At 43.4% G+C, this 72089-nt stretch overlaps 2 protein-coding genes across 2 annotated transcripts; one reads left to right on the forward strand and one right to left on the reverse strand.

The window, feature by feature from the left end:
• The first annotated feature begins 15661 nt into the window (after positions 1 to 15661).
• On the forward strand, positions 15662 to 20029 carry LOC119458008 (uncharacterized). The gene is made up of 5 exons (XM_049670612.1): positions 15662 to 16223; positions 16862 to 16970; positions 17384 to 17489; positions 17898 to 18088; positions 18521 to 20029. The coding sequence occupies exons 1-5, from the start codon at positions 16204 to 16206 to the stop codon at positions 18683 to 18685; spliced, it is 591 nt and encodes a 196-aa protein (XP_049526569.1). The 5' UTR covers positions 15662 to 16203; the 3' UTR covers positions 18686 to 20029.
• A 54-nt stretch (positions 20030 to 20083) lies between these two features.
• Positions 20084 to 22272, reverse strand: LOC119458007 (putative nuclease HARBI1). The gene is made up of 3 exons (XM_037719794.2): positions 21514 to 22272; positions 21299 to 21440; positions 20084 to 20804 (listed from the first exon to the last, which is right to left on the reverse strand). Exons 1-3 carry the CDS (start codon positions 22120 to 22122, stop codon positions 20311 to 20313), a joined length of 1245 nt encoding a protein of 414 aa, XP_037575722.1. The 5' UTR covers positions 22123 to 22272; the 3' UTR covers positions 20084 to 20310.
• Positions 22273 to 72089: the final 49817 nt, after the last annotated feature.

Raw genomic sequence — 72089 nt, forward strand, 5'->3', positions numbered from 1 at the left:
TATGAGGCTCTGGGTTGAGGTTCACCTGGTGGCTTCAAGTATAATTTTTGGGGCTTGAGGAAAACAAAGCCCACGCAACCTGAGTAATTGAGGTCACGTAATACTTCTAACTGACGGGCGCTAAAAACCACGAGATAACGTTTCTCGCCTGGTGGGCACTTGCGACCTTTATATTCAAAGCGTCGTAATCACACAAACTTGCTTGATTATTGCTGTATTTGCCACTGTTCGATTACAGTTATTTTTATCGTCAGCTTATTTTTTTAAACTTTTTTATGCTTCGTGCTGAAGGTTCTTGAGACAGAAGCTCCTACGCCTACCAGGTACACTAGTGTAACATGATGAAAACACAGATATGTAGACGCTTTATGGGCGCTTCTGGTACAGATTATGAGATGACCTACTTCTTGCGCACATATTAAACAGGGCACAATGAAGAAAAGAGTTACGTAACATATAGTGGGGTTTATGAATAATTTAACAGGGTGGGTTATGAATAATGTAAACTGCGGTTTTATAGCAGTTTTGTATGAATGAAGCGTGCAAGATTGTTTATTCATTTATGCCCCGATACATCCAATGAAATAGGTACGCTGACTTTATTCCGTAACGAGTACCATCTGGTTACTCCAACGTGGGCAGTGTTAATGCTTGCTTAAAAGAAGAAATGGCAGTGGCGGTGTCATCTGTGGTTGGAAGTCTAAAGCACACTTTCTTAACGTTCAGTAGCAAATTGGACTTTGTATTCGCAGTGATTCATATGGCCTGTTTTGTGCATAGTAGAGCTAAACAACCAAAATTATGCAAAATATTTATCGGAATCGCAAGTTATACCTTAACTTCGCAATGGCTTTTGATGGGCAACTTCTATGTCACATGACGTGTTGTCAGAGACTCCCTTGAACGAGGCGCAGACGCCGGACCAAATTCCAAAGCCGACTTATGAGCTTCCGAAAATAATCCCACGAAAGCAAGGACAATTAAGAATGGGACCCGTGGTGCGCCAGCGAACGCCGGTTGCTGTCCAAAGACCGAGTCAGAGCCCAGAGTTGTCAAAACCCAACAAAATATATTTTTCACATAAGCCAGTTACACACACACGTGCACATTTAGGCTAGACACAACACAATACAGTTCATATGGGTATTCACAAAACACAGGAAAATAATTCACGACAAGCACTAAGAGTCCAACACGTAAAGCACAAAATGAATAGGAACACTAAGTGTCCAATCGTATTCACCGTGCTGGTCCTGGACTCAGATGATCTCGGCGTAGCTCGGGGCAAATATCGAAGGAACTTCTTCCGGAAATGCAGACGCTCGATGAAGTCGTCGACTAGCTTGCCGGGGAATCCCCTTCTTCCGCAGACGCTCGGTCTTCACGTTACATCACTTGACCGGTTCGGACTGAACTCCACTCCACTGATGATTCTCGCACGGCGGTTATATAGCTTCCACAGGCGTTCTCGAACTTTCCTATTGGAGTCGTGATCTCGTAGCATGGCCTAGGCTTCGGAACCTTCGAGCCTTTTCTCGTACCTTCGACCGCCGCCGTCGGAGCATTGTCGAGGGGAGGGGGGGGGGGTGATGACTCATCCCGTTGGCGCACGCTCACGCTGTAGCAATCGCTTTCTCGACTCGCCGGGTGAGGAGGTGTCTCGGCGCGCGCGTGGGCTCTCTCCCTCTCTGGTTAACGTCGCTTCGTCGATGCTCTTCTAGACGTCTAGGCGCCGTTGTTCGCTTTGCTGTTTGAGGCGTATGCGCTCTCCCCCTCTGTTAAAGTTGCCGCGGGGCCGGCGTGTTCTGTCGCTGGCTTGCGTGACACGCGGCACGCGCTTGGATTACGCGCTCTTTTGTGACACTTGTCTTGTGGAACCAATCAGTTATCAGGGGGCAAAGGAGTGCATGGTGATATGTGGGGCATTCGCTGTCAATCGCCAAGTACGAGCTAAATATCTTGCACAGCAGACACAGAGAATTCACCAAGGTGCCTGTTTCTTACGCTACAGGTCCACCCTGTATTGCACTATCTTCGGGATCAGCCCACGGTTTTTGGCTATGGACATCAATGCGCTGGAAACTAGCCATATACAGCTTCTCTGTAATACACAAAGGAACAAAAGCTTTCTGGATTTTGCCGAGGCAGAACATCCATGTGAAAAGCGCCAACTTGATTTCCACGTTCGCATGTCGTATTGAAAAATTGAATTCGTCGAAATTTTGATGTTTTTGCCTCTAGCGCGACCTACAAAATTTCATCTCAGATTTTTCATCAGCATTATTAGATGTAACGCGAGCAAAAAATGACTGATGCAATGCTTGTTACGCGCAATTACATGGTAGTGTGACGTGTAATTGCTCTGTAGCCCATTTCTAAGCTGGAAGCAGTCCTGCGAATGAAATTATTGAAATAATCTTTGCAGCTTAGTTCACGCGCCTGTTATCGTAAATATGTTCTTCTGTGTTCACTTCACAAAATATACAATGACTCCATTCTGCCGAACCAGTTCACTCTTCCTGCGACGTGTACATTTCACCTCTTTTTCATCATGCACAAAATGTGGGAATCATGTTATGTCTAACGTAAATATGGTCTCGTTCTTTTTCACCCTGGAGCTCACGTGACTAGAATCGCGCTTCCGAATTGGTGGCGTCGACGGTAAGTGCCTTCCGGTTTCGTATTGCTCTAGATATTGCACTACCAGTTGACTGAAACAATTATTTATTCATGTTTTTTTTTACTTGTTAAGAATTTGTTCCTTGTTAGTCACTCCTGTCTTCGTATTATTTTTGCTATTGTTGTAACTACTAGGATATAATAAAACCTGCACGTATTCTATTTCTTTCTACGTATGTACTACTCCCCTCAATAACGCCACTTGCCCTGAGCTGAACAAAAATAAATAAATAAATAAATAAATAAATAAATAAATAAATAAATAAATAAATAAATAAATAAATAAATAAATAAATAAATAAATAAATAAATAACAAAATAGAATAATAGGTACAGTGTATACGTTGGAATCCGAGGTAAGCTACTGTTCCAAATGTAGGGAAACCTGGAAACGGAACAACGCATTGGAGTAGCCTCGGGGTTGTCCACTTTTAAATTTATGCAGATTGTACAACCGCACCATAGTGCAAGACAAAATGCAACTTGACTTTGTGAGTCCTTTTAGTCAGAGTTTTTGGCGAACAGGTTTTAGTAATTCTGTAGCATATTTCCAAGTTCTTTCCCAAAGTGATGAGTCTGTCGTGCAAACAGACGGAAGGCGTCAAGCTTCCTCTTTCGCTAGGGCGTGTCTTCTGCCAGTGTAAAGTCAGCATCAAACAATACAATCTCGCTTGTGCGTATATTCTTTTCCGAGAACAAACCTTGGGCCTTCCGGTAAAGATAACTCCATGCTTTGAATATTACTTCGTAGTTTGGAAACTGTGGTTGCAGTTCCGCTTTGCAAGTAACGCCAAGGTTTTCGTCATGTTCTGAAAGTTTTCGCTGACCATTTGGGATAAAGGAAAAGCATGAAGCAATACCTAATTTTCAAGGCTCTTTTCATGTGTGTGGTAGCGTTGTGAGCTCGCCAAGTCCTGTCCAATCTGTGGAAATCTTATTCCTGGCGCACAGTAGAAAATAAGTTCTTAGCTATGTTGGGTGGCAAGCAGATTCCTCCGAGGCCAGGATCAGTGGTCAGAAAAGATACACTCCCTTTCCAGATAACACTGCTATGTTCCGTAATTTGAGCTTTCTATCTTATTTTTTTGAAGAGCTCGAATATATTGGTGTTATTGTAGGAGAAGGGCTGGTTTTGTGTTCAAATAAAGACAACATTGGGGCACCCTTGCCATTTTTATTGCTCCTTTCACTCTCAACCAGCTTTAGCATTGTTCATTTTTCCTATATACTTCCCATAGCTGCTCGCTAGTATGCATTCGCAAACAGACTAGTATGCGTAGATGCGTTCTTCCCGCCAACGCTGTTATGCAAATGGGACATCTCTAGCAGACGACGCATATATCTTGCGGATTCCTGGCGAGATGGCCGCCCTCCCCTCAACACATTGTCTCGGTTCTGCCTTGCGTAGCGCTCGCCTTTGGTGTACAACTTTATATTTATTTCTGTTCGCAGAAACTCGCATACCTTAAAGGAAGACACATATCTCTCCGCGCATGATCGTGTTCTTCCGCGCATTCCATGGTTCTGACTGCTGCGAAGTCATTTCTGTCGGGAATGGACCTTTTTCCACGCTTCTGAAAACTGGCTGCCTGAACCTTGTGATACCATTTGTGCATCGTGCTCCACATTGTCTTCCACCCTCTTCGAGAATAGGCTAAATCGGAAGAGATACATAACATATGCATACTGGATCAGATGCATGTCGAGCTGCATGGGAGTGATTTATTAATATCTATGCCGTCAGGTCTCCAGAAAGTTAAATCACTTGATAGTTTGTAGGTGCAGGAAGTTGGGGCAATAAGAAAAACAAATGCAAAAGAATGTTGAAATGAGAAGAAAACGAAGCAGAAATCTAACAAATCAAGCGGTATTAAAAGAAAAAAATAAACGAAATGGTGTAACAGAAACCCATGGTGTATATTTCTGGGCTCTAGTTCCTTCCCTCGTTTCTCAAAGCATGTTTTTTTTTTCTTCTCTCAGGTGTGCTCGACATGGGCGTCTGGTTTCCGTTTGTAGACGCAGGTTCCTGCAGGCTAGAATGTTCACCGAATTGAGCGAGGTCAAACTGCACTCAGCAACAACTGCCTCCCTGAAAGGAGCTGAGCAACGCGACGTCAATTCAGTAGTGGGTCATCTACGTTTTTATCATTTTACTGCCGGAGCGCTGTTTTCTCAGTCGACGTATACGTACTCCTTCAACTCGATTTCCACTTCTATACCACATCACTCGCTCTATAGCTCCTCAGCAGGAGAAGAAGCGTAAGTCCGAATGAATTATACATAGCTGTGGTCGACAAACAGCCATGCAAAGCAAAAATGGAGGCACCGTTCGCGTTTTCTTTTTTTTATTCCTCAGTGAAAGTGGTTGCACTTGATCGGTACCTCTTTCATTTGCGGTTCCTTCTTCCCGGTAGGTTGCTGGCAAGTTCTGTATCATGCTCTACTTAGAGATTGCCCTCTCTAACGTTGCGACTACAGTCCTAGGCTGTTATTTTCCTAGAAGGGGATTCACGCAACCAGCCATTTGTTCCACCATCAATACGTGTGCATTTTACGCTCTCTGTAATCACATAGATTATTGTTGATTGTGTTTGCACGTGTTAGACAAGGCATAGTCAACGTTACAACCCCCTAACGCTACCTGCTTTTATTGTTTAGCTGTCAGTCCGGCTACTTCATGAGTATCTTGCTTCCTCATGTTTCAAGGGATTATATCTACTTCGAGAGGCTCCCAGAGGAACTCTTATGGAGACAAACTTTTTCCCCCTTATATTTTAATAGTTCATGGAAATTAGCAGTAAGAAATCACTTCGTAGTTCAGAGCAAGGATTGTCGTTGTTATTACATATTACCCATGCTAATACTTATCTAAGATTTTGTGACATTAGTCCCTACTGTGCAGCTTATGCTTACAAAATAATAGCCTGATGTTCCATGTATTGCACAATGCATGCTAGTCATGTATACACTGTTCATGGTATTTAACTACAAATGGTTGCATGTAGTGCAAGTTAACAAATATTCACGAGTTGAATGGTTGCGATGCTCTCTCTATATATATTTTACTCTCTTACTCTGCATCTCCTGCATGACAGTTGTCAACGTGTCGTTTTTGTATCAAATTTACGAACGCTTTTCCAAAAGACATTTTAGCGTACACAGCTTTAATCATAGCGTTGCAATGGTATAGCACCGTAGAGTGTAGTATAAAATCTCGTACTTATGTACTGTAGACTAAGCTTGTACTGAAAAGTATGTGTGGACGTTCCATCCGTGTTATGTACAAAGGGTTCGGCAGCATATATATATATATATATATATATATATATATATATATATATATCATTACCTATTATTCACATATTCACTTTGAAGGCTCCTATTTGCCTCGCCAACTGTTAAAACTGCCTTGAACTGCGTTTTGTGTTTTGTTTTACCAATCCTTTTGTATTGCTCACGGGTCCAGATCAATATCCGTGCATTCTAGAAATAAGGTGGAGGATGTAGTTAGGAAGATTCTTCTGGGTTTTTCTTGACAGCCTTTACCAAGAAATGCTATGCCATCTTCATTATTTTGCCCGCAATCCTATTTTTATTAATGGCGTAATTTGACATTTGTTATAAAAAATGTTCAGCTGTCTAAATCGCAAATAAGGTAGATCACAGAATTCCGCTGATAAAAAAAGACGGATTGAGAAAATATTCTACACCCGCTTCTTTATTTCTGTGCACATAAAGAGAGTTTGAAAAACATTTGTGCAATGAAAGTGTCCACTGGGAACTTGAAATTCGTACCCAAAGACTTTTATGCCGCTCACGGTATTTTATCAGGAAAAGAATAAAACGGAAAGCGCTTGTGTATTCATGCTACCGCCTTTACTTGCACTGTCGTGGTGATTTATTACTTTTAAGCACAAAAAGCATTATGGTATTCAAAAGGTCATGTTAAAATTAAAACCGTATATTGTTCACCATCCTAATTGTTATTTTATTCTTCATTGAATTAGAATATTCATCAAATGAACTGGTAGTCAGCGAGTTATTCGCCAACTAATATTTTATGTGGCGCTCCTATTGGTTATGAAAATTCTCGAAAATCTCGAATGTAATGCGGAACGGTTCAACCTCGTATACAAAAAGTACACTAAAACATAAAAAAACAGTGACTCCCTCAAGTAAATGCAGTTCATTTGAATAAAATAATCGGAAACATTCGTATCGTGTCTTTCAAAGCTATGTTTGTTATAATGACATAAGTATGGTGTGCGTTTTATAGACTCGTTATCCTGGGTGCTCAGCTACTAATCCTTAAACTTATACATCACGATTTGGTGGGATCACTCATTTCCTCTCGGTCTATGCGCGCACCTATAGAATGCAGCAGGGAAAAAATTAATGTAAATTACCAGTGGCTGTGCCACACGAGGCAGTTGTCATGACCAGTCCCCATTCGGTCACCAAATGTTGAAGATACTTTGTTTTCTGATTAGACACCACGCTGTTGGCAATCTCCAGAGTAGAATCGGCCTTCACCTGAACAAGAGAAGAAAGTTGTTTTGCTGTTTTCGCGTTACCTTGTATGTGGGTTTTTAATTCAACCGCCGAAGTAAGCGGCGCGGCCCATAATGTATTTCTTACTTTTGTTACCATGTTGTTCCCTGGCGCTCTCAACCGTTCTTTTTTTTCCTAACCTGTTTTTCGTGCAGCCGTCTCTGTTAGATGGTCTAATTGAAATTACATAATTTTTTTAAAGCGAAACTTAGCAAGCCCTCTCATCCTTTGTTGACCATGCTTGGTGATGCTTTATTTCCCAATGAGTCAAACAAAGAAAAACAAAACAAGTAAGTATCCGACGGTGTAATCGATCTTCTGGCTCTCAGCATAACAGCCCTATATTCTGATCATTTCACCAGGACCACGTGCGTACTTCCGTTATTCACAATTGCTTCACACGTGAAGACACGTTCGAAGGATTATGGATACGAAAGAATCAAATGACCAATTGAGGGAAAAACGTGGCGTTTGTAGTCAGGACGAGCGGAAAACCGCACCTATGTTACCATCGGCTGCGACGCCACGTCACGCGAGCTCGCCTCCACCGAACAGAGCAGGCAAAAGGGAACAACTGCTGTCGCATTAGCGCGCCAGGTGCTGCGTGAGGGGAGAGGTCATCGCCGCGACACCAATTCACCCTCGCTCGCGCTCTCAGAAGCCTGTGTTATTCGGGCGTTCATTGTCCGTTATAGCAGTCGGGCAAGGTTGCATGACGTCACGGATCGAAGCGCACCGGCCTCGGGCAATCTACGAGGCGTTGGCAAAGCGTCTCAATGCGCTCGCTTTCCCGCGAGGCTTTCATAACTTGAAGGAGTGGTCAGCGGTGTTCATTTCTATATTATTGCTTTCGCATTCGCAGCTCATCAGAAGGGCTTAGGTGTCCTCAGATTTCTGTCTTCGACTGGGAAGCTTTATCTTCTGAGCAACCTGCTTCGGTTTCCTTCATACCTTTACTGTCGAGGAGATTCAAACTGTTTCCCTTATTGTAAAGCAACAATTTCCGAAGGACATAAGCATGAATATAAAGGTCACTAGCGCATTTCACGACCTATAAGCGATCAATTCGAGTAAAACAATGCGCACACGTCTTCACTGCGAAGTGTGATAGATGGCTGAAAAGGAGGCACTTTCCATGGGCGGTGGCACGCTCGCGTCGGTGACAGGTTGATGGAAGAGCGTGCAGATGAGGTCGATCGATTCCTTTCCTCGGCGTACGCCGAGCAGGCTTCCGTTCTGAGACCCTTTCATTCAACCACTCGCGTCATCGACTACCGCGAGCCTTTGTCCAAGGAGCGCGACTCGATGCCAATGGCGGTGGGCTGTTGATGCCCGCAGCAGCGAGTGGGACGCATTTAGTTGGAGATCGAATTAACAAATAAATAAATACCGCTCCTTATTTTTATATGCACTACTTTTAGCACGCTATCAGAATGGTACTGAATATACCATACTCAGTCATGCGCATTCTGCCACCATGTATAAGCAAACTATCTGCACCAGAGGCTAGAACACTCAGCTATACGCCCCATTGCCTTTGAGGTTTGTTTTTGTGTTACACGCAAAAACGTATTCAAATATTCTAGAATATGTGTGGGTTGGTATCTTGCCGGCCACATCTCAATAGATTTCTTTCCCAATTGCGAGCAGGATGCACGGTTTTTGCTGTTGATTTGAATTTTATGGAGAGGTTGATGCCTTTCGTGGCACGAACTATTATTCGTTGAAGGGCAATCAAAAATAAAATAATACAGAGCGCCCAAGAACACTGCACACAATCTAATGCACAATATACATTTTACTCCAGCGTATATACAAAATAACCTAAAATATTGTGCAATAAACCGTCCACAGTTCCGTAAATAAGGGTAATTGTATATAAAAGCCTGAATTATTCTAGAAACTTGTTTTTCAGGCGAGCAAACCAATGGAATTACGCATTGCTATTTACCACAGCAAATAACTAAATAAACCAACCTAAACTTAAGCTGGATTTGTTAATACGTGATCGAGAGTATTGAGATGTTCTAACAATACTCACTAGGACAATCACAAGAATTATTTAATCCTATTATGTTGAAGCATTATTCTATCATACGAGGATATATCTAAAGCCTTATAGCTTTTACAACTATGTAGGCAAGTCACTTGCGGATTCTCCGTTTTTGAATTTATCCGTTTGATTTCGCTCCTCAATTGTTTCATGTCCTTTGTGCTCTTCATATTTGACTTCCGCGAAGGCCAAACTATTTTACTAGCAGCAGCATAAGAACTGCAAAATGTGCAGCCAAGTGCGTGACTCGTTAACATGTGATGCTTTTTTGGACTATTGCGCGCCTCCGGACACTATAAAAATGATTAGATTACATAAACGACGCAACAGATAAAAGCGAAATGGCACGTGTACAATAAAACATTTTCGGTATGCTTCAAGAGACAAATATAACAAGTATAGTATTTTTTTCTAGCTCATGCATTCATTCAGGAGCTGTAATGTGTCGATGTTGATTGATTGACTAATTGATAAATTTCTGATGCTAATGTACAGGCATACGACTTTGGCTGATGCCTTTTTTTGCAGGTTTGATTGTCAGGTAGAAATCACATGAAGAATTAGGGAACTAAAAAAGCTAAATATGTACGCTAATTTTAGCAGCTATAGTCTATGTGAGCTATATAAGCAAGTTCACACACCTTTCTTTGGAAGTAAAACTACGGGTCTGAGTGCTCGCTTTCATCAGTGACGATTCATCATGGACGTAGCTTGAGATTTCTCATTATGAATCACCCACGCTAGCTGCATTAAAGGAACACGCCGCCAGCCTTTCAGCGCCTAAGTCTTGCGAACTCCTCTCTGACCACCGCAACGTGAGTCTCCCAAAATTTTGGAAACAATATTTTTGGCAGAAAAACCGCAGTACAAAGAATGTTCAAACAAGGTTGACATGCGAGAACTTTCATTTTTTTATCTAAACTCATTACGTATGAAGGCTGGATGCCAACGTTGGGACGCCAACACAGTCTTGATTGCTGTCTGGCCTTTCAGGGACATTTGATACCGAGCTCCCTACCACACGCCATTGTCGCGCAAAAGCAAAAAAAGCGAAAAGAAACGGGTGCGGAAGTCTGCCTAGCAGATTTATTGTAAGAACATGCACATAATAACGCATTGTGCAGATGCATTGTCGCATTCTTAGAACTGAGGAGTGATTTTTGCTGAAAAGTGCATTTCCTCGTACTGTACACTAGTTTCCCTATCTCTCCTGTTACGTCATGATAATATTTTATTCTCAGATTGAGTTTTATTATTAAGACTATGTGTAGTATGTTTCATTTGGAAGAACGGGTTTTTATATCTGTATACAGCTCCAGTGCAATGCATTGTTTTACTTCTTGACGGGGGCGTGTGACATCCTATGTGGCGTACGTTTTCCCTCTTATATGAATGTATGTGCTTTCGCTGGAAGTAAGAACAATAACAAGGATGAAATTGACCGTTTGATCGCTCATCACCTCCGTGCGTTTTAAATGAAAGCAATACATGACATGGTCACCGAACCAGATACAGCTAGTTTGTGCTTACTATAGGTTTCTTTTCGCATCAATGCTTCTCTGCACTCGTTCGATTGATTCCTTGGTATGAGCGTGCCAGATGTGATGCTTGTAACGACGAGTTTCTTCCGAGCACCAGTTGAGGGTAAGGCCTACGCAAAGATCGTTTACATTTCATATTTGTAGCATCAGGAAAGGGACTTGGTTTGCTTTTCGTGACAGGGCCGGATATGCAACCGATGTGTAGACAATTGCGTTTGATGTCAACGTTTACCTTCCTATGTAAGCGTTAGTCACTGGGGTACGGGTCAGTTGCAGGCTGCTTGCAATGTCAAATTTGCGCGCAGGTGTGTTAAACAGTCACAAATACAACATAATGGCGACGCCTGCCTTATGCTGGTGACTTACGCAATAGTAAGTTCATCATCATCACCAGCCTATATTGATCTACCATTACCCCTGTCTTGCGCCAGCTGATTACAACTTGCGCCTGCAAATCTACTAACTTCATCACCCCACCTAGTTTTCTGCCGTCCTCGACTTCGCTTCCCTTCTCTTGGTATCCATCCTGTAACTCATTCAAAGCTCAAAAAGAACATTATTCTTCTTTAATAACTAACCAAGTGTATTGGAAGACCCCTGGGCTTCTATGGAGCATATGTGCTTGTATTTTGGATTCCGTAAATGTGCTTCAGAAGGCAAAATGTGCAATTCCTAAACACACGAGAATAATGCTGGAGGCATGGTAAAGTAGTTCTCTAGGACGTGGTGGTGTCACCTGTGAAATACCAAACAAATTAGGGCGGTATCACAGGAAATGATTCTGCCCCCGTGGAATTTCCGAAGTGCTGTTTTCAATGTGAAACATTAAAATAGCAATCCATGGTTAAGCAAAAAAGCATAACCCACCACGATTTGGCACCGGCCGATTGGTCGGAAGCTTCAATAAATTGTCTGCATTACAAGTGTTTGCTGACAGACAATGTAGAGGCAGTTAGTGCACGTTTCTTCTTAGTATTCAGGTGATATATCACATCATAAGACCTGTACACGTATAATTTAGGCCTTATAGGAAACTCTGCAGTAAACAGAACCCTTCATAATATAGCGCACAGCAACTGTAAAAGTATATGTGTATGCTAGAAATGAAATCTAGTCTATGACGTTAAACAAGCAGGCATTGAGAAACTGCTATCGCAACATGCTCCTTCTTGAATCGCATCTTACGTCATCTTGTGTGCCTCCTATTTTGCATATGCGTGAATCTGCTGGTGTTAGGGCCCGCTAAGCTTACCTACAATCGTTAGTGGTCAATAAATATGTCACTTCTTAGGTACTGAATATACCGGGCCTTCTTTGCTACCTCATTGCATGTCTGTGCTAGTTCTTGCTTATATGACCACGAATGCAGCCCGGCCGGCCCAACAGCAGTCTTACCTCTTTGCCTGGCACTTGGCTTAAATAACCATCTCGTTTTCCAGCAGTCGTAAATTATGCTTGATCAAAATAGATGACTCCTTTGCCCCATCAAAAATTCTAACCACCTACTTACGCTGCCGGATGCCAAATCCTTTGTCACGCTGAACGAAATTTCGCAAGCGTTAATGCTCCCACACCGCGCCGAAAAACTTCGACAGATGTTTAGGGAAACCCTCACTGGGGGAAGTCAATAGCGAGCATCCGTGGCAGTGTTAATCTCGTCCTCAGGAGCAGTGAGTTGGTTATCGATGGAGCCACTAGAGAGGATATACATGGCGGGGAAATGGTAGACCACAGGATGCGCCCTCTGAGAGTGAAATGAGTTTTCTAGGGAAGATGCAGTTTCGAAAAAAATAAGAAAAAAGAAAACATTCGACCGATTGATGAAGTTTGAACCCCATGATAATCACGCTTGATGTCTTTTGGAGAAACTGGGAAGTTTTCACCAGATGGCGCAATTTTGTGCGGCACGAGGTACAAAGGTGAGTTTTGCGTAAAAAAACGGAGGATAATGATAATGAGTATATTTGCGTAATATTTCAAGCTATTTATTTAATGTGTACTTCTTGCAAACTGCGTGAATTCAACAAGTTTTTAAAATAAATTCTTGGGTTTTACGGGCCAAAATCAATATCTGATAATGTGGCATGCCGTAGGCGCCTCCGAATTAGTTGTGATCGCCTGCGGTTCTTTAACGCACACCAAAGTGTAAGAGCACGAGCATTTTTTGCTTTCTATCCACCCCTTCCTTGTTGCCACTTCGTAAAGCAACGAATTGTCGGTGGTTCTGGGAGAAGCAACACAAAACCTTAGTGAAGAATTTTCATCCTGCCTGGCCACACAAACTGCGTTTCAATTATTTCGTCAAACCACTCACTAGACTGCGGTGCGAGTTTATTCGATGGAAACTTGGCTCCATGAATGCGGCACAGAGAAAACAATGCCGCATGGGTCCCCGTTCGAAAGGATTGCTAAGGTTCAGAACCACACCAACGGACTCGCAACATTCAGAATGTTGCCTTATTTGTAAACATCGTTGGCGTGCAGAGTTTTGAAGACACCGCGCTTGCGCGCGCAGTGAAGAACGTTTACACACTCCTAATTCTGTCCCACCTAAGTGGCTAGCGCACGAGCTCATGTAATGACTATATGCTATACGTATATTCCTAACATATTCCACAATATTTCTACCAAGTAGGTGAAACATTTTAAGTAGGAAACTACAGACCATTCTGCTTGTTGGTTTTTCTCGCTATGGCAGAGGAAGGTTGTCTCTCGCAACCTCGTTGGCCCTTTTCGAAGTTCGGCCGCTATCGGAGCAGACAAGCCCGCTGTACAGGCGTATACGGCGGTCCCAACTGGAAGTCGGTAAATGCGCTGTTGAAGCTTATAACGTTTGTTTGTATTCATTGCACCGAGAAGTGCATCTGCATAACAGAGAGCTGAGCAAGCTGGATATAGTGCAAGAACGTCTCTTTTCCATTACCACGTGACCACCATCTGTGCCGTGACCTCATGAGACGTGCAACTTCTTGGAAACAAAACTGGAACTAGTTGTAAAAACGACTTCATTGGAAACTATTTAAGGCGCTCTCCGGATTTACTGCATATTGTTCAGGGTTCCGGTTTCGAGGACTTTCATGTAAGAGAAAAATATGAAAACTCATAAAGGTCAAGTTAATACTCCTTCAGAATTTTTCGAAGCCTGTTTAAACCGTCAGTGATTCTAATCAGCCGCAACGGAATATTGCAAGAATTTCAGCCAACTTTTAGCACGATCACCTCAATAACTACAATAAGCATGCCTGACTTACGCGATGATTCCTTAGAAGCAATTAAAGCAAAATTGTGTGCTGTACTGCGCTACGCCATGCGAAGCTGTTCATAAAAATTGAAATATTCTAAGCTTGCAAGGCATTTCACAAAACAAATGCAATATTAGTAGTTCAGGTTGTAAACCCGACCTCCAATTCAACAAAAACATTTTTTCGTTCCTTGAAGAGACGTTTTAACAAAAATAATAAAGTTTTGTTTACCAGCGCAAGTACATCATAACAACAAAAGTTTAATCCATGTTTTGACGAACAAGCCCAATCACACACCCATCTTTACCAAGGAAGTATTAGGGACATGTTCCTTTTTATGGAAATTGAAAAAACAGGCGTTTCCCAATACATTGTAGTCAACGGGCTGCAAAGTGATTTGAAGGTTGTTTCTTTCACGGCAGGCATACAGGAATATTTGCAGTGTTACATGTGATTAAAGTAGATTAAGATATTTGGAAGAGAACAAAACGTTCGCAACACAAAAACAAAAATGCAGCAGATCCAGCGCACACGAACACACATGTACACGCACTCACAAAAACACAAACAAACACACACGTGTTCCGCTGTGATTGGTTGGTCTATTTGGCAAGTGAACAGACAGGCCCACGTTCACGAAACCCGGCGAGGTCCACAAAACAAAGCTGCGCTTAAAAAAGAAACGACGTAATAGAGTTTAACAGAAGGTATACTGGAGATTGCCATCAAAGTCGAGGTTTGTCAACTTACTGCCGATAGCACACCATGAAGCAGCGGCGGCAGCTTCCCTTAAGCTTCACTTGGTCGCTGCCGGTGCAGATATTTTTCGCTGTCGAAGTGACCGCCTCCCTTTCGAAGCCTAATGATTGTCGGCGACCATCAAGAATCTTCGTTATGAGCTGCTTACTCCCGCCGGGAGGCTACCCGCTGAAAGATACAATCAGTTCCACGCCAAACGCAGTGATGTGGATTAGTTTTTCTCGAAGCCGCGAATAAGTATGCGAAAAACCATATCGTAGAAATACGAAATGAAAAATAATCGAGACTGATTGACTGAAGAAGTGAACATAGAATAATAATTTGGGCGTTTTGCAGCATCGTTTGATGGCATCTTGGCCGTTTAAAGCAATAGTATGCTCAGTACCTCTTTCAAGAACTCAAACATGCAAGAGCGCCTATTAAAAAACAACCTTTACTACTACAAGGGTAATCTCTCCAATTCGTACAGAGCCTGCTTTCTCCCATCACACATGCACCGGCTAATGTTAACTACAAATGGCTTTCGTAAAATAGTATACGTCCGAGAATGAAGGCTGTAGTCCAAAGAAAACGAAGGATACGCTGTCGCGTTGAGGAGCGAACTATATGTAATGGGGATAGCAACGGTTCACTTGCATTTAAAGCACTTGACAACGCTTTCGTGCACTTTACACCGTGTCGACATCATGGGCGCTATAACGTAAAATGATTCCAAGTTGGTTTGATTCCAAACTCCTGACGTCAAAATGACGCCGCAGAACATGCGTATGGGGGCGGGACACGACGACGTTTTTCAAATAGGCCAATCAGCAGCCTCCATCTTTGCCGGAAGCACGCTTTGCTTGTTTTTTACTCCTAAAGGGGCCGTATAGCAAGTTCATGTTAGATGTAAACGCCTAATAAATAGATCATTGTTTTTCGCTGACATTAAAACTGTTTTGTAATGTTTTGACGCGCAAGTGGTAGACGCGTGTTGCCAATTATTAGCAAGTATTCGCATTTTTCGAGCCGTAGTCACACACGCGTCGATTCCGCATCCGAGCCAGTCCGAGCCATTTTGCTGCGCACAGGTAAGATGGCGGTACGTAGAAGCAGCTGATCAGTGCGTGTCCCGCATTTAGTGTACCTTTGCACGTAACACTGCACGATTAGATGAGTCTCGGCCTCCGTGGTGTGCTTTCGCCCAAGAAGAATTTCGGAAGCTGTGAACATCATGGAAACCGTGAAAGCGAAGCGCAAGGTGAGTAAACAACATCGACCTCTTGTGCCTAATGCCTAGACAGTCGCATCTGAACATCTGCGGTGGTCGCGGGATGCTCACATTTGCTTTTATTCGCACAGGATAGCCAAGAATCGATGAAGGTTGGAAAGCAGCACGATGTACTGCAGCAGATACTGGTAAGCAAACTTTTTCATTTCACAACGATCTGAACTGTCTGTCTCCGGGTGTGGGTGAAGTGCGCAGTGATAAAGCCCCCCTACATGTTGGAAGTGGACTTAACCGGGGAAAACGATCTGTTATTTTGTTTGTTTGTGAAGTTTATTACGTTTCAGAAAAATAGTGATTATGTTGTGATAATGTTACAAAACATTGAGTAAGTGTAACCACTATTTTTTAACGGCATGGTGAAATGATATGTGAAACGATACGACTTGTTGCTTGTATTAATTTGCTGCGTTCCGGCGAAAATTAAAAGTACGAAAAAATGGCAGCACCTCCAGGACCCCGCGTATCGGCAGCTCAAACCACTCTGCTTGTTGAGTTTATGGAGCAGCACCCGTACTTGGCGAGAGGCGCCACAAGCCTCTCGCCAAGTATGAGTGCTGCGCATAAAAAAGCGTTGTGGAATGAGCTGACGGCCGCGCTCAACGCGCTAGGGCCGGCTGTAAAAACAGCCCGGCGCTGGCGCCAGTATTGGGCGCGAATTGTGCACGACTTAAAAAAACTTGCCGCACAAGTTGGGTCGGAGAGGAGGTGAGCCTGCAGCTTTCAACATACTTTGGAACGTAAGCTCACTGTGTTCATGTTTTTGCAGGAAAACAGGAGGAGGCAGGTTGGGCGGGCTGGAGGGCCGTGTGTTGGACGTCTTGAGCCGCACCGGCCCAGGCTACGCGCCGGTCGATTTTTTTCCTGATGACGCCGAGGTGCGTAGTGTTTTGTGTTGCTATGTGGACCGGTTTGGGGAAGTTGCACTGTTCAGAGCTGATGAATGTTTTACTGCTTTCTGTTTATGTCTGTTTTCTTGCAATTAAGAACACATGCCAGCACATGATATCCATACTTTGCAGAAATGAAAATCTGGCCCCCCCTAGAATAACATAAGAAACCAATGCTGTTCAGAAATGTCCTGTGATTGATTATATGGTTCGTTACTCCGTGAAGCATGTGTAGTCACGAGTAATTCAGTTGATGTATCAAGCATATTCTGTACAGAGTGAATAAATTTGAATAGACTTGGCAAACAGTTCATGTTACTGAAGCAACACTAACAGTATTAAAATCATATTCATCAGGCGCAATGCTCACATAGTGTGTCTACTATGCTTTGTTATTGCAGCAGGCAAGCTCCAGCGAGGAAGAGGCCGCTGCCGCCCATGTGCCTCTCCCGACGGCCCCACCCCAAGTATCCGTGGGCACAGAGCCGGGGACGAGCGGCACTGCACGTAAGGCACTTTAACGGCAATTGAAATGCGAAGCCTTCAGAAGAAAGCACTGCCTGTTGTGAACTTTTAAACAGAAAAAAATTTATTTCACATAGTCACCTACAAAGAAACACAGCTAGTCCCTGCCATAATCTGACTGTGCAAGACGAAACTATATTCTGTTTGACTAATCATACCACTTGTAATGCAGCTTCTGTAGCGTTCAAGTTGTCGTGTAGAAATTAATATTGGTGCAGCATATTGTAGTGCTGTGGTGTCGCTTTATTTATTTATCCAACTGTAAGGTTTATATTGCCTACAGCTTGTTGCCGGGAATAGTTTCCTATGTTTCTACCTATGAACCAGTGAATGTTCAACATAGAAGGGCACAACAAATTTGTTATCCTCTTTGCCCATTTAATTTTTAAGGACCACCACCTCGGCAGCAGCCCCAAAGACCACCTCGGCTGCAGCCCCTAAGACCACCTCGGCAGCAGCAGCTGCTAGAGGATGCGGCCTGCAGGGCAGCAGAGGAATGCGCGAGGCAGAGGCAGCTGGCGGAGGCTGCAAACGTGGAGGCTGTCGCCTTCCACCAGATGCTTCTTGAGCAACACAGACAGGTACGTACAACTCGCCCAGGTTGCAATTTTTTTAAGAGGGCATCTGTATTCACTGGGCTGAAGTGTTCATTGGTTTGTTTACTTATGTATCCTCTGTGAGATGCTTTCTCATTCTGTTACTTCGCAAATTACAAAGCATTTCCGTGGTTGCATGTACCGGCACAGCATGCTCATCTTTTGCAGGTAAATTCAGCTTATCACCGACATTGCTTTCTTAGTGACAAAGGTGGCTTGGTAGCATTTTCTGTCTTTGAACATGCTTATAACATAACAGATCATATACAGTTTGCACTTCAACTTCTCACGTCATATGCATACGTTCTCACTGCCCTCTAGAGTAATCGTGCTGAAAGTGTAACCCTTGCAAACACTGATGAAACGAACAATTTAATTTCGTTTCCTCTAGCTGCAGTAAGTGCATTTTTTTCGCAGCATCATCAACAACTGGTGGAGGAGCAGAGGGCCTCTCGCGTGGTGCAGCAGCAGTTGGTGGTGGAGACGAGGGGTTTGCGGGAGGCGACTGCCCTCGTCGCAGCCACCTTACGCCAGCTCGTCGCTGCCCTCGCCCGTGGCCTCCGCGAGCCGCCTCAGCCGTAGTTATATATATGTTGTTCATTATGTCATTTGTTTATTATTTAATGTTTCATAATGCATAATTTATTGCAAGTTTTTTCTTATGTTTAGTTCCACTTGCTGAGCAAGTTTGTCTCAGTGAGTGAACTGTATGTCTAATGTTTCATCTTTTTGGTTAGGTGTGTGCTTTCGTTTTGTTGTTTATGAGCTATTTATGTATTCATTGCTTTTCAAGGAACATGTTGACTAAGTAGTCACTTTTATTTTAGCCACAACAGTGTTTCACACACAAATGCTGTGATAACAGGTATTGAAATCCACTGTTATGATTTTCACACTATATTTATGTTGTTTCCAATCTTATTTGCCCTATGGAACCCACAAGTGGCCATATTATTTATTTTAGCAACACGTGCGTGTTACTTGCAATAGTTATTGTGATATATCAGGTTTCCATATCGGTGATAGCAATGCAATCTAGTCCCCATTGATGTTGACAATTTTTTATACACCCAATGTAGCCATTATTTTACTACATTCACTGCCAGGCTGTTCTTGTTGGCCTTGTTATATGTCAGATTATCGAAGTGCACGGTATTTTTTCACGTTTGTCATTCCTTAAAGGCGCCGGACTGCACTTTCACACGGGTGGCCCTATTGTGGCAGTATTTATTGCATATAGCATATATTTTGTGCTACAAACATGGATGCATAACAGGCAAGTCTTGCAACACCTTTTTGTGCTATGAAGTTGCTAGGTGAACGCAAATGATCGTGGATGAGCCCAAAGAAAAACAGTATCAATGACAGACATTTATGTGATTTAATGTGTGCCAGCAGCCTTTCACAATGTATTAGATCCCATTTAGTGGAAACCGTACTGTCACTTTGGCACCGTGAAATCGTACCCTGTGTACATTGATTTGTATCATGATGACTGTTATTCACTTCGAATAAAACATGACACTGAAGATGTGTTGAAATTGTTTGTTTACTGTAGGGATATGAAGGAACGAGTTTCAAGAACATCACTGGCACTTGATATCACTTTTTACAAATATATGTACAGTTTACAAATGAATGTACATCCAAGGGAGCATCATGTGCTTGACATGCCAGGCGATCTGTGTCAGCATGACTTGGCCTGTTGAAAAAGGAACTGTGCGGAAGCTGTGTGGCAAAGCTGTGTGGGGCCTGCAAGGTGTGCAAGAACAGTACATATGATGGAGCGAAAAGTGTGCTTTGCTGCGGCCCAAGCAGGAAGCGAGGAGACGAAGTCCAATATCCTCCCATGCACAGTGCAGACGGCGGTGACAGTGGCGGTGATGCCAGTAGATAAATGCATCAAGACGACAGTAGCAACAGCAGCAACAGCAATTCAACTAGCAAACTTCTGCTGCCCAGAGAAGTGGCTACGACATTCTGCTAATGACCACAACGTTGTCTATCCACAGCTACTAAGTAGTGTCACAGTGGAATGATGCAATAATCTCCAGTTGTGACAGCTCATTGGTACACGCTATGTGAAAGCAATGGTGGTAATTTAGCAGATGCTATAAAAAAACACCACGCTATCCACTCATGCCAATACGCCTTCACGTTGGTTCCTTCTCTTTATTAGGCATATGTGCCTGACACTGCAGGCACGTTTACTGCTGCTGTCGGTGCTGCTGCCGACGCAGCCGCCTTCGCACCCTTCGCAGGTAGTGCTGGTGCTGCTGTCGTGTGGTTCCGAATAATGTAATTACATTGTCACGGGCAGCACATCCTTTCAGGTACATTATGCGTGCTGCCCTCACTCGGGGAACTACAAGTGGGAGGGGGCCACCGTTTGCATCGTCACTGCTGCTGTTGCTGCTGTCATCATCATCAACCTCATCAAACGCACTGTCACCTTCATCAAGACACAAATTGTGCAACACTGCACACGCTGCAACGATGTTTGCTGCGCGGTCTGGTTCATAGTGGAGGGCACGGTACCTCTGAAGGCAGCGGAAGCGGCTCTTCAGAAGTCCAATGCAGCGTTCCACTACGGACCGCATGGAAGCGTGTGCAGTGTTGTACCTGCCTTCTGCAGTGTGAGTGGGAGGATGGCCTGGGACCGGAGTCAGGAGCCATGGTTCCAGGGGGTAGCCGCTGTCACCTGCACGAGCATAAAAATGGTATCAAATCAAATGCGCATGGTTGAGCTAGTGAAGCATAAGTCATGTTACATACACCTACTACACAGAGGCTGTAATAAAATAATGTACAGGCTGAGCACTTGATGCTGCTGTGATCAGCACAGATAACAATAGCTGGTGGTAAATAGTAAACTTCATATTATTAGCATCCAGCAAGGTGGCTGTTTGGCCGAGTTGTCTGTATTCTCGAATTAATGTCAGTGTAAAAAATAATGGGGCAAGACAAACGTTGTTTCGTAATGTACACTAATTAACATTAGCTTGCAATACAGCAGTTAAATGTCATTTTGCTGCAAGCAGATACTCAAAAAAATTTACCAGCCCGCCTATGTAACCTATACTTAACACGCCACTATAATATAAACGGTTAGGGCTTCCAACATATACTCTTACGGCGGGAGTACACTTTATTGTCTGCTGCTAGGCAACTGTATGAATTTTCCCCTCTGCTCACCGAGGAGGTGCTCGCCGGCCTTGGCAATGTGTCCCTCCTGGAAACGACGACGCAACCACGTCGTTCTCCATATGTGTGCGTCGTGATCCGACCCCGGTCGCAGAGCGTCGACGGCCAGAATCCGCATGCCTGCGTCGCAAATCTGACGAAAGCGTGCACAGCATCAGCCACGCGTTGCTATGAAAGGCAAATTAGACAAACATGACGATACTTACGAACATGCTGTTAAGGGCATAGAAGCCTTTGCGGCACATGTATGCCGCCTTGTTGTCGCCCTTCGGTGCGATGATGGCAATAAGGCTGCCGTCCACGCAGCCGATGACGCCGGGAATGCCGCCGCGTCGAAGGAACCCTTCTTTCACGGCCGCCTTTTCCTCCGACGTCCTCGGGAAGTGGACCCACTTGTTCCGAGTCCCGGCGTGGACGATTGCCTCCGCCACGCGTCGCACGCACTTGCTGACCGCAGGCTGCGTCACGCCAATCGTCTCCTCGCTCCCAACGGACCCCTGAAAGCTGCCCGTCGCGAAGAAACGCAACGCGCACAACACTTGTCGCTCCACCGACAGCGCTGTTGATCGCACGCCTCCGAGCTCCTCCGCCACTTCGTCGCACAGCCACCGCACAGTTTCCTTCCTCAGACGAAAGTGCTGCCGAAACACGTCGTCTGGCATGTCAAACGCGTCCTCGGCCTCCCTCCTTCCGCGCCTCCGCCCGAGCTGACGAGCCGCCGCCGCCAGCAGCAGCAAGAACGCCGCCATTTTTGATTCCAAACGGAACGGGTCACTCGCCGGTGATTCCGCGATGTTTCCTGTTTTGATCGGCATAATTTAGCATAAGTAGTGCGTAAACGTCACTATGACGTGTCAGTTTTTGCGGTTTCGTGACGTCGCTTGACGCACCGGCGAGGTGGGCGCGGCCTCGGAAATATGAGCCAATCAGCGAGCGGCGCTCGTTGATTTGGAATCAAAACAGGTTGGAATCATTTTACGTTATAGCGCCCCATATTTCAATCTGTAGACACTGCGCAATCACTGGCAGTCCAGTTGACCACGGTGTCTCAGGTGTATTTCTCATCACTCCCGGAATCACGCTGTATTCACAAGAAAACCTTCCTTCTTATTGGCGCACACTACGGTTGGATGTTCGCAAAGTCAGGCTCGGACCCTCCACAAAGCATGAACAAATCCAAACTTCCCTGTAACAGTCCACACGTCCATCTAGCTGCGTAAATAACGCTCACAATACATTATCTTTATTTCTATAAATTATATTTTTTTCGCTACGCTGTCGTCTCCCGTTTCTCAGGCCTCGGTTGGTAACATTCTATTACTTCACATCTAGATAAATAATCTCGGAAATAACGCCGACTACTTTTTGGCGTAAGTATGCTACGATTGCATGACTTGCGGTGTAATAAGGTCCTCATCACACCACCAGAGGCTGTACAGGTCATTTAACCATTACTGTGCTTCGTGCGAAATATTGAAAGTTGGCATTTTTTTCCTAAGACAGCCATGGCTTTCATTAAAAGCTCATCGAAATCGTATGTTGTTCATTCAGTACCTTTTGCTTCAACATATTTTTTAAATATAACACCTCTGTTGTACTTTCAAATAATATTATGATCAAGGCACGTAGATGTGATAATTGGTAAAGCATTTATAATATATGCAGCGCACGCGTATTCTACTGCCCCTAAAGGTACGAAGTTAGTGTTGTATAAAACGCTGAACAGATAATTGAGTGCATATCTCTTATTTCGGGAATTTTTGATAAACTTATTTTTAATGTTGAATCAGTGCAGGAAAAAAAAGCTATGCGATTTATATGGCAACATATACGATCGCAACTGTAACCCTCTGCTGCTCTTGGTTCCTCAAGCTTCACACAATGTGTGTCCGTTGCGATGTGAAATAAGTTCTTGCACACTATCATAATTTTTTTCTCTCTATTACCAAGGCACACGTAACTGTCATTAGTCAAAGGAACGTTTACCAGAAAAAAAGCCAAGTGTTTGAGCGGAAACCTTTTTACCCGCACAATATTATATTTATACATAATTTTTATTTTTAAAAAATTAGCCTTCGTACATCTTTACCTGGTACAGTCTGCTCTCTTCTTTTAAACACGTTATTTCTTCACGTACTGCTACTATGTCATGCTCAAATATCTATGGTGTTTGTTAAACATTCTTTTTTTATATTTGTCGTTGTATCATTGTTTGCATATTCTTAGACTATCTAAATCCTGCTATAGTCCATGTTGAACATATCTATTATAACTGTGCTCCGGCCGTTTTATGCTCTTAACATGAATGGCTGAATGCAGTTGATAAGAGACCGGCCTTGCAATAGAACAGTTGGCAGAGAAAATTTGTCTTCTAAAAAAATGAAGGTCTCTTTCTAAGCCAGTTCAAAAGTACTTTGCTAACCCCCACTGTGCAAGTCGTTTCTCACTACTGGAATAGCTTATTCTGGCCAGCGGTATGTTGGAATAAATACTAAATAATTAAAGGAGAAACGCTATTGGGGTGCCCCTAAGGTATCACCATACGTTGAAATAGCGATTATTAGCTTCGCGAGAGCTTTCATGGACCGGAACCACACAGAAAACGTGGTCCTGGTCATTTGCACATATCTGTCTGTTTCCAGTGGGAAAAAAAGTTACACAAGTAAATGTTACAACTTGCTGTGCAAGTTCATTAACTATTACTGAAGGAGCCAAAATGATGTACGACTTAAGTTCTTGCGCCACCAAAAAAAAAAAGTTGATAAGCACAAACGGTGTGTGGTATTTCAAGGAGGATTACAGTTGACAGCGCAATAAGGTGCGCATTTCATCTTAAGAACATGCATTCAGTGGAGTGTTCGAGTTTGCTTTTCGGATTGTATACGGATGCTTTCGGGTGGTTTTTGAATGTGCTGAATCAAACGCAATTCCGTCATACCAGCTCACCAAATGAGTTCTTGGCCTTGCACACAAAGCGGAATAGATAATGTGCTGACGTTTTGCTGCGACAAAGCACCTTTTTGTTTTATTGGTTACAACTTAGTGCACGTCGGGGTGGAGGTTGCTTAAGGGGGAGATTTTCTGCCGATGACACCATAACGTCCACTATTATCATCACTTATGTCGCCATCGCCGTCTGGAAAGCATGAAGACAGGCTATCCATATACGGATGTAGCAGCTACCTCCGGATGTCCCGTATAGTTGTGGGGATTCGTGGCATCGTAGGCAAGAATGCTTGAGTAATTTAGGTTCCTGCACTTCGAAGTGGCACAAACAAGCACGGTTCTGAGGAGATTTCTCCTACTTACATCAGGACAATGATTAGCACCGTGTGTGTTCCTGTTATTTTGCGTTGTGCGGTTATCGTGCTATCTATCGGCGAGTATACTGTACCAAGTCACCAAATATTCAACTTTACGCAGCAACGTCCTAAAATCACAGTAAGCATCAGGAACGACGAAGTAAGGTTTACTAAAACGTTCAGCTTGCTAGCTCATGCCAGTTTCTCGTAGCAATTTGTTACACTGTTTCCGAATGCTCCTACTTGGTCCCGTAAATGCTTGTTGCAATTTTTCTATTTAGAGTATTATATACCTTCTATACCGGCTCTCAAATTTTAACCGGAGCACTGTTGTAGCATTTACCAGATGTATGCAAATGTTTTATGAAACGCTGATAAATCTGCATGTACATCGGTTTTTACCCATAGTGAACTTGTGGACTAAAGCCTGTTGACTCGGAAGCGGCACGACGTAAGATACTTGACATTGCACCCAGAAAAGAAATCCTAGGCGATGACGTAGCACAAGTAAACCTACGTAGATAGAAAGGCAGATCACTATGTTTAGAGCAAAAGTTCATTGGACGATGCACAAAAATCCAGCATTCGAAGACTCCACAATAAATAAATTGCATTATCTGTTGCTCTCAAGAAAAAAAAAGGTCATTTCATTGCAAAACATAAAATGACGGAACTTCAGTATGCAGGAACCAGACGAAGAACAAAAGTTGTGAAATAAAAGGAAATGGCTGCTAATTTCAGTAGTTACAAACGGACTACGCAAGATATTAAAGTTGGCCAACAGGCAGGAACGGCAGTAGAGGCAACAAAACTACTCAAAGTGAGCACGGAATGTCCTCAACACTGAGAATGTTGCTCAATGCACGTATGAGAGCTGCGAATAAGAGGTCGAAGATGTGCTCCATGAAGGTGAGTAAACGGGACCAAGGCTCCATACCTGGCAAATCGATTCGCACGGCTCCTTGCGCCGAAACCACCAAAATCAATTTTCCTGCACCTGTATCTTCCATTCCTTTCGAAACTATGGCCGTATGCCAAGAGGGTGAAAAAAGTTTGTTTTTACTTCTTTCTTCTCTTGAAACAAATTTGCTGAACGTTCAGGTTCAAAGTACTCTGCTTCACAAAGTATGGAGCCCCTTTGCGTGCAGTATGTACTTACTATGCAACATTCCAGCTTCAGGCGTAGGCTTCATCAAATTTCCTGGCTTAAACGCTGCCGCACTGTTCACAAACGTGCGTTATTGTTGACTTGCACTATTTGTTTGATGTTTGCTACGTTTGCCATATTGGCACCGATGTTTACTTTGTTCTTATGGACGGTGGGCTTTGTGCGCACTGGCTGGCCACAAGCTACCTGACATCGTCTTGGTAGTTCACTCCCGCGAGGCGACATATGTACAAACCAAATACATAGCGGGTCTCCAATGCACGCTATGTCAGAATGTCGATTAAATCGAAATAAGTGTATTATAGTCTAGAATTTGTTCTTGGCATCAAAGCTAACGAAAAAGCATAGCAAGGAAAAATGCCGTGGGGTTTGATCTTAGAACATACTTCGATGCACATCAAGAATGCTTTCTCACATTCGCAGTGGGTATTACATAGCCTAGGAAAAATTTTTGATTTCACATAAATACCAAATTAAATGCGCTTTTTTGTGTATTGAACGAAGTCGCTAATCATTTACTGATGCGTTTTTTTTACTGTTTTTGCTTGCTAAAACTTTGGCACCGAAGGGTCCTTTATATTGCGATCGTTCTCGCTTTGGATCATTGATCGAATGTCTTCTAATACACAGGCAAATTGAACACATTCGGGCTTGCGCGTTTTCTGCAATGGTAATTTCTTCCATTGAAGTTGACATCGTTGGAGTGATAAAATATATATTGTAGTTATTTAGCACTTGCATGCTCTGTGTGATTTCTCCCTTGATGCCTCAACATGGCTGACGCTTCGTTCACTATTCGCCAGCTGCTAAGACTTACGCACGCAGATACTAATCATAACTTATCATTTGGCTTCACCCACTTCTAAGCATTTAACTACAAACGCGCTACATTTTTCATTCTATGCAGCAAATCAGGCAGTGCTCCAAGAAGATTCATGGTCAGACTCAAGGACTGACGTGCCAGCTGCGCCTACTTTCCGGGGAGCTTTTCCGTCGTTTGGCGAACGCGAAGCTGTAAACACAACTCATGGCCGTTGTGCACTCTCGACATTCCTCCAACGGGACTCGCTTTCCCATGCTATAATGTGCATTCGCCTATTCCCTACTGACACCATTACAGTTCGTGTTTGGTGGCGTTATATCTGTCACGACTTCCGTCTCTACGAAGGCATCACCCACTCGTCCCCCTCCTCTCCCTCTTGCCCCTTCTGCTCCTCTTCAGCAGCCATTTTGCATCCCCTTGCTTCGTGTAACTCTCCTTGACTCTCTCGGTGCGCATAAAGCTAAAGGCTACAGCTGGATTGCGCAGACACCAGGCTGCAGCAGCGTAGATACACGGAATGCACAAAGCGTCGTCCCGTAATTTATTGCGCGGTGGGCACAATCACAGCGAGCGCGAAGGCTGACGATCATTTGAAATGAGCTCGCAGCCTGCGGATTTCCGCGGAAAGTATTTACGGTGTGTTTCTATTCGATGAAATGTGATAATGGTGGTTCATTTTACACCGCCGAAAAAAGGCGAGCCACTTACTTCACCTTCTTGAGGAGGTGATACTTGATTTAGACCTAATGTTCGCGTACTTCTACATTTTCTTTGTTTCTTATCCTTTGAAGTATCTTCTATTTATTCACGTTATAGATATAACGCCGAAATAAATCAAGGTCTTCCCAAACTTGATCGTATACACTGCACATATACATCTCGCCGAGCGCATGCCCAGCTGACCTTCGCATGCCACTATCATGCACCATGGCGTCACTGCGCGAACGTCAAGCGGCACTTTACTGACGCACGCATCAGCATATGAACATAATTACTGGATGGAAGAAAGGTATTTATGCAAGCTGTAAAAACTGCAACCGCTCCTACTTAACAGATTCCGTTTCATGCATCATCTATGCGCGCGAAAAGGGGCACCTTGCTTTATAAAGCACAGTACTTTGATCATGAACTTTCAGCTATATTGTTTTAAGATAAAAAAGAACTGAAACAGACACATTCGTTTTCCCTCTTGGCACTTGGCCATAGCTTCAACAGAAATGGAAGGTGCAGGTGCAGTAAAATTTCTTTTGGTGTTTTCGGCGCAAGGCCCCGTGCGAATCGATTCCCCAGGAATGGAGCCTTGCTCCAGTTTACTCACCTTCGTGGAGCCCATCTTCAACTTTTTATTCGCATCTTTCGTTCGTTCATTGAGCAAGCTTCTCGTTGTTGCGTTGCGGACATGCTGCGCTCGTCTTGAGTACTTTTGTTCCCTCTTTTGTCGCTACTGGCTGTTGGGAAACTTTATTACTAGTGTAGTCTGCAATCAACTTCTCTCAGAATACTCGCTGCATGCGGGAAACTGCCAGCTAAAACGGGAAGATGACAAAAAATGGCTGCATATGGGCTATCAGAATGTTTACTTAGATACGTTAGAGCAACACTATTCAGCACAAGAATGGATCGGTGAGTTCTTCGCCGCAGCAGGTTAAGCAGACAAATACGCCAGCCAAAGCGGATTACTAGACTGGCGGTAGTGCTGCGGTAAAGCTCTTTTTGCGTGCGTGTGCGATGCAAACGCCAATTTGGGCCTTTCATTTTGTGACATTTGCTGCGCAGTCGCGGCTTGGCTGGAACGTAAGCAAATGACGTCCTCGTTCACCTGTTCACAGCCACCGGACACCCGTGGGTTCAACGCCGGAATGTCGCAGGCTCTAAGAGAAAGGAAATGCTTACAAGCTACCGCAATTTTATGCATATATATACACACACAATACATACCCAGTGCATTCAAGGTGCAGCTGCCTAAAGCGATAACGTGAACTACGTTCGCAGAAAAGTGGCACATACGCAGTCTATTTGTGACAACATTCAGCAATAGTGCAGTATTTGATGAAAACTTATGACGTGGGTTCGACACCGCTCTGCATGGGATAAATTTAGGCGATCGTTTTCGCCATTGTAGACCGGCAGATTTCGAGTGGCACCTACGTAGCTACCATAGATGACGTAAAATATGCTCATTGAAGAGCAGCGCACACTTACTGGCACATACCTGCAGCTGCCAAAGTTGGCGTCAGAGGCCCATTGACGACCTGCAAAGACCGAGTGGCGCATGCTCAGTGCTCCCAGCCGGCGTCGCGTCAAAGAGTTTCTTCGAGCAGTGGTACCTACCAAGTTCCGCATCTACAGTGAGCCATGTCGGCGTGAACTGTGTCCGTTGAAGAGCGGAACATGTGTACACAATACCACATACTCAGAGACCCAAGTTGGTTCAACGGTTTGTTTCGAACCCTGTTCCCTCACCGAAGGAGCCCCATGCGCGACCTATTATACCCATGTGACTCAGGTGTGTGGGAAAACGGTTATATACGAACACACACGGATCAAACATAGATAGATGGATGGATAGCAGGCCGTGATGTGGCCTAAGAATGTTAACGTATTGAAAACCATCTCTGCTTACTTTTCAATATATATATATATATATATATATATATATATATATATGTGTGTGTGTGTGTGTGTGTGTGTGTTAGCATTCACAAGTATCTAAGAGAAAGCTTTAGCTTCCTTTAGCTTACTTTTCAAACACATGAAAAACATATAATACGTTTATAAGGTCACCCCTGGACCAAGTTTTGTGAAATTGGTCGAATTTTAGAGAAACATTTCAATTCTAGTAACTGTAGGAAGCAGAATTTGGATTTGGGACCGGAATATTTTAACATAAATTGCCAAAAACGGGTAAGCTTTAAAAAAGAATAGAAGCACGAAGTTTACTCATTCGTGGCTCTGCACTAAAAATACATGTCGCAGTTGTCTGAACTACGTCCGTTAGCGCAGCTTAAGCTGTAAAATGTGATGTAATATTTACCGCTAAGGCGAATTTTTTACAAAATTTATAAGAGTTTCGGCAGAGACCCTATTTGCACATTAGGTATTTGTTTACAAGGGTGTATTATATATCAACATTGTAGAGCTTTAGATGTGTTAATAAATGCAGTTGTCGGATTGGTTAGAACATTTTTCATTGCTGAGCTCCAGAGTTGTAAACTTTGGAGTTTCGATTTTCTAAATATTGCGATTCTAACATTTTCCCAATAAACGTTCGTGAGGTAAATTAAAATATCTGCCTTCGACAGTCACAAGGTTTTAACTTTTTATTAAATGTTCAACAAACCTCATTGGCTGCAGTGGTTGCCGAGAAAAACGATTTCTCCTTTCGCATGCATTTACGTAGCAGGCCCCGAGCTAAAGGCTCCTCTCAAGGAATAATCTGTCGCTTCATATTTGTTGGTCCCAGCACATTAGCAACCTACCAAATGCAGGTCATCGCGTTCTTGGCTTCCTTTGCTATAATAGCCGACTAGCGGCCCCATCTGTCAAACTTCTAACCTACAGCGCCCTAGTCGGGCCTGAACTCAAATACGCATTTGCACTTAGGCATTTTTACCAACATAAGCTTACTAACATGTTTGAATTCTTGCAGAGCCACTCAGTTCAATTTATTAAAGCGAATAGCATTCTTATGATACTAGACGCATTTCTCAGTTGCTGGCTTTCTGTCTACCTATCTATGTATCTAACCCTTTGTCCATCAACATGGTTCATGGGTAATGTGTGGTCGAATGGGCAAGGCACCAACTTACCAACTTAGGTCACTGGGTATGCACCACAGTTTCTTTGTACTACTCTCAACGAACCTCTTTGATGCCGACAGGTGGTCAAAATTAATCCGGATCCCTTCACTACGGCAAGCCTCTTAATCTTAACTGGTTTTGGCACGTAGAACCCCAGAATGAAGAAGACGAAGACATGGTTGACTGAGGACGCGGCACTGGATTTGTGGGACTAGGTATGTACCGCTTATAAATCAGCCTGCGCGATGACGGCTTGAAGCACCGGGTATGTACCACCTGATGTGTGCTGGTCTTCAATGTACCTCTTACATATCAGCATGGGTCCCTGAGTATGTGCCAGAAAGTGTGTGCCGCTTTTCGATGAACATCTTTGGCGCCAGCTTGGGTAAATATTTAGCTGACGCTTAGTATGTGGCGCTCTTAAATGACAAACATGATTCTTTCAGTTTCTTCCATGCTCAACCGTATTCAACTCGAACCACGCACTGCCCTTAGGCGGTGCCGCTATAGATGGCACAGCGTGTGAGGTAGGAAACGCGAGTGAGGAGCATGGCTACACACATGTTTCGGTGTAGGCAATAAGGTGTGTCACTACTTTGTTTCAATGCTAATCGGATTATCGTCGACATTCATCATGAGAGGGGTTACGCGGGAATTTTTTTTTCTGACTATACTTCAAGCTCATCGAAACTTATATCACAAGCAAGCCTACCCAGCCCTGCATCACATCGCCAAGTCACCCGTCATCTTTTCTTCCCCAAATTCTTCCAGAGTTTGCCTCGAACAGATATTATAACCTACCAGCCTACCACCACTCAAGCCACGCCAACCACGACAACAAGATATACCCACCCGGAGCCCCTTACTATTTCCCTTGCTTCAACATTCTTCGACCATGCAAACACCAAAGGACTGGAATATCCTTCCCGCCAACCCAGCGCTTCAGTCAAGGTGGACCCATTCTCCTACAGCACGAGCCCAGCAGCAGACGGGAGGCCAGAGCAAAGACTTACAACAGGCTGCTGGCTGGTTAGGAGGGGCTAATCTTTACGGACGCCTCTAAAGACAGAGGGAAAAGCTGGGCGACCATAATGGCGATAACCATTACGATAACCATGCGCGACGGCAAAAGAAACACAAGTGCTAGCAATTGTCCTGGCCCTCACAATACTGGACAGGACCAGAGTGGTCACAGACTCGCAACAAGCGCATAGATGCTTTCAGTCGGTCTGGGTGACCCGGTTGGTGCTTCGATCGGGGGCACAACAGCAAAGAACCTCTGAAAGGGGAAGAGACGGAATTAATCTGGCTTCCGGTTCACTCTGCAGATGAGGGCAACGAGTTTGCCCTCCAGCCGGCCCGAGCGCTGTCACACCGGGCCACAGCCGTGGAAAGGGAGGAGGAGAACGCAAAGAGCCAGCCACTGGTAACGTAAAAAGACATAGTGGATTATTACAGAAACTGGAGACAGAGCGTCCCTGAGCCACACCTCAAGTTAACAAGGGATCAGCAGACAGCGTATAGGCAGATCCAGACGATGTCATATCCCCACTCCCGAATACTAAACCGCATGTACCTGAGCAAGTACTGGCAGGAGTGCCACGATGTGTCAGGAGCCAGGAACCCTCCAACACATGATAGCAGAATACAAGTTTAGCCAACACCTACCACTGCTCACCAACCCTAACCCAAACATCCCTGATTGCCGTGAAGAACGCCCTGACGCGGCGTTCTTGAGTACCCCAAGCATCAACACACTGTTGAAAAAGAGAGTCTGAATATTCTCGTCTTTCGTCCAAGCTCAAACCAATGAAAAGCACTGTGATGCAGTAGAAGAGGGTGTTTTTTTTGTCATTTCTCTGGCTCTAGTCCTTTTAAGCAAAGTAGCAAACGCCTCTTGTCTTTAATGTTCACTTTATGCACTTTTTTCAACACCACAAGAACCGCTTTCCTTGACAGCGCAAAAAAAAATAAAAAAAGAGAGAGAAGTGATTTGTGGCTGCTAATGGCCTTCTGGAGTAAAATGTATTGCGGGCTGAAAGGAAGAAACCAATAAAGAGGTTTGCTTGCGACACGGGGTGAGAAATGCGCGCTTCGCTGGTGGTGAATTGCCGAAGCTTTAACCTCGACGAGGTGGAAACTATTTTTGGCGGGGCCTGCAACCGCGAGTCTTCTTTTCTTTTTTCTTTTTTGTATCCGTGGGGGGAATTGGTTTGTTTTACGGTTTTCTCAACTTTTTTTGTTATGGAGTGCTACAAACTTGCGGAGCCTTGAATATTTTCTTTTTCTCCAGACATATATATCACTTGAGCTCCGTTTCCATTCACACGCGGCTTCACAGCAATGACGCGGTTCCTTAACGTCATTTGCTATTCTACATTTTAAGTTTCTATTTGATTTTCTATATAAATGCTACACCACGGAGGGAATTCGGTACATTTCCTCTCCTTTGTGAAAAAAAAATCGCAGTGGCGATTTAGCGGTAGATGCAAGAGAAAAGGTCAGCATTCCATCGCACCTCTTTCACGTTCTGGATTTTTGATTTCATCCGCCATCACCACATTGCAAAGTGTTGTTCCGGAGGACACCACCATCTGTTTTAATATATATATATATATATATATATATATGAACTAAAAAAACGTTGGGTGCGAATTTTATAATTTTATTAGTCATATCACAAGAAGCTAACAAACTGTGTCACGAAGAAAAGCACAGGGAAAATCATCTGTAGTTCTTGATTGACATGGAGAAATGATAGAAATGCTAGAGGAATCTGATATTTGTCTACTAATGGCGTAAGCATTTTTTGCCTCCGCAGCTACTTCGCTTTAGCTTGCTTATTTTGCCAGCCTATGCTTGTCTACCCATCGCTACCGATGATCTACTATTACACTAATATAACTACCACAAGTGTTAAGTTCTTCATTTTCCTTTTTTGTTACTAGGTTGATGCGGCACCGGTAATGTAAGCAGGTCTTTTATTTTTCTAACGCTACCAATAATCCGCTATCACAATATTATAGCGACTGCATGTGTTAACTTCTTTATTTTCGTTTTTTTTTTTGTTACGACGTTAACGTGGCAACCGGCGACGTAACCAGTTATATGTTTTTCTTCTAACAATACCCATCGTCTACTATTACACTACTATAACGATTACATGTGTTAACTTGACATTTATTTTGCAGAAATAAGGCGTGCTGGGACGGACAGATTTCGTTGAGGTACTCGCAAAAGAACGCTGACCAGTACTGTAGGACTGTAGGAAACTAAGGAATTGCATAGAAAGCTCTTAATGTGCTTTTGACTTGAACCGGGTATGATGTAAACTCAGGCCACAGCAACTTTCACTCACATTAATTTAATGTAGATCACAAAGAGCTAAGCTAACATGTGGTCTGCTAAGCTGTGGTACATGGTTAAAATCCCGGTGAGAAGTATTTATTGAATTTTTTTTGTGTAACGCTACCAGTCATCTACTACTACACAGCTTTAACAAGTGGATGTGGTAACTTAAATCAACTATACATTTATTTTGCACATATAAGGCGACACGGGACGAACTTATTTTGCTGGGGTATTCGCCAAGGAATGCTTGCGCCTTAATAAATGGAAATGAAATTGGATTAAAAAACAACTGGCCGCAGGTGGGATATGAACCCACGTCTTCGCATTACGCGTGCTATACATGTAATACAATTACATAATATCAGCACAACGAGAATCAAATAATAAAAAGCAACGCGAATAATAACAATAAAAAGCAAGGAAGGTAAACTAACAGTTGTTACGTTTACAGTGTGTACTAAAGCAAACAATCAGCACAAATGCTTACATAAATATACAACAATGAAGTAGTGTGCACAAAACTAAAACCGACACTGATATTTAGCTACATACTAGCCAGATATTGCACTGATGTTTGCCTCGAGGTTACAGGGTCGTTAATGTCAGCAATATACTCAGGAACACCATTCCACTAGCGCAATGACACTTCGGCAAGGCTGAGCAGTTGAATGCATTGGTGTGACCGAAGATACGTTGGAAACTGCGATGATTATGCAGACGCCTAGATGTGCGAGAGGGACGAACGAGTGGTAAAGTAGATGGATGTACATTATGCATGATTTTGTGCAGGAGACAAAGCAACGCTATAATCCTGCGTGATTCCAAAGATGAAGGCGACAACGACAACTTGATGTTAGTTACGCTCGAAAATGGGCTATAATCTCTGGCAATGAAACGTGCAGCGCGGTTTTAGATCGACTCGAGAAGGTGGATTAGACATACCTGATGAGCTGACCACACAGAAGCTGCGAATTCAAGCTGGGGTTGCACTAAAGTTTTGTAAGCTATCTTTCTGGTGAGGAAAGGAGCCCTGCAAAAGGTTGCGTTTTAGATATCCGAGAGTGCGCGATGCTTTAGCCGTTAAGTTTTCAATGTGGGATGACCATGAAAGCTCGCTGTTAGAAGGATGCTAAGGTACTTTTATGAAGAGGTGCGAGCGACGATACTATTTCCAAGTGAGTAACTGAAAATAGAGTAAGATTTTTTAGAGTAAATGTCATTAGATTGCATTTGTTAGTGTTCAGGGCCATTTGACAATCTAAAACACCAGTTAGTGACAAATTGAAGGTTTTGTTGAAGAGCGATATAATCAGCGGCGGAGCGGATTTGACGATACATAACGTAGTCATCTGCGAATAGTCGAACACTGGATGTAATGTCACTGATGAAAATCAGGAAGAGTAAGTGTCCACGGACACTTCCCTGAGGTATGCCTGATGTTACGTTAGTGAAAGCTGAAGAGTACCGGTCAATGACGGTGGACTGCTTTCGAAAAGACAAAAGTTTCTTATCCAAGAAATTGTTACTTCGTCAAGGTTTAAGATTAAGAGTTTAGAAATGATGCGACATTGAGCAACGGAATCAAATGTTTTAGAAAAGTCTATGAATATTCAGTCAGTCTGAGCATTGTCGTCTCTATTTTGGAAAAGATCCGTAGTGAATTCAATTAGTTGTGTCTCACATGAAAGGCCTTTTTTGTATTCATGCTGATACATGCAAAGTAGTGAACAACATTAGTGAATATGATGTGTTCGAGTTACTTGCAGGGAGCGCTAGTTATGGGAGGGTGACAAGAACTCACATCGCTCTTGTCACCTGACTTGAAGATCGGTATGATTTGCCGACTTTCCAATAATTCAGCACTCCCCTGTTGACAACTGAAATGTATGACAGGATTGTACTGGAAGGGACTACCGTATGCTTTAGGATTTTCATGGTAATGCCAGTAAATCCGGAACTAGTTGATAATTTGAGATTGTTAAAGTAGCGATTCCAGGATATGTATCCACACATGTATCCCTACATGTGTGTAACTAAAACATGTTATAGTAATATCGCTTATATTTATGACACCACGCAATCTACCCGCTTTAAGAGTAAGCTTAGCTGTAGGCCAGCCCTAATGCCACCTATTCAAATAAATGTAAAACGCCAAATGATTTCATCAGGCAACAACTGGACTGATTTGAATGAAATTTGTTGAATTTAAGAAAGAAACTTCCGTCTAGTGACTACGGGAAGCATAATTTCGATGTATGCCCTGAATGTTTTTTTATACAAATAAATTGCTAAGTTGAAAAAAATAAAACACGTAACTCTACAGGAAAGACAGGTATGTTATTTTTGGAAACTGGACGCATTAGACGACCTAAAGCAGACGAATCTACTATAATATCTTACGCGAATTCATTTCAATTTTACGAGTGCTTTGCAAAAGTTCCGCTCGCGTATTAGTGATTTAACTGTCTTACTCGTGAACATCAATTTTGTCCGCTTTCGCTCTACCATTAGATCCCGTTTGCAAAATTGGTATACCTTCCTTCGTTGCTTAGTTACAAAGCAGTACATTACACAATTAAGCTTTCTAAAAGTTCAAAATGCCAACAATTTAAAAAAAAAACTCAGTGGCCTAACTGAAAAATTAACTTCCAACAGTCACTAGATTTCAAAGTTGTCTTTTAAAGTAAAGAATTCTCGCCAAATTTCGTGTAGTGGTTGTCGAAAAAAAGTTGATATATTTGTTCCAATGTATATAAATATGAGCTACCGAGCTTAAGGTTCCTCTTAGTTTAATATCATTGTGTAGAGGGATGAAGCAATTGCTCGATCAGGCACGTGTCACGCGCACAGATGGCGCTGCTGTTGCTCCTCACATGACTAAATCGGAGCTAAATGTAGTGTCTAGCTCGGGGTTCAGAAATGCGTAGCGCGCAGTACTTTAGTCAATCCGAGCGGGATGGCTCGCGTTTGAGAGTTCTCACCCTGAGCCATATCTAGACATATTCCATCGAAAACAAACCTGTGATCATCGAAATTTGTTATAGATTTAAAAACCGGTTCTTTATAACTTTGCAGTAGCTGCGAACTGACATTGCGGCACGTGATTCGAAGGCGTTCGAGGGCAGCCCTCAGGAAGCCTTGTATAAATGCGAAAGTTGTCACGCGAATACATGTGACCACTATATTGCATACTAAGGGGATCGTATATCAGCTCCAGGTAACCATGGCCCCCATTATGAACACATTGCAGCTTTCTCATACCCGCTGGGCATTGCGCCGAGAATTATTGTACATGTTGGTACATACGGTGGGTGGATACTTCACGTAAACTCGGGTCTTTGTTGAGTGTATGTTTTGTACTCTCTGCTTTTAAGGGAGCAATAACTTAATGTCCCAATTGTGATTTCTCGGTTTCCTGTCTTAGTAAAGGTATGCGATATATTTTTCAGTTTAGTGACTAGTATATTTACAGCTGGTCTTTCTAAAATTGCTGCACAAGACTATAGCAAGAAATAGCAGGAGAAATCTTAAGACGTAGTACTCAAGGGAGCTCATTACAAGTTATTTATTGCTTGGCTAATACGGTTTATTTTGAAACTACATACACTTGTGTTTCTGCCTAATTTTTCTAAAGTTGGTTTGGATACCAAAATTATTTTCACTACATTGCAATTTCGACTATTGCTCGTGTTTTTTTTTTCTGTGGCTGTTGTTCCTTCTCATCAAATACGAAAAAACGCGGTGTGCTTATATCTTTATTACGTGTATGATGCTGCTTATCGCGCTCTATAGCCTCGGTATTCTCCTGGCTCCTGGAATGTAGCCCTAACCTCGCTCCTGCCGTCGGCCTGCGGCAGGGCGAGAAGCCCAAATATTGATAGCTGACTGATTCAATAGCGCATGCTCAGAAGCAAGGCTTTCTAGACCCTTCGTCGCCTCCGGCACTGCGTGCAAACACTGGGATGCACCGAATCTGCACTTTATGTGGCGGGTGCTGGAGGCGACATCGATCGAAGTCAAATCCAATTCGCCACAGCCGGAACTTCCAAACGGAAGTTGCGGTGGTCAAAACACGGCCGCCATTTCGTGCATCTCCTTTGAGGAGCACAAGCCGCGTTGTTTCTTTTTCCGGTGTCGCCGGGCCGTAATTAAAATCGGGGTGCGTTTAAGATTCAGCCTTAGTATGCAATAGCGAGCATCGTAATGTTTCTCACGGCACAAACGCATTTGAACAAATAAACGTGCGACCTTTAACGATATATGAACGTAAAGGCTTAGTTGCTTATCCTCATTGCGCAGGAAATACACGTGCCATTTCCTAAAGTGAAACAGAAGCAACCCTCAGGAAACATTTGACTACCTTGATAACGTTTCTAAAGTCACGAATAAGTACGACACCTTCGGCGTGCGCACTTGTTTCAAGAGAATGCCTGTTGTCTCAAGGAAGCCGGGTCAACCAAGAAGCCCACTCCCCCTCCCCCCACCCTACTTCCCGGCCAGTTACTTTAGAAACAACATAAATAAATACGGGACAGTTTCTTGAATTTACTTGAGCTCATAGGCATTGATTTTAGCACTTTTGACTGTTTATCAATCAACAGTGGGCTTGAAAGAGAATTTGCAGAGAGTATGACCTGTCTGCCAACTTTGAGACAGGCAGTGAAATCAGGGTAGGACAAACATGAAACAAAAGAAAAAAAATAACGAGAAACACCGCGTTAGAGAAAATTGTCGCTTTTCAGTCGAAGAACGTTATTATAAGGACGATAACGCTTGTCGGTATCTCCGAAGTAAAATATTCGTTCAAGACTAGCGCCACATTAGAATTTTTACTATTAAGTATATCGGTCACGCGATGTTACACTTAGACCCAGAATAAGCTCCATTGCGTTTTGTAAAAACGCAAACATGTCTTTTTCTCTAACGTACCTGTCTAATTATCATTCCCAGGTAAGGCGCACCTTCTGTCGGTACTGAAGCCTCTCTATGAGGCATTTGATGAACTCAGTGCTATACACATGAACGAACAACATTTTCCTCAACTAAACGACAACTCAGTAGACTTTCGTTAAACGCGTATACTAACACGTGACCCTCATATGAGCGACTTGCACCGAGTCTCAGCAGATCAGGGTCATAGCAAACACCCATGCCCGTATTCATTTCTGAAGCTCAAGATGTAGCCAGCCTTCCTGAGCTTCATGTGCTCCCTCTTCGCAATTGAATCTTGTCTCGAATTCTAACCTTAGCATGACCGATTTTAGATGCGAAGCATCTTATGCTCGGGGCTATGTCACTCCCTCCCTCCCTCCCTACCTCCCTCCATCCATCCAACCGCCATGCGTCCACACCCCTACTGCGCATGCGCATCCTCATCCCCGTCCTCTCCTTGTCTGATCTCCTCTCCTCTCGGCATTCCTCCTCTCCTCTCCTACGCTCCTCTCCTCTCCGGATTGCGCAACGAATGGCAGCACCTGCGGCTCCGCCCACGATAATGCGAATCAGTGTAGGTTAGAGGCGCTACGGAAGGCGCCCCAGAGGCACCGGCAACAGTCACCAACGCCGCGCGCGTTCGGTGCGAACGCGGGCAAAACGCCGACGGCGTCGGCAACAGTTCTGCGCGTTACTGGTGCTGCTGCATGTCCAAGTTTATACAGCTGATAAAATTCTACCTTGAGTCGACCCCATGGCTGCTTCGCATACTACTCAGGGTTCCCCTACGGGAAGATGGTTTAATTTTTCTCTCTGTTTCAGATGACCATTAATTTGCTGCTCTCACGTGGGGTCTCGAAGACAAAAATGTACGGCCAAATATTGTTTAGGATAAAAATGATCGGCGCGAGGTATAGAGTTATTTTATTGATACAACAGCAGGATCGACTGTTCCAGCAATAGGACCATTCAATTTTGCTTCGGCACTGTTAAATTGGTTCTTCCATTGTAAGTGCTTACCATTAGGATATCTGAAGCACGGAGCACCTCCGGAATAAGTCATCACCCTTCTAAAATGGCCATTCCTCTAGCCGCCGATTCTAATATATGTAAAACTCAGAATCGCTTTTCTGCAATAATTCCTGCACCAATTTAAAGTTAATATGCTGCATTTGACACAAAAATGTAAATTATAGCCACGGTAGGCAGCAAAATTTTGATTTGGAACTTGAATACGTTAATTGAAATTGCCCCAAATTGGTAAGTTTGAAAAAAAAATAGAAGCACGAAGTTTATAAATTCGTAGCGCTGCCCCCCAAATGGGTATCATAATTCTGTAAACAGCATCCATTTGGCACCTGAGGCTCAATATGTTGATATAAACTTTAGAAACAGCGTGGATTTGTTAGAATATTTTCTACAATTTTGCAACACTCCTAGTGACAAATCAGTAATATACTTTGAAGACGTGTATATTATCTCGATTTTGTTCGCTTTAGATGTAATAATAAGAGCTATTCTGCGGATTGTGGTTACATTTTTATTGCCAGCTCACAAAATGGTAATTTATTGTTTAGATTTTATAAATTTTTCACTTTTCAAGAAACTATTAAAAATCGATGGCCTAAATAAAAAGTCGGCTTTCCGATGTGTTTAGATAGAACCCGAGCTAAAGCTCGGGTTCGCAAGCAAAACAAATCCAGGGCCCATATTCCCAAAGCTTTTGAATCACCAGTGCTTTTTGCAATTAGCCGGCCGCTTTGGCTAGTAATATCTAAAGCATCAAGATTAGCTGGCATTTTCTCTTAGGAACAGTTTTCGCTTGAACCTTCCTTTGGGAATACATATCGCTATTTACGGACAGTCCACCTCCTTGCCTATGCAGCAACTGCTTGCAAATAAAGCACCGCATAAATACATTATAGTAGGGACACTTTAAAAAGGTAGGGCTTCGTTCAGGCTGACACTGATTTACCTATTAAAATATACGACTCAAAAAATGACTATACGACAACCGTATCACCCATTTTCGGGAACGTTCTTATATTTGAAAGCGAAAGCTAGTTTCAAGTGAATATAAGCATAAGATGTAATGCAAGCTACAATCTTCCACAAAATAATTTTGCAAGTTAGTAGCTAATTTACAAAAAATAGAAGGATAAAGATTACAACTCTGCACGAAGGACAAATATCAACTTCTTTCAATCCTATATGTTAGACGATTGATAGCAGGCAAAGGTGAAATGTTTATTTACAGCATATGTGATATCTGTTTCTTGGCTACTTGTACAAGCCCATGTTGTTAAAAATCTCAGCAGTGTGGTATACATCGATAGTGTTTACTTTCGAGTTCGCAGAATCGAGGTGTCATTTCATATTCCCGATACGGAGGGTTCGTATTCTGATGCACCAGGTTATACTGAATGTTTCGGACTTGAAATAAAATACCTGCCTAAATGTGAAATATCTCCCATCTACAATCAGTAAATATAACTCTTCCCTTGAAGTACAGCAAAACACGTAACATTAGGTGCAGCTGCTGCCGAGAGAACGATTCTTTATTCCGGTGTGTTCAGACAGCAATGGCCGAGAAGAAGCTCCCTCTACGTTGGAGTGGCCCTTATAAAGTACCTGCAGGCGATTGCTGCCTACTCTACAAGCTTTTGTAGTTTGTTTTACGGCAGTCACCCTAGTCGTACTATACACACTCTAAAATGTAGTGCAGTGCATTAAATGTCTCAGCCGGGCGCATTAGTGACCGGCTCGACGCCCTGTGTCATTCCTGCTCGTGCTAGGCTTTCCTAGCGAGTGGCACACTGATACTGAAAAGTGTTCAATATAATACAATCTGCCATCACAAAAAAATGAGAAGTACTGGCATCATAATGGGCAACATGACATCGTACAGCAACGAATAGTTAGGAACAACACCATCATCTGCTTCTGTTGGCAGCATGCTAGCGGTGCACACTGACGCTGGGAACGTCCCAGCACCGTAACTTCACTCCATATTGTTCGTGCACCAACAATCCCCTATATATGCCCGAAGTCTGGACTACTCATCGGGAAGCGCCAGCTCCACAACTACAGACGACTTGGACTATAGAGTCATCTCAAGACAGTTTTCTTCTTCATCTTCTTCATCACAGTTCGGAGCTCTTGCTCTTCTTTTGGAATCAGCTGCGCTAAGAAGCATAAAGTGCATCGACGTCAACGCAAGGCGAAAATGGCGATCAAGTCAGGTATCCAGCAACACAAACAGAGCAAACATTCAGCGTAATTTCAACCAAGGATAGCAGCTTCACGCTTCTTTCCACTGTTTCCTTCCGGTTGGGCTTCCTTTTATTACAATCCCAACAGCAAGCCTCTCGCTCTGATCATACGGAAGCAGGCACCCGCCGCTTCGAGCTCGAGTTTTCCAGTTTCCCTCATCTTAAGTTCTGAGGGTGGAAAAAGCTTCCTTGGTAAACACAGAGCCAGCCGGATGTACATTTCAATGTCTCCACGTACAAGACTTTTTTTTTTTCGTACGCGTGTGAGTCTGCTTGTTTACCCCAACACCGGCATCGTTGGCACTTTCTTCCGCCTAAGATGGGAACCGTTCCCATATAGGCGAGTTTGGGGCATGGAACATTTCTTTTCCTGTCATATACTTTCGACGGGGATCTGCGCTATGTTACCGACTTTCCCGCCGTTTAAGGAAGCGCCCGGGGCTTTTGAATAAAGTTGAAAATGGAACGCTTTTTTTTTGCTTCTACGTTTTCTTTGTGTGACTTGGGGAGCCGAAGAAAGCCCGAAGTGCAGCATTTTCTAACTAACATGGCAAGAAAGCACATCGATCGAGAGTTCTGGAGTGCTACATTTTCCCTTTCGCTTGCTTATCCGATACAAATATCCTCTATTGATGCTAGGCAGTGGCAAGAAATAACAACCTGTCGTGGCATGCGTGCAAGCAGCTGCACAAGTTTAGTTGTAAATGTAAGCTGCGGATGTGAATGTGCACCTGTATCACTGGAGGCAAAAGTTGAGAAAGAAAGTGTCAACTTCGAAACTAAGGAGCATATATATATGTGTGTGTGTGTGTGTGTGTGTGTGTGTGTGTCTGTGTGTGCTCCTTAGCGCCTTAGTGGCGTTGGCTGCCTCGGTTAGTTCTTGTTGTAAGACCTAAATACTCCAGAAAGTGGATGGGCAAACGGCGCCATGGTAGCTCAATGGTGAGAGCATCGCACGCGTAATGCGAAGACGTGGGTTCTTTCCCTACCTGCGGCCAGCTGTTTTTTCATCCATTTTCCTTTTCAGTAATTTATCACTTCTTTATTTCAATTAGTAAGTACAAGTAATTTCCCCTATGTTGTCCTTGGTGTCACTGTCTGATGGCTTCTTATGATATGATTAATAAAAATCGGGCCCCTCGGTTTCCTGTGTTCTAGTTCTTTACATAACGAGGGCTCGAATCCAGCAAAATTGATGCCTTCAGGTTGCATATGTGGGTTTATTGACCAGTTGCCTTCCCCAAAAAGGTCACGTAAATATTTCAGGAGAGTAATTTACTTTCCTATAGGGGAATTCCAAATAAAATGGACCACGTATTAAAAGAAGTTAGATCATTTTATGCGAACCAAATTAAATAGACATTGTTAAGAATCTTGTTGCGGAGCTGGCAGTTATTTCTCCTTAATGGCATTCAATTAGTCAATCAGTGCTAGTTGCCCAAACAAAAAATGCTGTAATAATTGATTTGAAACCTTTTATGAAGTTGCAGATAGGTATAATCAATATCAAGCGGGGGCATGTTATTCTAGCACACAATTGGAGATATTATATTTCCGCAGCTAAAAAGAAAACCGCAAGAACATACCACGAGATTATGCACTCAAGTGATCCACCTGTACCACAAAGAAGGAACCTCAAGCAGACTCAATGATACATATAAAACATTCAAAGAAAAACGCCGACTTGAGCGACCTTAGAGAGTGACAACCCAATTTCTAGTAAAGCTGTTTCTTTCGAGCAGTGGCGATAATATTTCCAGTTGCTTGTGAAGAAAACCCGTACTTTAAGGTATTGTTCGCCTAAACTCGCATATTTGAAACCTTGCCCAAATATGACACCTTCGAGCCTTCAAAAACGTTTTCGCGAAATGCAGTAATTTATCCATGTACGTTTTATGGCATTAGAACATATACCTTAATTTTATTTACACCGTATTGGGTGATATTGATAGTTTCAACTGGATAGTGGGTTACATTCTGCGGCATTCGCAAATCAAACCTGAAACGCATACCGGAGCACTTGTATACGCGATTCATTGCAACGGCTGCAGTCAGCACGCTTGCTTTGAACTTCGCCTACATAACATTCATAACCTTCACCTCATTTTGCTTAAATATGAACAATGTGCCTCATGTAGTTCACCATCTGGAAAGGATCCTACAAATCGCGTATACTGCATGAGAATGGGGAACGCCAAAGGACTCGCTAATTATGTGACATGCAACTAATGAAGGAAGCAACTAGTTTCAACACACACGTAACACCGACTCTGCCCCTCATTTCCAGCCCTTGAAGGCCATTGTAACGTAGAATTCCCTCCAGGCACTTGGAAGCACAGATTAAGATGGCTGTTTACCGCTTTTGAGCATTAGGTTTCGCGAAGGCTACAATCACTTGAGCTCTTTAACGGCAGTGCGTCACGCACTACCGAAAATTTCTGAAGGCGTTTGGATTGTTTTCATTGCCTGGATGTTGGACGTGTGCTTTGAGCGACTCCACAAAAACATGCAGATTGCCCCAAGAAAGCAGGCGTTCGTATCAGATGTAGCGATACAGTAGTGCAAGGATGTTCGGTAAATCTTGAGACACAAAGACAGCAGAGCAAATACAAATCGGGCAGAAAACTTGAAGCGTATTTTTTCTTTGTCTTGCTTCCTGTTTTTCGCTGTGAACACATTGGAAAACCAAGCCAAAATATATCTCAACGCTTTACCTTAACTTGACTTTTTCCTAAAAATGTGGGCCCTCTTATGCTTCCTGGAAAACAACTGACTCGCATGACTTCTAGAGGCGAGGCCACGTGCAATTCATTCTTTCGTTTCCTGTGCATTGGGGGCACGTTAAAGATCTTCTGGCGTTTAAAACTAATCCGGAGTCCCCCACTATATGGGGTGCCTCATGATCAGATCGTGGTTTTGGCACGTGAAACCCAAGAATTCAATTCGATTCAATCGATTCTTTACAAGTACAATAGACGAGCCACTACAACAAGCACCAAGTGTTATTGCGCTTTAGTACATTTCGAAGGTTCCCCGTGGTTGCAGCATTAACGACACAGCATTGCACGTTCCAGTCATTTTCCTCGGTCAGTTATTTAAACAGAAGCGAAGAAGGACCCGCCCACCAACTCTGCTAAGAAGGGCATGAAAGGTCAAACGTGTGACACAAAAAGCCCCTTACATACCACCGGGAGTGCTGTTTTCCACGGTCTTGGAAGTGAACTGAGCTCCCCCGGAGCGCATGCATAGTGTAGCAGAACGCCCCCAAGAAAACATGGTGGAAGCATTGGCATGAATGCAAGGAGATGCATTACTTTGCACTCAAGTCGTTCCTTGTGAACAACTTGGCCTACATGTATACAGCGTTCATTTTCTGTGATGTCAGACAAAGGCATGCCATGTTTAAAACGCATCGAAGATGTGGTGCCCTGAGGACGCAAAGAAGAGATTCGGTTCTAAAACTGCGCGATGATGGATAAAGAGTCTACAATGCAAACACGTGTGCCGGGGACCAAAATATTAAGCACTTCCTAATGTAATAAAACCCTTGACGACGCTTTATTTTCAGACGCCGCCTATACTGTGTTACTTCTTTTTTTCTCGGGTATATTATTATCGCTTCACCAGCCGAAGCTACCCTTACCCCTCCTCCCACACTCCCACCATTTCTTCTCAATTATTCAACAAGAGGAACGCCTTCGCGAAACTTGAACAAAATAAAAATGGTGAAAATTTGCTTATGTGACTTCATTTGTATACACATGTACATTGCAAACCTGCAAACGATCCCGAATTTCCTTAGGCTTTTCGAATTGTTTGTGAATTGCCTATAGCCTTACGTTATGTTGCTCACCGCTACTCGACAAGCCTAAGCATTGTCGACCTCAGTCAAGCGATGCAAATGCCTTTGTTCTTTGGCTTCAAATAGAGACATATCGTCCATATGCTTCATTTACGTGTGATATGTTTTACTATATTTTAAAACAACCACTGCTTTAGCTATGATTAAGTTTGTACCTGCATCTCTTCTTTGCGTCGTTGATGTACACGTAACGACCCGCGATGTCTCTCACGTCCGCTTCGCAGCGACGGCTCCTGCAGCATACCCCTGCGTCTAAATCGCGCCCAGCCGCTGCTTCACTACTCTAAGCATGCCCGCTCGCTGCTGTCTGCTAACTAGTCCTCATAAAACACAATCCATCCAAACCTAAATAAACGCATGTTCGCAGCCAAATTAGTCGCTAGTCAAGTTCCTTCCTCGTGAAAGTGTAGTCTCATCACCATTTCGGCGACAGCGCTCGTTACGTCCATTTCGGCCGTCACAGTCCCACTTCTGCAGTGTTGTATTAGGTCGTTATACAAACAAGTTTGGCTAACAACCACTTTGAAAGGGGAACCTATTTACTGATACTTTCACTTGCCCTCTTCGAATAAATCTTCTGTTCTGACCCGAACATATCATAGGAAATATTATCGATTTTCAATTCACTGTAGACGCTTCACTGTAGTAGAGGTACATAAACAGCCCCGCACCTATAGTGACGCTTGTCGGCGTGAAAGAGGTACGTTGAAGTGGGGCACATATGTACGCATTGACGCATACTGAGTGGCCTTAGTTGGCCCGATAGTTGCTTTCGACCGCTGTTCCCTCAGCATTGCAGCCAACCGCGCTGTCCATTCGACCTTGGTCTACCCGGCTGACCCAGGTAGGCAGGAAAACTATTAGATGAAAACACACATAGATACAAACATAGCTAACTGCAAATATACAGACATAAATAGATAGACAGCTAGTCCCCGGAAAGAGCGTGAAGTGTTTTAAAAAACATAACGCATTAAAGATAGGTGCCACGAGACAGATGTCATGCCAATTTTACGGCGTGGCCGTTCGTCGACTGACATTGTCGTCGACTTGGTTACGTGTTCAAAGCTCCAAAACGGCTGTAAGAGTCGGCGCTACTTCATTTCTCGATGACGCAGGAGCGTACAATTACGTCGGAAGGAATCCTCGACGCTCTCGAAGTGGTAGGCGTGGGTGGTCAGATGCCTCGCTGGAAATACCGTAATCTCTCCTTGTGATTTTTCCTTGTTAGCACCAAGGGTGGCCATACTACGGAGTATTACACCTGTCATTGTGACTCCCAAGTTGATGTACTCATTGCTAAGCTGTTTAATGTAACACTGCATGGCGTACTGATCATCTTCAAGGAATACTAAAATTATCAATGCATACGAATCACATCTGCATATGGGCGTCTGGTGTAACACACCTTCAAGTTATTGCAAGATTCCAGAAGGCTACAACTTGAACGACATTCTATCTCAGCTATCAAGGCCTGTTCTCACGTAAGAAATGCTCATTTGTGGCATTTTGCGAAAGCCCGTGGCACATAGAAGCATATAAATGAATGTGTAAGCTATACAGTATGCGCAAAATGTACTGGAAAAAATGTACATCACCCTTCTTGTTCCTTTCTTTGTGTCTTGACTCAATTTTTTCTAGCTCACATTTAAATCTCTTCGCACACAGTTACAAAATACCCTGTACCAACTCACCCAACAAGCCACTCTTATGAACAGTATGGGAGGATACACAATGTTTTAGGTCTCATTATTGATACAGACCTTTCGTTAAACCCTTGACTGTCGTACCCAATGACGCGGTTGACAAGTATCTGTCATCTTTTTAAGCTTTTTTTTTTGCAGGAAAGAGATGGGGGAAAGTCTGAGAGCGCTATGTTGCCGTTATATAAAGCAATGTTTCTATGTTTTCCGCGATATAGTTAAAACGCCGTAGACAACGCAAAGAAAACGAGCCTACGTATGATCCAATGCATTCAAGCTGAGACAGTCCGTATTTTACTAGGTCTGCCCCAATATGCATCAACGCCGAGAACAATCGCGATCGCTCGAGGTTACCTGATCACGACGCACATTGCCATTGGAGCACTCAGGGCGCACATAGGGTATCTTGCCCGGACTTCTCGTCCCCATTTAGCTTTTCTAACCAATAACAAGCCCCATACCTTGTGAAAAACTGCATCAACTCAGAATGAGTCGTTTCCATCTGGCTTCACACCTGCAGCGAAACCGTCGACACCTTGTTGGTGTCTCATTCAACCCTGAGTCCACCTGATTTCAGGTGATGTTCAGAAGAAAGCAGACTTGACACAGCCAGCGCTCCCACAGCCAACCACACTGCCCTTATGTGAAAGACACGGCCAGTGTGCGCATATATACATTGATGGCATGGTCCTACCAAACCGTTTAACCGCTTCAGTTGTCATCTCGATGAAAGCCATCACCATGAATTTCAACATATACCGTTGGTAAACATCCACCACTTCAGCCCTTCATCGATGGTGAACGTCCAGGAAAATGCGCCATTTTGTATGATTCGAATGCGGCCCTGAAGAGAGTATTGTCAAGATTGGGTTGTGGTTCACATCAATGATCGGTATTTGATACACCATTTAGCCGATAAGGGTCACCAGGTTATTTTTCAGTAGTTATCGAGTCATTTTGGAGTTATCGGTAATGAACGGGCAGACGAAGCGGCTCGAATATTTCATGGAGAGGTCCAGTCGTTATCAATGACGCTTTTCCGGACGGACGTTGCAAGAAGATCTCTCATATTTGCATGCCAACACACTGTTTGATTGGAACTGGCCCAACATCATAAATGGAGGTCGTTTCCTGGACCCTTATTTAAGTCTCCCGGTACCATCAATACTGCAGCGAAAAGACGCGGCCCTATGGCTGGTCATGACGCTCACCACAGGCTACGCCCACCGCAAAAAAAGCGAGCAAGCTTGCACTCGGTCGTGCGAAGCTTAGGCACAGTGAAAGTGTCAATCCTCAAGTATTACTGGCTGCTACTGCTAGGTATTAACATGGTTGCTGCTAGATCTTAACTTGGTTTAACTAAGCTACGCATGTAGGGTAGGTATTCTCGAGCGATCATTTTGGAGGCACCTTCCCTTTCGCGGCATTTCGCGTGACTAACGCTGGACGCGTCGGCGCCTACGAGCGACAGCGTGCCTGGCATGCCACAAACTCAGGCAGGCAGGCAGGAGTCGCGTCTGTGTCGGGAAAAGCGAGCGCGCACCTGCGCCGGCGGTTACTAGGCAACGTCAGGTGACGTCATCGCTACTGCTTCGGCGCATGCGCGGCTAAGCAACCCTGGTGGCGTTGGCAGCAGCTCTGCGCGTTGCCTCGTTGGTGCTGCTACAATTTATTTCTCTATCTCGCTCTCCCTTTTCTCTTTCCCTCTCCCGAGCATTGCCGTGTGCCGCTCGCATGATCTCCTTCCTTCTCCTTAACGTCCCATGTCAAGGCAACATGTGCACTGCACGGAAAGGAGGTGAGGCACACGCCACTCCGCGAGGTGGTTGCTAGGCAACGCAGTAACGTCATAGCTAGCTCGGCGAGGTTTTGCGACAGCAGATGCCACTTTTTAAGGTTGGCTAGCAAAATTGCCAAGCAGCATGCAATTATTCATAAATCTGTACAACACGAGCTTTCAGAGGAGGCCATCAATGTACAGTCATGATTAAAAGTTTAGAGACTAAACGTGCCGCGATTTTAGATTTTTGTTTCCTAGCCTGGGCATTCCGGTTGAAATCAAGAGCGCACGCGTACGCGCGCGTGTTTGAACAATACAATGTATTAAACCAATTCCACGCCGTGGAGCTGCGCTTAAATATATATCAAGTTTTCCTGGTGCCATGGTCCGCAAACTTTTTATCGTGACTTTACGTTTCTGGTAAATATTTGGGGCAAGTGAGCTCCATATATAAGCTATCCTTGAAAAAAACTTTTTCGCCAAAGAAAATATAGCTTTCTAAAGAAACCGTTTTATTAAAGTTTTGTTGTATAGAAAGTGTAACTACTTTTCCCTTATTATAGCTTTTTTTTGCGACCACCGCACCTTCTCAAGCATGAAATTACATTTTGGCGATGCGTAAAGGACTGGTGCAGGTGTTCCCATGTATATATGGTGAGCACGTCAGGAAACATCAAAGCTCGGTCACACGTACAGAGAGGATCAGCGTATTCATGAAGAAAATGTTGGCTAGAATGAAAACCGGCCAAAACATTTTAGCATTAATGTGGGCTCCTAGGAATTAATTTAGGACCTTCCATAATTTTTTTATTGTCCCGTTACTCTATAGGAAGAGAGAGAGAGAAAATGAAGAGAGGAAAGGCTGGGTGGTCAGCCATGCACATGCGTCCAGTGGGCTACCCTTAACTGAAGATAAGGGAAGGGAAAATAAAGAGGTAGACAGGGACAGACTGCGCTCCGTACACCCGGGAGAATGCCGGGACACAGGGAATTCGCTAGTTAGTGCATCAGCGCGGAACCTGCGTTTTAAGTCTTTAAAGCGCTTAAGGTCGGCCGGGTAAAGCAGCGTATATAATATTTATGCTTAGAAAAGGCTTTCTTCAAGCGCATGAACTAGTATAGGCTGCCTGTTCCTTGAATGGTATTGTTAAACAATAGTCTAGGAGATATGCTTGCATTCAGTGTAACAGAGAAGCCCACTCTGAAAATTATGCTTGAATATGAGCCCAAAGATTACACGAGTTTTAATCCTATCTTTTATGATACGTTTAGAAGGCAAGCTTAAGAATTAACTCTAGCAAGGGGAACAGAGGCGTGAGCTAAGGCTATGATGAAAAGTATCCAAATGTGTTTGCGATTCGAATTAGCTGACTTGTTTACCAAATGCCAATTTTTAGCGAATAGCAACACATCAGACGGCTAGGATGCTGTTTGAGTGAACGGTTGTGACTGCACACTATAAAATTCAAAGCTACCTATTAGTCCCATCGGTATGCATAGCTGTTGGTCATGTAGTTGCGAACATATATTTAGGCCTATTAACTTGGACACAGAGAGAGCGATAACAACGTGGCTACAGTGCAGCTAAGGCCATCTGTAAATTTATGGGTTACGCCATATTTCTGCGAATTAAGGTGTGGGCTCGGGTCGGGCTTGTAGTTAATCTTGAAAAGCTCATACAGGAATGCGAACAAGATAGTTGCACGAAATGAAAAGAATTTAAGCCATAACGACCTGGCACTGGAAGGTTTCTCGTGTAAGATGCAGATGCTGGTCTTGTATGCTCCAAATAACAACTCGAGGTTGTCAAGGAAATTCGATTCGACTTCGTGGGGCGTTAGTGAAGACGTGGCGGACAAAACGGACACGTCGGTATTAGAGGCATATAAAATAACGTAGAAGAACAAGCACTGCGGAATGGGTGCTCTTGCTTCGAGAAAAAAAAAAGACGTATTGCCATTTGTGGCACGTCAGGAACAAGTGCATTCGAGGGTGGGCAGTCGCCCAGGAAAGCCTCCATAGTGGGAACAATGTGTAGGGTCTCCGCCAGATGGACCGGAAAGCTAGAACGATTCTCTCGAGAACCTGCGCTCAGGGACACACAAAGGCACCATTTTATACAGGCTGCCCTATCGCTGTTTTTGCCTCCTCTTGTCTCTGTAAGCTACACCAGAACAAAGAGCTTGGGATCCACTACGGTGCCCTATCGACCGTTCAAAGCTAGAGGCCTCTTTCTTGCGTATCAGTTTCGGTGACTTCCGAGGGTCGGCAAATGTGCTGATATGTGCAAGTGCAAAGTTGAACGCATTAAGAAGCAAACAGTGTTTAGTGTTTCCCCAGATACCTCCAAGACGAGCTCTAAAGGACATGTTTATTTATCTCTTTCTTGTTAGGCTGTCAAACTAAGCTCTGACTGGGACCTGTAATAAAATTTAGCGGCAGGAAATACAGTGACAAAGGCAGTGGGTGAACATTCGTGATATAGACAAGAAATGGTTCTTTTCTGGCAACTGTGCCTGTGGTGGACCGAAATGTCACACTCTCCGGACCGCATTTGTGGTTTCACATTGCACCAGTTTTAAATGAAAAAGGTCATGCTAGCGTAAGCTACTGCAATGTCATCAGGAAAACATTCAGACATAAACTTGCAAATTAACCACATATTACCATACAATGGAACGAATGGACAAAAGGGCTTGCAAGAATACGATATGGGCAGCAATAGCCTGTAAGTGCTGTGGACGCTACATTCGTATTTTTCGCAGGTGAATTGCTTCGGCAATGGTATCATGTAGCTTTATTTGCAAACGAGATATAGGGAAGTGGGAAAGGTAAGGAAGAACACAAGAACATGCCGCAGTTCAGTAGTTATTGTGGATTGTGACAGTGGTGCTGTTCATTAGCGGCAGTATCACGTTGCACTCCTGTTTAATTCCCCGCGACAGCGTGCACAACGTTCAAGGATTCCGCGACTAATGCAAAAACCAGATGCATTTTAAATGCGATGATTACTACCGTACTGCGCTCTTTTTGCAGCGCAGTACAGTAGTACGGTACGATATATCCGTGACGAATATATCGTCACGGATATACATACATATACCGTCGCGTAAATAGAGTCATGGTGTGAGACCTTTCACATGGGGTGTGTCTCTCGCTTCCTGCAAGCGGGCAACCGCTTCTTTTACTCAGTTTCAAAACAGTCAACCCGAAAGCGCGAAAATATTATATATCGAAAACAGCCCAGCAATGATGAAGATGGTAAAAAGGGTGTCACGGAAAGAAAAAAAACTGAATGGGGTGTGGTTCGGAAAGAATAACAAACAAGAACACGCTGTGCACCAGGAAGGAATAAAGAGGTAAAGCTAGAAAAAAAAGAAAGGCATTGCAGAATAGCACACGGAACTTCCGTGTTTTCAGATGATGATTGGAGCCGAGTGGGATCTCTAGATATGAACTATGGTGCAGAAAATGGCGAAACTGCCACAGCCACCGATCAATCTTCTCTGATGCCGGCCACGTCCTTTCTGCATTTTTGCTACAACGAGTAGGTCCACTCTTTTACGATGGATATGCTACTGCTGATGTTATCAGTGTTCACTCACGTATATTTTGGTCGCAGCAGTTTGACTCATATTCTAACGCTAACGCGGTAGACAATAGGCGCAACAAAGCAAGATGTGACATTCATGCCAGGAGCCCCAAGACCGTAACCCCTCAAAGACTATCGCAATTGTTGTCTATCCTGATACGCATACTCTCTATCAAGCAGCGTAATGGATGTCGGACTGACGCAATCGCTACCCCTTTTTCTAATATATCGCCTCGACTATATTGCCAGTTACTTGATCTTTGTGTCGAAAGATAATCTGCGTGTCGCTGAACTGTGGCTTACAGTCACCGTTTCTGCATTTTCTGCAGTGCATGACTAGATGAGTATAGCTTGCAGATTTTAACAATGCGTTTTGTTCCTTAAGTCTGTCGTTTGCGCATCTGCCTGACTGCCCCACATACACTTGTTGGACATGCGCGGAAATACTGTAACATCTTGATCAATAATTTTCTGTCGAAGAAAAATCAGTTGAGAGTAAGGCGCTGGTCCTGGCTACTTCATTTCTGTGTCCCGGTCTACAGTGCCCTTTAATCTAAGTCAAATATGAATCTCAACCAACTAGCCCAACTCGGCATCTAGTTACTTATGCAGGATGGAATACCGTTTTTCAGCTCAGGGTATCTGTAACGTCAAGGACTTGTGGTTACTTATGCAGGATGGAATACCGTTTTTCAGCTAAGGGTACCTGTAACGTCAAGGACTTGTGGGTGAAACTAAAAGATGGCATCGCACATTGCGAAGCAACCTTTATTCATACTATAGTTGCAAGAACAATAAGAAAAGCACCGTGGAGTATTCGTAGCATTATACATTTGAAAAGACATACAAAACGCATGCCTAAAAAACTTCATCCTGCACTCATTTCTAATCTTTCGCAGCAAATAAATGCCGAAGTAAAGGTTGCGGGAGATGGCTTCTTTTAAGTTACGTTGCCTAAGTTTATGACGACGCAGCCTCGTAAGTTCTGGCCCTGCTTTGCCAGGCCAGAAAACAAGAGAACGAATCCACAGATAATTCTTACGCTAGAATTTTTCGTAAGAAAGAATTTTAGCCGATCCGGTTGCCAGGCATATCATCAGCGGTGGCGGCCAGCCAATGGAAAAGCAAACTCAGAAAGAAAAGCTTTGTGAATCTGGCCCAGGATTTCTAAGCTTCAAGGTTTTGACCACTCTTATCAGAGAACCACTGGCTTTCGCAAATAGCCTTACAGATTACGTTTAGTAAATTTTCAGTTTCACGTCCACACCGCTCTCAGGCATAGTAGGCCGAGAAAACGAAATGCCTGAGCTAGTGATAAAAAAGGTATCTCGAATCTGGGGCGGAATTCAATGAGCGAACTTACGAACAAATTTTGGCGTAAGAAAAATCTTACGCAAACAGCGTATTCACAAAGATCAGCAAGCTTGCGATGCCCGCCGCTACAAAGATGAACGCTGTAGTCGAAAAATGTCATATGTGTAAGAGTAGCACAGGTGCGAACTTCAGTATACTTTCGCCAATAGTAAGCGTAAGTCGGTTCACAAAACCTGAAGAGCCATCACAGATGACCACTTACGAAAACGTTTTTTAAGATAGGGGTGTCGCAGTCTTACGCACATCATTATGTCTATCCGCGCCACTTGAGCTGACGCAAGTAAGTGTTGGCATTTGCTGTTGTGGCTGAAGAGGCCACAGCTGATAGCCGAAGATGGCGTGTGCTTATATCTTTGTTGCACGCTCTGATTTGTCATCACCAAATGTATTCTGTTGTTTCAGTGCATAATTGTATTGAGTGTGTAGTGCTGTGGAAGGCAGTAACATTAATGCTGTGCGTTGAACTTCTGCCTAATGTCTGATTGGCTGTGTTTCTGTATGTGCGCAGTAGCCTGAATTTTCATACTAGCCATCGTACTCTATTGGGTGTTAGCAAATATAAGTGCGTAGCACAATTCTATCGCGCTTTTTTCTAGTTTTTTTCTGGCTCATAGGACTGCACATGATTATTTTTCCTTCGCTTTGAGGTTATTATAGAAACAACAAAAAAACGCATAAACATAAAACCATGAAACATGGAAAAACGCCTAAACGTTTCTAATTATCAAAACTGGTTGCTATTGCACAATTCCCTGTCTTCTTCTGTGCTGTTTAGCCTCATACTTCTATTATATAGCTCGTAGTTTTAATTCAGCACAAAGTTGAAGTGACGTAGTGTCTGTGCCCACGGTGTTGCTCATTCTGTGGCCTACGGTGTGAACAAACGTATGCGTACGACGCATGGAAATGCTGTCTATTATATGAAGCGGGACGTCAATATAATGACATAAAAGAAATGGCCAATAAAATCACGTACCGCCATTCATATGAAAATTATGTGCACTGCTTAGACAAGAGTAATTCTGTGGAATACACCTCACGAAAGATGTGAACAACTGTCGCATGAGTCGCAACACACACACACACACACACACACATATATATATATATATATATATATATATATATATATATATATATATATAGTAGTAACTGGGTTTTTCAATGGGCCAAGCGTATTTAGGAAAATCAGAAGCACAACTTCGCGGTTATCTTACGTTTATTATTTTCCCAACAGTTTCGGTCGGTGGACTGACCTTTTTCAAGGTGGACGACCTTAAAAAAGGTCGGTCCACCGACCGAAACTGTTGGGAAAATAATAAACCTAAGATAACCGCGAAGTTGTGCTTCTGATTTTTCTATATATGTATATATATATAAACGAGAAGAAAGGGCACCTATAGGGGTCAGATTTTTGTGCATCATGTCAAGAGAAGCCCACAAACAATGACACCAAGGATAACATAGGGGAAATTACTTGTACTTACTAATTCAATTAACGTTATGATAACTGAATGAAATTGAATGAAACAGCAACCGGCCTCAGGTGGGGAACGATCCCACGTCTTCGCTTTATGCGTGCGATGCTCTTACCATTGAGCTACCGCGGCGCCGTTTTCTCATCCACTTTCTGGGGTATTTATGTCTTACAACTAGAACTAACCCTGGGAGTGTTAGCCAGCGCCACCAAAACCCTTACCTAGGCGGCGGATGTGGAACGTCCTTTCTGACGCAGCAGTCACGAGTACATTGATTTCTTCAGGTTAAAGAAGGAATGAGGAGAGCAGTGTGGAACAGAGAGCAAACAGGGGTACTGGTAAATAAAATTAAGAGGAAAAATAGGAGCTGGGCAGGCCGCGCAATTTATAGGGAAGGTAATCGATGGTCCATTGTAAATACAGAGTTGGTGCTCGGGGAAAGGTAGCGTTGTCGAGCACCACGGGAAATAATGTGAGGTAATGAAATCAGGAAATTTGCAGGCATAACTTGAAATCAGCGAGCGCAAGTCAGGGGGTAATTGGAGATCGCTGGGAGAGGCCTTCGTCCTGCAGTGGACAAAAGTACGCTGATGATGTTGGAAAACATCGAAAATTCGTGTTCAATTTTAACAGACTATTGCTCTTGAGCCGAATTTCGGGGGCTTCGTACTGCGAGGCCGCATTCGTATGTTTACACAAGGGTGACAGGCGCCGCTTGGATACCATCACCCCCCCCCCCCCCCTTCGGCATCATACTCTATGTGTAGTGAATGCTCTGAACATACTGCGTCAGTGTCGCAAGATCGACGAGTTGAGCCGATTTGATCCGAAACCAGCTAGAATGGTGAACCGCTATGTGCTTCGAGTACAGTCCTTTGTAGTATTCTGGCGTGATTTATTACCGGTTCCAGAATTTGTGTGTAAGCCCCTTTGTGCACTTCGCCTCTGTCGGAATGCGGCCGCCTCAACTTGCAAGAACAAACTCTTGACCTGTTGCGAGGCATCATCGTGTTTTTTTATCTGAGGAGAATCTAAGAAGCGATGAACGCTGATACGATGTCAAAGTGTGATAGGCAGCGAAACTTGCAACTGTGGATGTTACGTAGGGAAATTTTCTGTCATAATTTTGGAGTGTTGATAGCCACGGCTTGTTTCTGTATTTCTTTTAGGGCTGCTTTAATAGCTCTCCGTGCCCTCGACAATGATCCTATGTGAAGTGAGCATGCGTTTCGTCGTCGGTTGGCTCTTGACGACGTCGTCGACAAGCCCCTTATACGGTATATACGGGCTGGCGAGGGGGCTGATATTGATCCTATGCGCGGCATTAGAACCGCACCTTCAAGTGTGTGCCGCGCGATCACATACCGTCCCGGTGAACTTACGGGTGCCGTACCCCTTGCCTTGCGGCCATACGAACTACATATATTCTGGGGTTTTTTGTCATTTCGGTAATTAGTATCGAAATAAAGACATTTAGAAGCTTTTTAATAGGGTGGTGGTGGTGGTTTATACACAAGGGTTGAGCCTGGTGGACCTGACCGGCAATTGCTCCGACTGAGTGTCTCTTTCTGCGCCAAGTATGTCATCATGTCTCCATCATTCCTGTCTCGTAGAAATTTGAGCAGAATGCGTAACGCTTTCACTGCGAATCTTTCGACGGCGGTGCGTTGAACGGGATAGTGCAGTTGACCTTGTCAGCGCTGTAGCAGAAGCCCGGAAAAGGAAGGTGTTGGATAGGCGTGTGCAGTGATTTGCCGCAAGAATGTAGCCTCAACTACATATGCATGATGTGCGATCATGCTATCAGTAGACCGCACTTCTTTGATTTCTTCTCGTTTAATCCGAGCTTTGCTTCCTCCTCTCTATCATATGACGCCGTAAATTAAATGCGCTGCCACTTAGATTGTACCCTTATCTCAGCGTAAACACTTTTTCGCTAAGAAATTGCGTACGAATAGCGCAGCTTAGTGAATTCCGCCCCTGCTTGTCCAACTTGATACTCACATGTCTCCAGTCCCAGACAGCATCGCAAATGCTTTTCTAAGGCGGCATGTGGAACTTGTTTCTTCTTTAGTAAATATTATTTTCACTGAGTCCCTTGAAATGGCTACCGTGCCTGAGGGCTTGTTATGCGATAAAATCAAACCTAATCGTGAGATGTACAGGCCCATATCCCTAACATTTCAATGATTTAAATTAATGGAGCACATTATTACCAATGTTATAATGAAGTGTTTGGAGAATAATAATTTACACTACTAGGGGCAGCATTGCTTTCGAAAGGTTTACGCACAGTTACTCAACTACTTGAAATCACTCATGACTTCGATGAAATTACAGGTGACCATGCCCCAGCTGATGTAGTATTTCTGGATTTTTCAGAGATATTCGATCACTTTATGCACAGCACGTTAATTACTAAACTTCAGTCCATCGGGGTTGAATCTTTAATAATTTCTTGAACAGCAGGCTATCTCGTGCATCGTACCCAATTCGCAACTATAAACAATACAGATTCTGATGAATTCCTGGTATTTTAGGGAGTTACACAGGGGTCCGTCTTGGGACTATTGCTTTTTGTAATATATCTCCATGATGTTCAGCGTTGTGCGGAAGATCGTGCAATAGTTCGATTGTTCGCCGATGATTGTGTAAATTATACTGCAGTGCGCGGACCTTAGAATCCAACTTAGCTGGATTAGAGTACGAAAGCATTGTCTGGTCCCACCACCAACAGTATCTTACAAAATTATAAAGAATTCACAGCTCGCCGCTTAGGTTCTTTCTTCAAGATACTCCCTGCATGAAAGTGTGACCTCTCTTCGATTGCGAGCCGACATACCTTTCCTGAGGTTGAGGCGACAAGCTGTTTCCATGAAATTCTTGTATCTGTTTTTATGAAAGAAAAAGTTGACAGTCACTTTAGCATACGCTAAAGAGGATGAAGGTGAAAACCTGCGCGCTCACCGGAGGTTTGTTAAATTACTTGAAATTTTCATTCGAATGCGTTGTTACTATTACTAGTTTTTCCCCACCAAAGGTCGTGGGTTCGAGTGCCTTAAGTAACTCTATCTTAAGGCACTCGGATACTCGATCTTTGTCGGGGGCACCTTGGTGGCACTGACACATGGTGGCACCATGAATTTTGGTGCATAACACCGTACATCCAATTTTTCGACCCATGAACCATCTTTAACGAGTGGGATCTGATCTAGTGACTTCTACAAGTAGCAGAACATTTTGTTCGAAGCATGCTAGCTCCCTTATAGCTATCGAGCTATTGACATAACTTTCGTCACCTTGAGAATCTCTGGACTCAAAACAGAATGCAGCAACGTCGTTCCTACTATTACCTTGCACGCGCTTTTTGCGCAGCAACACTTCATGCAACCTTAACCGCATTTGCGCCACCTACTCCTCTTTGTCTTTCACCTCTTTTGTAAACTATTCTTCAGCAATCCGTTCTTCCTCGATTGCTGTCAGCTTCTTCTGAACCCATCCTTTCAGTACCTCTCCCATGAGTCCCAACCTGACTGCCTATTTGGGTCAACTCAACGGCATTCACTACTGACGCTGGTACGAGTACTTGCTTTGCTATTACAATAATCTATTTACAGCTGGCTTTGTCCAGTCGCGGACGTCATTTGTAAAGAGTTGGTTCGCGTCTTATTTGGCCGGCCAAAGGGTTGCCTCGGGGACAGAAAGAAACCAAGCCAGCTGCAACTTAAAACCCACTAAAGGCACGCTTTAAATTAACAAACGTCAAACACTGCAGAGCAAGGGCATGGCATTATTTCACTGAACCTCAACATCAGTTGGTTAACGTTATGACAAGAAACTTCAATCATGTGCACGCATAAGACAGCGCGAGGTTGAACGCAAATTCCGTAAGCTCAACACAGTAGAAACGAAGACTGTACAGTCCGGATTGTGCTCAAAATTGTGGAAGAAAATTAACCTTTAATAAGTTCCCGGTGTAAAGGCTCTGGACGAAAGAAGGTAGAGCACCTACGCTCAAAGACGTTCGAGGATGGCTGAGTCCTGCAGCTGTCTGGTCATCGAAACGCCGTCCCGTCTCCTCACAACATGGAGAGACGCCACAGGTCGTCGGGAAAGCATTTTGCGTCTGGGTGGAGGCCTCTGTGAGCCTGGGTCCAGCAGCCCTTTAAGCCCATACCTCCGCACCCCAGCCGCCTTCCTCGAACGGTCCCTGATGATGTCGTGCTCGGTAGACACCAGGCTATCGGGGAAGCTTCGACGCTGCTGGGTGAAGGCCTTGTACGCTGGGGTCCTTCTGGCCCTACGAGCGTACACCTACGCACCCCAGCAGCCTTCGTCGAAGCACTCCCGCTGACGTGTCTCTTCATTCTTCTTCTCTTCCTCTTCTTTTCTCCTAGTCTCCCATGAGCTTTCCTTTAGATTTTTTTTTCTTACCACGCTCGGTGCGCTCACGCCAAACCCACCTGGCACGTCGTCGCCGTCGTCTTCTTCGCACACAAAGCTCGCACGGCGCTATATCGTATACTCCCAAGTGTCCTCGATAATTGGATTTTGTCAAGTTTGCGCACATCATGACGCCATCTAAGGCTTTCGCCTTAATAAATATTTACAATTTAGAGAACCTAAAGCTGCTGAATGGCCGTTCAACCAGCACTAATCACGACAAATGTATCCAACCACTTCTTGCTCGTTCTAATACCTTAAAGTATTCATATTAACCGAGAGCGGTGGTAATTTGGAATAGGCTACCGGGTAACATTGTGAATTCTGATTCTGTTGCCATATTCATTGCTAAATTATAAAAGTCTGTCTATGTGCTTAGAATCGGTGAGGTACTGTGTTATATTTATTGTGGTAGCGTCAACTATATTGAATGTTTGCGGCGGTTTCTTTCAACTTTTCTTTTATGCGGTTCTTTTCTTTTATTTTATTTAAGGCGCAATATTGTTTTGTATGACCTACGCGTGTATGCAACATGCTCTTCTGTTGCTTGCACACCAACGCAGTTTCATGTTCTGAATGCATTTTACTGTATGCTGTGTCATGTTTGATTTAATATCTATGTAAGAAAATTCTGTACCCACCCCTGCAATATCCCGCACTGAGACGGCAGTATATGTAAATAAAATAATAGAGGTTTCATTAGCCTACGCCTACTTTGAAACTAAAATACCTTCAGCCACAATGTGCATTAAGAAAATGGTAGTGTTCGGAAAGCATTTCCTTTAGCGGCGATTACTTCTAGCCACCGTGTACCCGAGAGGAAGAAATAAGACAAAACAGTGCCTAAGAGCCATTCATAAGGCTCAATACTTAATAAAGCAAATTTCCTTATCGGCACTTTGTGGAGGACGCATCTTAAATCCTGTTTAAAAGACGCACACTTCAACAGAGACGTATTTTTTCTGGAAAATACCTCACGTACGCAGTCCGACGAAACGTCCTGTGTCTTCTGGAAGTACCGAAGTGTTCTGGTTCAACACGACGCATGCAGGTGAAAGAAAACATTAAAGGGAAATTAAAGAAAAGTATGTAAAAAACACGCTGCAGGAACATTTAAAAGTTTGTAAAGATCCAGAAAAACACCCGCAATGGCAAAGATACAAGTGGATCGCATTTATGAGCAAAATGAGGTTCTTCTTGAAGAAGCAATTGAGTGTAATTGTAACTCTTTTCACCGAAAGCAGCAGCTCGCTGTCGAGAGCTGTTTTCTTGCAGTATGAGGTAATTTGCATAAACGCTTGTGCCACGAGTGGATTGTGGAATGATGCAGGTGCTTCGCGCGAGGCTGTGCAAGCATCGCTGCAGAGAAGCAAGTATTGTACTGCCCGGGCGAAAATTCCTGTCAAAGTACCAGCAGCTTTTCAAAGGTGGTTTTGGACTCAGTGCAAAATCGTCAATGGTTTGAGTGAAAAGACGAAGACCATGCATTTTTACAGTCGTCGTGGGAGCGTCATCATCGACGAGACAAGTTTTCCCAATAATTTAAATGTGCAATTAGGCGGTCAGCTTTATTGCATTCTTAGAACATTTCGGTTATACGAAAATCTATCCCATGGTGTTCAGCTAATCACTAAGATCCCAGTGTGTGAATTGCTGTCCACACGATATCCAGTTGCCATCCACTGCCAGCACAAGTATATTTCATGCTGTCCAAGAAATAATGTGAAAGTGAAAATATAATGTACACACGAACTTTCTAAGGGTGAGCGGGCACCACAAGAAGTTAAACACTGCCAGTGACTTCGTTAGCGTTTGCTCTTGGCCTGCTGTATCTACCCAATTAAACGAGTGGTCGGTCTTGCCGATACTAGAGAGTGCGGGAAAACAAAAGCTAATGAACTGTCTGCAAGTTCCTTTTCTTCCTGCCCTGATAATTTCTTGACCTAATGGTGAGTGTGGAAAGCGATTCAACTCACGTCGTGCTTCTTAATTAGTGGCTTCGGGGCCTTCAAAATCCTTTACGACAGAGAGATTCTCGGAGGATTAGCTGTGATGTAATTACTACTACTAAAGCCTCAGCTACTCGTACTTTTTATTACGTGCGTCGTATGGCCTGTATTTGCTCGCATTTCAAAGTGTTTAGTTATCTTTAGGAAGTAACTGGCGATTTATTTATTTCTAAACGCTGTTTTCGGCCACCGATCCAGAAGGTAATAGTCTGATGCAGTGGCAAAACATTACGGTGTTAACGTACATCCATTCAGTGGTACCGGTAGTACCAGTGGTACGAGCACCGCAAAGTGCCACCGGTAGCGTTACAGCTACAAGTGGTATCATGGGTACCGCATGGTGACACGGAGGTAATTTTTGAGTTCAACATCGTGAAAGATAGTGTTTGGAGACGCTGTCGTTGACCAACTATGCCTTTTGTCGAAGAGGCAGATGGTGTCGTTTGAGATGCTGCGCTTGTCAAATCCACTAGAATGAAATCCTCCGGTAGTTACCTTTTTAATTGCACTCGGTTCGCAGCAAGTGTAGGTTCAAATAGGGAACTGAGAATGTCATTGCTGTATAACAAAATGACAGCCAGTGGGAATTCCACTGCTAGAACAGGCAACTTCGGGCGACTTGGCGTTTTACAAAAGAATCCTCAAGAATTGGTAACACACTGTCGGAAGACGTTGAGGAATGGTAAGCAAGCTTTGCTGTAAAAGTTATTATTAATAGAGTGGCCAATTTCGCCACTTGTATGAAATTCCTATTCGAGACGATCCTCTCCCCATATACACTAGAAATTTTCAGAGTTGTCGCTGGATACACGGACGTTGTGCAACAATGTACGATGTTCGACTAGTCGGTGCATAACTCGCAATGTTCGCTCAATGTATTTACAATGGCGAATCGATTCTCCCGGCTTTTGTAGAGAAGTGGCAGTTTCAGCGGAAAAGGTGGAGCATTGATAATCAAAGCAAAAACTAGACAGCTGATTCAAGTAAGGTTAGTAGATTTATCGATTGCGTCAATGCTGTGAACATTCGCTTACTAATTAAATTAACAAGCACACTGTTACGCGCGCACAGGCAAACACGAACACATCTGAATAGATGGCCACCCGCACCGGCGTGATGAGGAGCGGCAGCAGCGGTGAGAGAATTTCCATTCATGCTGCCTCTCGAATCAGTGTGAACTAGGCGTGCGAGAACACTGCACAAACAAAGCGGGTCACGTAGCCTTCGAACCTTCGTGGATGGCTTCCAAGGTAGGGTGAGGATGCCGCGCTCCGCCACCGCATCCTGAGTATAGAAGAGAAAATTCGTACTAACCGACCGCCCCTTCCCACCTCCTTGCACGTGCACATCTCCCCTCACCCTCCCTTCTACGCCTTCCTCCCTTGCGCGCGCGAGAAGAGGCCGCCGAATCATGGCGCTGTCACCATCCTTCTCGGCTCACCCTCGCAAGCTTTCCCTTGCGCATGCAGCATACGGCACGTGGCCACGATGTTATTGCACTTGGACTTTATAAGGAACCTCACGGCGACGCCGACTGCAGAAGTGCGCCTCGAGTGCCCATATATTTGCTCACACAATAATATCTCAAGCAACTTGGTGAACTCAACCTAAAAATGTTATTATGGTAACGCATTGGTTTCTTGTGGCAAATAATGTAAGCGGCTGATCTCGCCTCCCTGATAAGTTGGTTTGAGATCTTTGTAAATCAAATTGGTCGCCTCTTCGGCGCATTTAGCTGTATCATGTAGGCCAAGTTGCCTAATAGATTTGATTAGCGGGAATTAGTGTCGAGTTTCATTGTGTGTCTGGTACAAGATGTGATCAGTCATAAAGCTTGCTTCCTTCCATGTAAACAATACACATAAAGCCAGCTGACGACCTTCCATTGTAACACTGAAATCAGGAAAGCCGCATCGAAGAGGTTATAGAGTAGCGTTTGGATTATTAAAAAGGACACATCATTGATAACATGCAGGGCAGGTTTCGGATATCCAAAATCTTTCATTATATCTTGTTGAAGTATCAATGCCAGCGTATGTGCTATGGAGCAATTAAATGAAATGGGTTCGTTTGCAAGACTTTTTTGCAAATACTCACTCAAGGCCCTGGTAAACGTGCGAGTTCTTCAAACAAGCTTAAAGCAGTGGCATGGAAAGCCTCTTATTGCTGATCAAATCAGGCTAGGGTTTCGTAATATGCATATAGAAATAAACTGGTTGAATATTTGCACTCCAATACGAACCCCTACTCTTTGTGTTTGGTTCAACGTGGTGCTCTTTTATAGAAGTTCAGGAAGGACCCACCTTTCCAATCATGCTAATGACCGGTCGTCCACTTCCTTTCGTGTGAAAGTGCAGAGGCACCGCCTATATATAGCCTCGGGGCATGGGCGTTCGTAAAATGAAAAGGAGCAATTATCAGTTAGTACTGTCTAGCACCGTGGTTAGCATGCACCTTGAGGCGACGCCCGAGGCACGAAATGAAATGAGTCTTTAATCCTAAACAGGGCTATTCAAAGAGCGCACAGTTTCTTTACTTGTTTTTTTGCTTAGAGATTCTGAATAACATCAGCGTGACGTGCAGCATCCGGTGAGCAATTATACCCTAAGTAGTGAAGCTGAAAGAGCACAATTGTTCCTAAGGGGCTCACGTATAATAAAACGTTGTTCCTTTTTTTAATGCTTACTGCATTTTTACCTCCACAACTACTTTGAGTAGTCCGCCCATAATTCCACGTACAAGAAAGGAACTAACCGGACCTGTGCTGTTCTTGCAACTTAATTGCAGTTTTCAAAACACCGCATCCCCTATCGGCTAATTCCGTCCACTAGTCGTCTATATATACCTAAAGTATACATATGAATGCGCTCTAACTAGAAAATCACAGGTGCAGGTGTTTTTGGTGTCACTGCTCTGTCACTGTCCTTGATTTCTGTTGCTGCCCCGGGCGTGCATGTCACCGTTGTGTGAAAAGAGCGCGAATCAATTTATTCGCCTGAACAATCACTAATACTTAAACATCCTTTAAGTATTATAGAAATAAGTATGTTGCAATCTTGAGAAATCAAATAAAAGTACCTCACTTGGCTTATCACACGAAGCAAAGGTGAGGCAGGACAACAGTGACAGACCGTGAGGCAGACAACTGGATTATACAAAAAAAAACTACTTGCACAGAGTGCCTGCATAGATACTGCACAGTTTAACAGGATAGATTGCAGTTAAACGCCAGTACGATCGGGGAGATGAAATCTTTCGTCCGTGCGATGTCGGTTAATAAAGCAGGCGGACATGATTCTATTCTGAGAGCTTTGTTTATGGAAAATATTGATATTTTTACCGGATATCTATGGCACTTTGTTATTCATTCAATACCCGTCGCGGTGGCTAACCTGTTATAAAATGGTGCTGCTGAACACAAGGTCGTGAGTAAATTTTCTGGCAATGGCAGCCACATTTTGGTGGAGAGGCAAAATCCAAGAGCCCCGTGCACCCTGCGTGTCACGCACGGTAAAGATCCCCTGGCGGTCAAAAAGGAGAGGTCCCCAACTATGGCGTGACGTATGCTCATATCGCGTACTTCGCGCGTAAAATGCCGCAATTGAATCTTATTTTATTCATTTCCTAAAAAATACGTACCACCCAGATTTCGTCAAAATTGTTAAATTTGTTTCCTTCTACAAATTGGAAGATTGCCACAAATCGAGCAGCTATATCGACCAACATCATTATTAGGTGGCATTTACATCTTTTCCGGAAAATTAGTTGATCTGCCGCTGAATAGATCTAATAACGAGAACAACATCATAGTTCCACAACAACATTTCTATGATTGAAACAACTCTACATCTATAGCCCAATTAAGCCTCTCGCAACACGTAATTTATGCTATACATCAAGAGCAAATAACAATTTCGCTGTTTAGGGATATCAAGACGGTATTTGACACAGTTTCTCATACTAAATTATGGCGAAAATTTAATAGTTATGACTTTTACTTATAAGCCACTGAAATTATTTTCCAGTTACTTAACTTCTCGTAAAGAATAGTTAATTATTATTTTTATTAATAAATACAAATAATTTTATTGAGGTAAGTATCTAATTATTAATTAATTTATTGGTAGGTAATGTATCGGCGGCGCATCTCCAGGATCTATTCTTGGTCCTATTTTATTTTCCATTTACCTGAATTATATTCGCCAGTCACCTGACTTTTCAGAGGTTCCGACTAAGGCAGATGTCGTGTCAGTTACATTTACCGTTAGTACACTTATAACACACTAGAACAGTTTAATGATGGGGTTGTCAGCTTGGTCTTCCTTTTTTCAGGTAACCAATTTACGATGAACGTAATAAAAACTACTTATTGGATTTTTCATTCCAGACAGAAGACACTAGACTTTCACTAAACCCCATTTATTCGAGCATGGGTTTTCGTTAAAACACTTGGGGGTTATTTTCGACAGACATTTACACTGCAAGGAATATGTCAACAACGTATGTAAAAAATCAGATTTTGGGTGCTGCACTCTGTTACAAGCGCAACAGTATTTTCCGTCTTGCGTACCTCCCTTTACCTCTTTTGTCTCTCCAACAAGAAATATTTTACTGAATCTTAGGGCTTACCTATATAACGTATTTATCGCCTTTAGTGAGTCTCCATAAGCGGGCATTACACATTATAAGGTCCGACCCATGGTGTTTATCAAGTTACAAGCCTTTTTTGACAGCTCCGTATTTTCTCGTTTTGTATGCCTCGAGGAAATAATACGGACTGTACCACGAAAAGCAACATTTTCTGAAAGAATTCGTGGTGGCATTAAAATTTGTCTTTTCTAACTCGTAACAATTGGCAAGCTTCTATCTCCTACTTTAAGTCTCGAAAATGTACCAACCCGTATGGTGAACGGTTTACTCAGTTCAGAGACGCGAAAGCTTGGAATTTTAATTTATATGTATTTCTTAAGCGTTTCGTATTGGGACCGGAATAAGGTGGAAGGGACTTGGATTCCCCCCCCCCCCCCTTTTTTTTGGCTTTGAAACTAGCGATAGTGCCCACTGTATATTACGCGTTATGGAGGGGCTCAGCGTATGGAGTGAACCAGGGTTTATTAAGTAATAAAGTGCCGCGTGGCCTTGAAGAGTTTCTGTGCTTGTGATCCCTTTCGACATACCAGGCATTTATCGGAGCACTGTAAATTTGGAAGTTCACAGTAACACGCCCCGATGTAATTGAAGGCAATACAGTATTCTGGTAGATTTTGTCGTTTTATTTTTTCACTTGCGTCGGGCGGCGCCCCCGATATATCGCGGTATTTGTGCTCCATATCGTCGTAGACACAAGCGTAACGTTGTTGTTTTTGAAGATAACGGAATAGGAAAAAAAAATGTGCACATATTTAGCCTATTAGCGGCTTTTCACTTTCGAGACGCCGTTTCTTTGAGGATTGTGAGCTTAAAAAACCAAACAGAACAAGGCGACACGCGAAAAAACGTTCGCCATTCCTAAATCCGCTCCGGCGATTCGCAAGTTGGTAAGCTTCTTAAGCTGGCAGACAAGAGCCTAGGAAACGTAAAGAGCTTTCACTGCGACATTGAAAGCACCAATGCAAAGGGTATATTTTTTGCATAGTCCTTCCATGAATCGGTTTTGTTCTTTTAGAATTAAATTTTTTATCCTCTTTGAAATCGCCCTACCGGCTGGGACCCTTTAAACATGAAGCTTATCAGTTAAGCCAATTTGTGATGCGCCTACTACGGAAAAAAATGCATATGGATCTGTATTGATAAATGAATATTCCCTTGCGGTTTCGATTTTGCAACACCGTCAGCAGTTGATATGTTCTTATTTCTAGATTCTATTACTTCAATTCACCAACTTTAGATTCTTCTTAGGAGTTCTCTGTTTGATTCGCCCGGCAATATTTGCGTGTATTCGCGGTATAGCTTCTTTCACGCTGGGAAAAACAATTTTATATAACCCATATTGAGCAACACAAAGCTGTATCGGGAGTTTTACATATTGCTCTACAACTTTCTCGTTGACACTTTTCATCTAATTATAATATACGAAAAATTCAATATTAATGAAAAGAGACTATGTATGTTAGGTGGAATGCAAAAAATATTAGAGTTTCTCCAAGAGACGGCAAACAACATTACCCTGGTTTGGTCCAGCTACGTGGTATTAGCGAATATTTAAATCTTGGTGCATGATAGTTGCGACACCCTGCATAACAACGTCCAACTCTGGCTTAGTTCAGTGTGTAATTGTAGGCACCGCCAACACCACTTTGAAGTACCGCCAAGATCGATCCAAATAGGTCGCGAAGCTTCAGGCGAAAATCGGTTCAGAACGAATTGTCACCGACATCAGCAAGGCTGGTTATGGGAGCAGCGATTGAAGCGCGACTACGTTTGGAGGGAACAAACATTCGGAAAGAAAAAAGCGTTCTTTAATTAAAGCGAGACACGGTTAGATTCATTCAACGAAAATAAAATTCCTAATCAATTTTATACACACATGGCGAAAAAAGAACAACTCTACTTTATTTGATTATTATCAATAAATACCCTTTTCAGCGCCCACCGTAAGAGCGCCCACCGATAGCGGCGGACGTTGACGCCGCTATCACTTGCAATCTAATGCAGCTCTTTAAGTGGGCAGAAAGGCTCGCTCGTGAAGTTCGCCGGTTGCAATACGCCCACCTGACATGTTGTGTTGCTTTGCTTGTCGATGTTTGTCTGAATTTGGTGACGTGGGTAGTTTCATTGTTTCCTAACCTGATCAGTCAAAGGTAGTGAGTTGCGACTGCCAGATAATTGTTTACTTTAGTTGTTTTTGGGGGACAGCGCTGGCCGACGGGCTTGGCATCCGATGAAAGGACGAACACTCTACTCCCTAAGCGTTCGTCGGCCTCCAGAAAAAGTATGTTCTGTGCAGCGATGCGACTTCGACACCTGTACGGCTGAACTTTTCCTGCATCGTTTTCCGCGCTGAAAGCTCGAAACGCCCATCAAATCGAATGGCGGGCCATTTGAATATACAGCTCAAACGGCAGGCTTCCGAAAACAAATTTCGCGCCTTTGAGACCAAAGTGACGTTACTTCTGTTTATAACGGATATGATTTCAAGTAAATTTTTCTTCCACCGCAAGCGTTCTCTCCTCACACACATGGCGCTAAGCCCCATGAACCCCTGATGAATCGCCATGTTTTGAACGTATGGCTTCTGTGGAAGCTTTGCTACCATGTATATATACCTTTTTTATGTACTTATTTATTTATTTATTTACTTAAACCGCCATCTCGCAAAGCAAGATATTGTGGGACTGTGTGCATATATACGTCAATCAATTGAAGAATACGTTTTAGTGGCAAAAAATAAAACAAACAATATAGAAAAATCAATATCAGGAAGAGCTAGTTGATTAATTAACATAATAGGAAATAGGTAGGCAAGTTCATCACTCGATAACTCGTGCAAGACCCCTCAAGGCCCTTCCAAATCGCAATTGTAAGTGGAAAAAAGAAGAGCCTAAAACTATCAATCGATGAATTCAAAGGAACAATTGGAACCGCTTTTAATATACCTCGCAAAACACTCTGGAGTATTTAGGCAGTATATTATGCGCAAACATATGGACCCGGAAAACTGCTGCTTCAAGGCTTGAAGCATACTTTTGATTGCACGTATATGGTTATTGGCACTGCCATTTATCTACGTCTTTTAGAACAGATGCTTATCGTAATACACATGTTCGCGCTTTATGAAATCGCATTAATGTGTAGCATAAATACCTATTCTATCCCCTTGTGTCACAAATTAGGATCGACTGTCGATAAATGTATAAAATTTACATAATTTTATGACAAGGTGCGGTAGACTTCATTAAAAGCAATTCAAGGTGGTAAAATGAATTTCTGCATTTTAGGATGAGTCACCATAATTACAGAGCGATAAAGTATCTAAATATTTGGCACTGAGTAATGATAGGTTTCTTTATATAAAAAAGAATTGAATCGCTAGCGCGAATTACTTGCTCAAGTTATATTTGGTTGCAAGCATTACTAGAAAGAAACAAAACCATTTCGCAATTGCACATAAACGGCCCACGTCACACCTCCCGTCAAAGGCTGTAGTGCCTTCTCCAAAGCGATCTTCTCTAGCATTAGATTTCTCTCAGAATTAAAAATCGGAGGTACTTGAGGTAAGCAGAATGTTCAATTTACCCTAAGCTTAAATTTTGCGGTCTATTCATTGCCGCAACTGCACAGAAATGGCAAAAATAAGTCGTGTCCGCACATGTGTACACCGTGACAGAAGGGGCTATACATAATAGGAAAACTATCGCTCAAATTCCCTGTGGGAAGTTATCGTGATGTGAAGTACTATGTAGTGTCTCTTTATTTGCGTGTTAGCAAGCTGAACGTTCTTGCGTCTCTTCTTCCGTTAATTAGGGTAGCGCAGCCTATCCCTGGCTGTTCTGGCGCACCACGTAGAAGCAACGCTCACGATCCTTGGTTAAGGCATGTTTACAGTCATCGCATGAGCAGGAGCAGATGCTGAGAGTCGAGATTTACGCCAAAGGTGCTGTCATTCCACCAATGAGCGCACGCAAGCGATGCGCTCATGACAGGTCCGTAACATGTCCCCGTCAGTTGCGCGGTACCTGTGCCTCTAGCGCGTTAAGGGGGTACGATTTCGTTGCAGGTCACGTGGTCTTAGTGCGCAGAGTGCCCAGTATCCTCGAATTATTGTAGGGATATGCCACCCAGCCTAAATAAACCCTTTGTACATAAATATTAGATATTTACAATTTTCAAACTCCTAAGTTAGCTTATTTATCACTTCCCACTCCTCACAAAACCAAGAAATTCAGTTTTATTTGGAGTTTAAATTATTACCGACCCCATATATTTGAATAATTCCTCATCTTTAGGGACATTCATCGACCTAGTGTGCGGAATTCGTGAGCAGAAATTTCATTTTTTCAGGTGAAGATTGAAATTTAACATTACCTTGCGTGACTTTGCTGAGAGCTTCCTATATAATGCTTCGCATTAAAAGGTGTATGTATACCGTAGCGTATGTATTCTACGCACGATGCGCTTTTTTCTTGTCATCTGTGGTCACCGGACAAGTCACAGCTTCGAGTCAAGACATTTTAATTAAACGCTAATGCTATCTGCTCATGAAATGTCTGAAAAAAAAACAAGACAGGAAAGACACGTGCGCTCTATCTTCTGTGTGTGCATATACAGGCTAAACATTGCGCATAGATGAGCGTTCAGGCATAGCACGCACATGGCAACGCAATGATACCGCCGTCGCTCCGGTCGTACTCTAAGCGAAACATATTTAATGGTCGAATGCTGTCAATATATTCCTTCCAGACCTCGAACGTAAAGAGATGTCTATTTATATTAACCTCTTGAAGCGTGTTCTCGTGATTTACCGACACATACCGAATCTCAGCTTATAAATCCTATACGGAACGCTTATGGGAGCGAAATCTTGGTTTCGACGTATGCGTGGACATCTGGAAAAACGCATGTGCGTGTCGCCATTTCTAACTCGAAAAAAAATTTATAACCATCATAATAACACATGCGCTGCACATAGTGTTTTCAACGAAGCTGAAAGCCTCCAAGAAGCCCATGCGACTGCATCTAACCAGGTGGAGAAATTTAAGTCGCCGTCTTCGCACTACCGACTTTTTTTTGCAGGTTGTCTTAAGAATGCCAGATGGAGTTTTTTTCAGTGCGAGAACATGGGAAATATAAATCTATTTATTGCACTAGATGCCCTTTTCGAATTTCTATAAACTATAGCGTACAAATTCAATACGGGTAGAAAGTGGTGTGATGCAATTTAGCACGTTTTTACG

This window comes from Dermacentor silvarum, chromosome 7, assembly GCF_013339745.2.
Source record: "Dermacentor silvarum isolate Dsil-2018 chromosome 7, BIME_Dsil_1.4, whole genome shotgun sequence".
Taxonomy (NCBI): domain Eukaryota; kingdom Metazoa; phylum Arthropoda; class Arachnida; order Ixodida; family Ixodidae; genus Dermacentor; species Dermacentor silvarum.

Excerpts from the sequence above, each read along its gene's own strand:
- LOC119458008 (XM_049670612.1), top strand. The coding sequence starts at position 16,204 with ATGTACTGCAGCAGATACTG. Across the intron at positions 16,971-17,383 it reads TTTTTCCTGATGACGCCGAG|CAGGCAAGCTCCAGCGAGGA; the intron begins GTGCGTAGTGTT and ends TTGTTATTGCAG. Across the intron at positions 18,089-18,520 it reads TTCTTGAGCAACACAGACAG|CATCATCAACAACTGGTGGA; the intron begins GTACGTACAACT and ends TTTTTTTCGCAG.
- LOC119458007 (XM_037719794.2), bottom strand. The coding sequence starts at position 22,122 with ATGCCGATCAAAACAGGAAACATCGCGGAATCACCGGCGAGTGACCCG. Across the intron at positions 21,441-21,513 it reads ATGCCCTTAACAGCATGTTC|ATTTGCGACGCAGGCATGCG; the intron begins GTAAGTATCGTC and ends CGCTTTCGTCAG. Across the intron at positions 20,805-21,298 it reads GGCCGGCGAGCACCTCCTCG|GTGACAGCGGCTACCCCCTG; the intron begins GTGAGCAGAGGG and ends ATGCTCGTGCAG.